Raw genomic sequence first — 72089 nt, forward strand, 5'->3', positions numbered from 1 at the left:
CATCCCTGGGTTAGGAAGATGCCCTGGAGAAGGAAATGGCAACCCACTCCAGAATTCTTACCCAGGAAATTCCATGGAGAGAGGATTCTGGTGGGCTATAGTCATCCTTGGGTGATTGTGAGCTTATTCAATGCCATAACCCCTCAGAAGCATCATCAGAGGCTTCACGCCGCAGGAGTAGAGTGGCGCGGAGACTTTTCTATAATAACAGAGTTACTTATTAACATTTTTGCTTGGTTTAGTCACTAAGTTGTGACCAATTCTTGTGAGCCCACAGACTGTAGCCCTCCAGCTCCTCTGTCCATAGGATTTTCTAGGCAAAAATACTGGAGCGGGTTCTCATTTCCTTTTCCAGATGATCTTACCTGTCCAGGGATTGAACCTGTATCTCTTGCACTAGAAGGCAGATTCCACTGAGCCAGCCAGGGAAACTCTCCTAAACATGCATAACTGCAAATAATATAAAAAAGCTCAGCCATATATACCTGTGTCCAGAGTTGCTAGTGTATTGTCTAAAATATCCATTTTTAACAAAAATTAATGACACACAAAATGAGAAGCACACAAAATACATCTACAAACACACACACACACACACACACACACACACAAAATCAAACAGGTAATGGAAATGGCCTGTGATAATAACTAGATGTTAAATAGAATAGACAAAATTTTCAAAATAGCCAGTATAAATACATTAAGAACTTAAAGGAAACCACAATCAAAGAAGTAAAGGAAGGGATGATGAGAATGTTGAGTCAGATAGAGTTGAAATGTATAGGATCTGAAATGAAAAATTTACCTCAATGGCTCAATAATAGATTTGAACACCAAGAGGAAGAATTGTTGACCTGAATATATGTATTAATAGAGAGTATGTAATGTAAAGAACAGAAAAAGTGATAAAGAAAAATAGAGCTTCAGAGAAATATGGGATGCCAGTAAGTACACCAGCAAATGCATAATAAACTGATGGAAAAAGATGAAACAAAGAAGGAAAAATATTTAGAGAAGTAGTGATTGGAAACCTTCTGAATTTATTGGAAAACATTAATCTACTTATTAAGGAAGCTCAATAAACTCTAACTATTGATAGAATAAACATAATTGAATCCACAAAGGGGTTCATCATAACAAAAATACTGAGAGTCAAAGAGAAGGGAAATTTTAAAAGCTGCTGGAGAAAAAGGACTCATTATTTAGAAGGTTGTGGAATAACAGTGAAAGTGTTCAAAGGGGGAAAAACTATTAACAGAGAGTCGTATGTATAGCAGGACTATTTTTCAAAAATGATGGCAGAAAACTTTCTCAAATAAAAATTGAGATTGAATCCTATTTGCTTATTTTTCTTTCGTTGCCTGTGCTTCTTTCAACTTCTTAGTCATTTAGTTGTGTTGGACTCTTTTCGACCCCAAGGATTATACAGTCCATGGAATTCTCCAGGCCAGAATACGGAGTGAGTAGCAAGGCAATGGCACCCTACTCCAGTAATTTTGCCTGGAAAATCCCATGGACAGAGGAGCCTGGTAGCCTGCAGTCCATGGGGTCGCTAGAGTCGGACACTACTGAGCGACTTCACTTTCACTTTTCACTCTCATGCATTGGAGAAGGAAATGGCAACTCACTCCAGTGTTCTTGCCTGGAGAATCCCAGGGACGGGGGAGCCTGGTGGGCTGCTGTCTATGGGGTCGCACAGAGTTGGACACGATTGAAGCAACTTAGCATTAGCAGCAGCAGCCTTTCCCTTCTCCAGGGGATCTTGCCAACCCAGGGATCCAACCCAGGTCTTCTGCATTGCAGGTGAATTCTTTACCAGCTGAGCCACCAAGGAAGCGTCAAATTATGTGAACTAACAAATATAACAAAGAATTGTTGGGTTGGTGACATATATAAAATTAACACAAATAATAATAGTACAACAAAACTATTGCGGGCACCCAGGCAAACTTTTCTATGAGAAACTTCTCTTGACCCTTCAGAATGAGCTTATGGTCCAGTAACACCCTGAGCTTGCCTCTGTGGTATCACTTACCATGTTAAATAGCTTTTGTCTTATTATACTTTTCGTTTTTATTTGAAAATACTTTTCCTTGTAAACTATAGATTGACAGAGAGAATTATGATGTTTCTAGTCTGAAAGCCTAGAAAAGCATCAGAACTTCATAAACGAGGTCAGCAAGCATTTATCAAATTAAACAGACCAGGTTCTGAGACAAGGTCTTTTACATACTTTGTCTGTAGTGCCAGAAGAGTATACTCTGTGTGTGTGTGTGTGCGTGTGTGTGTGTGTGTGTATGTATGTGTGTGTGTGCATACACAAGGCTGTATGGACACAGGAATGACACTACATATTAATATAGCTAACATAATTGAATCCACAATCTGTGTCCATTCTAATCTACTAGCTACACTATATCACACTTGTCACATTTCATCTCTCACCAGTCACTGTATTTTGAGCATAATTTGATAGAATTATTTTTAATCTCAAAAGGAAACAATTCTGACACACACAGTTCATTTCAATGCTTACGTTTTGACCCATTTGTCGGAAAGGCAGTCCCATTGCATTGAAGCCACACTTCAAAGATATACACTGTAACAGTCTGTCAGATGCAATTAGAAACTTTAGAAAAAAACAGCTAAAAAGATTGTCAAGACAAAGCAGGGTAAACTCAAATTAGTCACACCAACTTTTTATAGGTACATAGTACCCGTCTGTGAAAAATTATGACCTATTAGAAATGGAAATAGGTAAGTTACAGAAGAAAGGAATACTAATCAAATACTCCAAAAGTGAAAGCAAAATATCTGAGCATTAATTTATTCATGGCATGAATAATTTAATATCCATCTCAGATTTAATTACAAGCCATGGTCAATTAACTAATTTAGTAACAATGTGTATACAATAAATAATTTCTATGCACTAGATGAAACTTTTAAGAATTGCAGTAATATCAAATGGATTATAAGTGATGGGATTTTCTTCCCAAACATTTCTGACAATGAAAAAGAAAATTTTAACTTTACAACTGGGATGAATGCAAATATTATCCATAGATCTTAATTCCACATTCAGGAAAAAGTTAAAAAGAAATCAATTTCTCCATTTATCTAAACTCTCTGTTGTGAATACCTATAAATATACACTTGGAAGCCAATATGCAGCTTAAAACATGAAAAGCATTGTTCTGACAGATTTTCATTTATAAATTCATTAAGTTCCTACAACAAAACTACAAGGTAAATATGATTATAATCTGTAGTTTTCAGTTCAGAGACCTAGGCACAGAGAGAATACAATTTGCCCACTTTCAAAGAATAAAAAATAGTAGAGCTGGGTAAACTCAAAAAATGTAATCCCAGAACCTGGCCTCAAAAACTGTTGGACTTTACATGGAACAACAAACGTGCTTACTTAAAATTAAAAAAAAGAATTAAAGAAAGAAATGATGATATGCTGATCAACACTAAGAGACATTTTAAGTGAGGCAGTTACCAAAATGGGTAATTATCACTCTAACAGAAAATTAACCTGTCATTTAGGAGGATTCATTATTTCCCAGGTGGAACCCCGCACTCCTGGGAAAGATCTGTGCTTAGTAGAATATGTATCTCTGACCTCTAAGTCTCTTCTGGGCTAATTTCCTTGTTTATTTATGCCCAGCAGAAATTAGTAATGGGACAATAGGAGCAAGTAACGCTTTAGAGAGGAGGGCATGGCTACCCACTCCAGGATTCTTGCCTGGAGAATCCCCATGGACAGAGGAGCCTGGTGGGGTACAGCCTCTGGGGTCGCAAGTGAGTAAGCACGCAATGCTTTAGAAGTTTGTGTCTCGGCTTTATCACTTGAAACTTCAGTGGAACTATTTCCTCGTTCTATGCTTCAGTCTTATTCTGCTAAGTGGGGATAATGATCAGCAATTTATAGTTTGAAAATTACATGAATTGCATACGTAACTCTGTCAGACATGGGGGCTGGCTGAATACATTTCAGTTGGTGTTCAATATAAGTTAGCTTCTTTCTCACATGGTAGAAATATATAGGAAAGAAAAATAGTAAATACTATTGCTTTGCTCTTTAAAGCTTGCAGTTATGAGAAAGTAAAAAAAAAAAAAATGCACTTATTTGCCATAACAGTACAGGGCAGTTGTAGTTGACTTTTTAACACTGTTTTGATTTCCAATATAGTTTTGGTTGCATAGTTTATACAATATCTTAAAATGAATTTTAAAAAGAGTTTCTTACTGATTGGTTTAGTTTTTATCCTCTAAAAATATCCTTAATTACATTTCAGAAAAAAAATCAACAAATTGCTAGTGAAAAAAAGAAAATGTTTATTAAATGCTCATTCGAATCAAGGAGTTGAGCAGAATTTAGTTAATTTACAAGTTAATCCCCCTTTTCATCTATGTCACCCCACATAACACTTTATAACCAAGACTCAGTATTTTGTAGAAATATTTGTTGTTTTTATAAGTAAATATATATCTTGTGCACTCAATATATTGTAGCTATGAAAAGTTTGCCCAACCATACCACTGAATAATTTGTGTCTGAATAAACTAATCCCAAAATGTCATCATTGAGCTCTAGCAGAGATCTTGTGAGGAATTCTGTTGAGAATACCTGCCTCCCTCAGAGAATAAAATTACAAGGCTTTCAAATAAATGTCCTATATGTTAGATTGAATTTCTCCATCCATGTGCAGATATTAAACTGATGCTCCTGCCATAATGGTAAGCAGAAAATCAAATACCATGTATTTAGTCATAAAAACATTTTACCTTGGACAATACCTTATATAGGGACACTTGTTCAATCAAGTAAATTCACTTAGAAATTTACACACATATATACACATATAGTTATAGGTGTAGATGCATAGAATGGAAATTAAAAATATTACAAGTATTTGCTTCTAGGAAATGGGCTTCTAGTATTTGTCCTTTCTTAAACAGGACATGTCTCGTATCTAACTCTAATATGTATCATTGCATACAACAAGAAATCTAATTAGACTCTGGTACATGTTATTAAAGTGGTTCACAACAGAGAGAAGAAAATATGCAATGCAGCTTAGAGTAGAATTAAAAATATGGGATTTTGGAATAGGAACTAGAGGGTGTAAATCTTACTTTATCATATAAAAATGTTTAAACTCAGCAAACTATTCAACCAACATGAATCTCAACTTCATGATGAATAAAATGAACATAATGATAACCTACAAAGGTCCATCTAGTCAAGGCTATGGTTTTTTTCAGTAGTCATGTATGGATGTGAGACTTGGACTATAAAGAAAGCTGAGCACTGAAGAATTGATGCTTTTGAACTGTAATGTTGGAAAAGACTCTTGAAAGTCCCTTGGACTGCAAGGAGATCCAACCAGTCCATCCTAAAGGAGATCAGTCCTGAGTGTTCATTGGAAGGACTGATGTTGAAGCTGAAACTCTAATACTCTGGCCCCCTGATAAGAGCTGACTCATTTAAAAGACCCTGATGCTGGGAGAGATTGAAGGTGGGAGAAGAAGGGGACAACAGAGGATGAGATAGTTGGATGGCATCACTGACTGAATGAATGGACGAGAGTTTGGCTAAACTCCGGGAGCTGGTGATGGACAGGAAGGCTTGGCATACTGCAGTCTGTGGGATTACAAAGAATCAGACACTACTGAGCAACTGAACTGAACCGAACTGAAGAGATTGTTGTAAAGATAAAATATATGACTAATTAAAGTAATTAAAACTAATTAAAGTAACTTGCCAACAAATGTTCATATAGTCAAAGCTATGGTTTTTCCAGTAGTCACGTTTGGATGTGAGAGTTGGACCATAAAGAAAGCTGACCACAGAATTAGTGCTTTTGAACTGCGGTGTTGGAAAAGACTCTTGAGAGTCCTTTGGACTACAAGGAGATTCAACCAGTCAATCCTAAAGGAAATCAATCCTGAATATTCATTGGGAGGAACGATGCTGAAGCTGAAACTCCAATCCTTTGGCCACCTGATGCAAAGAACTGACTCATTGGAAAAGACTTTCATGCTTGGAGAGACTGGAGGCAGGAGGAGAAGGGGATGACAGAGGATGAGATGGTTCAATGGCATCATTGACTCAATGAATATGAGTTTGAGCAAGCTACAGGAGTTGTTGTTGGACAGGGAAGACTGGCATGCTGCAGTCCATGAAGTTGCAGAGTCTGACATGACTGAAATGAACTAAAGTAATTAGCATAGCACCTTTCACAGAATAAACATTTATTAAATAGTATCTATTCAATCTCAGACGGAAGCAGAACAAAAAAAATTTTAGAGGTTATAGCACTGTAACTCAGAGTGAGCAAGTAATAATATTAAGAAGGGCATTTAAGAGAAACAAACAGTATTTTAAAAGTCCAGAAGAAAGATATATGCTGAATTTACGCAATATATGCAGTCCATGGGGGTCTCAGAGTCGGACACGACTGAGCAACTGAACTGAACTGAACTGAGGCAATATATGAAATAGGCAATCAAGCTAGATAGCCAAGCTCCTGAATAGAGACAGAAAAAGCTTTAGAGCATACTATTCTATCAGCTACAAAGATCTCCATTAAAATATCCCCTGTAATTATATATTTACCTCCATCTCATTATATTTTTCATATTTTAGGTCATATTAATAGGAACATATATTTTAGTGTTTATAGATCCCCTTTGTTAGTTTAACTCATCATCATTATGATGTTATCTCAATCAGAAGAATACTTTTCAATTACTTTATCTTTTGTATATGCTAAACTACAAAATATTTTTTAATAAATTTTAGAATGATTAAAATCATATGATATGTTCTCTAAAAACATGAAGTTAAACTAGAAATCAGTTTTGGAAAGACAGATATCTGGAAAATTCCCAAATCCTTAGAAAATAAACAGCATACTCTTAAGCAACTCATGGATCAAAGGTACAATTATAAATGTAAATTATAAAAATCAATTATATTTCTATACAAAGCAAAGAAAAAATAAAAATTTAAAATTTGAATCAAGTAAAATAAAGTAAAAATAAAAATTAAAAAAAAAGAAAAAAAGGACTGTGTCAATAATCTGTAATGAGCTACATGGAATAAAGAATCTAAAAAAATAAAAGTAAAAATAAAATAAAATTTGAATCCAATAAATAGCATAAAAGGAATGAAAAACAAGAACACATTAAACAACATATGTTTATGTTGTATATAATGAAAACTACAAAAAAATGCAGATACATCTTAATAAAACTATCAATACACCAAGTCCTCGGATCAGAAAGCACAATATTGGTCTGAGCAACCCTCCCTAAATTGATCTTTAAATTCTGTATGATCCCAGTCAAAATCTGAGCAGGCTTTGTAGAAATTGATATGGATAAGCAAAGGACTTTGATGAACTGACACATATTTTCTAAGATAAGAACAAAGTTGGAGGACACACACTACCTGATTTTAAGACATTATAAATACTCAGTATTGACACAATTATTAGCATACAGATTAATGAAACTGGAAAACAGAATACAGAAATAAATCTATACATATATGAACTACTAATATTCAAAAATGTTACTGAGGTAGTTCAAAGTAGCACAAGTGGTGATGAGACAATGGTACATCCAATTTGAAATATGGATTTCAAAGAAATAAAATATTATATAAAATATTCTCTGAATATAATAAAACCACACTAAACTTTTGGATTATAATTCAATGTTTGAAAATGAAAAGCATAATTTAAAAACCCCAGAGTCAAAAAATATTAATTGGAATTAAATTAATTTGAATGTTAATAGAAATCTTTTGATAATGATATAAGGAAATGTTTTAAAGGAAAAAAATTTAAGAGAAGTCCAACTTGAGAAAAATAGAATATTTCCTTAAGACTATATCCAATGAAAAAGAATCTAACACATATAGATTCATAAATATATTAAATATTTCATGTAACTGTTATGATTAATTTTTCTCTCAATTTATCCTAAAGAATGAAGCCCCATTTTCTGGAAAACAAAAACAAAAACAAAAACGAGGGAGCTTAGTCTTTCGGTTTCAAAAGGAATTTGGTTGACGGATAAAAGCATTCTAGATCATCGTCTCTTTGGTAGATAATTCAGTATCTAGTGTGCTTAATAGGGATTGGGACTCTTTTATACCTGAGTTTACTCACTGGAAAAGACTCTGATGCTGGGAGGGATTGGGGGCAGGAGGAGAAGGGGACGACAGAGGATGAGATGGCTGGATGGCATCACGGACTCGATGGATGCGAGTCTGAGTGAACTCCGGAGCTGGTGATGGACAGGGAGGCCCGCCGTGCTGCGATTCATGGGGTCGCAAAGAGTCGGACAGGACTGAGCGACTGAATTGAACTGAACTGAACTGATGTTGCTTCCTGGGGCTTCCCTGGTGGCTCAGCTGTAAAGAACCCAACTGCAATTGCAAGAGATGCTGGTAGATCCCTGGGTGGGGAAGATCTCCTGGAAGAGGGCATGGCAATCCACTCCAGTATTCTTGTCTGGAGAATCCCATGAACAGAGTCAGACATGACTTAGCACACATACATGTTGCTTACCAGGTAGCACTAGTGGTAAAGAATCTGCCAACCAATGCAAGAAAAGCAAGAGCCACGGTTTCAATTCCTGGATTGGGAAAATCCCCTGGAGAAGAAAATGGCAACCCACTCCAGTATTCTTGCCTGAAAAATCCCATGGACAGAGGAGACTGGAGGGCTACAGTCCAAAGGGTCACAAGGAGTCAGACTTAACTGAGCAGCTAATCACATGTTGCTTACTGGTTAACTTACAGCAAATTGCTTCATTCATCACTATTCCTGTTTCTCCTTCTCTCTAAAATTATGGTAATAGATCTCCAAGCTTTAGAAGTTAAATGACAACCTGTGTGTGAAGACTCAGAGTGCTTTGAGATATGGTATTATACACATGATAAGCCTTTGTATACAGGCATCATATAAAAACAATGTGTAAATGCAAGTTTAAACAATTATTTTTTTCTGTGAAAATACTACAAATGAATAGAACCCAAAGCCACCCTGTTCCTATTCCTCCAATGCCATGAAAAAATCTCAGGATGAAAAATAGGTCTGTTTTAATCTTATAAAGAGGGTAGTGAAGTTTGCCTGTTAAAGAGAATTACAAAATGTATATAGAAATTTTAAATTTTTATAAGAATCTTTAGATGTACCTATTTTGTAAAATATGTTTCTATATGTCTACATTTTAATAATTATATATGTACACATGATTTTATGTACAGAAACATTAATATTTGATGGAAACTAAAACAAAATTTTAAAAGTTAAATTTTCTCACTAGAAGAAAGACATCTGCAATATATTTATATGGGACAGAGGCAGTGAGCTATAATGGTTCATATTAAACTCAGTTTTTTATCATCTTTAGTGCCTAACTGCATCCTAGTAGTTCATGCTCAGTAATTACAAGTTAAAGAGGGAATACTTGAGGAAATTCACTCTCATTATTAACAAAACAGTTGTTAATAGTAACTCTTATGACAAGCTGAATTTCCAAAAATTCCATACACAAAACATGTACTTAATATATGGCATTTGGCTAAATGTCCTCTAGGTTTCCTAATTTAATGGTTAGATTTTATGATCCTATGTTAGGTAGATATTCAAACAGATAACCAAGTAAAGAGAGAAGAGTAGGGAGCCATGAACAGAAGAACTTGAATGTATCCCCTGGAGTTACGAGTCAAGAATATCCTGTAGACCAAGATCCTTAGAAAACATCAATATAGCTATTAATACAAACCATTAAATGTTCAGATTAACATTCAACAATGGATAAAAGTATAACTAAGTACCCGAGTTTAGGAAACAATATGGAATACAGCCCCATTTCTTTTTGTTCTCTAAGTGAAATTCACTTATTTCTTGGAAGAATCATGCTGACAATGGAAACTTTCATTAGAACACTTGTAGTACTGTGTAAAAATATGTGCAGCAAAAATTGATAAATAAATCATGGAATAGAGTCTCTACATTTCCAATAAGTGACATGCATAGCAAAAGAAACTTTGTTGAGTGAGAAATCTACATATTTTCAACATGATTCTCTTTCTTCTTCTTATAATGCCGGAAGAACAAAAATTGGCAGAAGAGTCTTTTAATCTGGCATACATTTCATTAGAAATTCTAACAGGCTTATGCATGATTCACTGGAAATATTGAAAGTCAATGTGCAGAAGATTCTGACTTGGACTAATATGATCTCCATTCCTTCTTTCAACAGAGATTTTCAAAAAATTCCATCCATTTCTGTCATGAGGATACAACCTAAAATTGTCATTTGTTCGTAGTTAGATGTCCTTCATTGGCTGCCAAAACACCTTTCTCCACACACACACACAAATAATAATAAAAATAAAAATGAACAAACAAAACAACCACTGAATTTAATTCTCCTTTTCTTATTTGCTTTCCATAAAATAATAAACATTTATTCAGGAATTTTTAATGTGTACATCTTTTCCAGTAAGCATAATCACACAATTTCCTTCTTCAGAGAGACATTTCTAAGAACTCCCATCCCACTGATCATATTTCTCACCCCAGTTTATAAAATATCACACTATGAAGCAAATGGATGTCTGTGTCCAAAAAGGTCTTACAGTTAGAATCACAACAGAGGCATGGTTTCACTTTCTGATGGAAAAATGTGTGGGTTATTCCATAATTTAATCGTTCTGTTCATAAGACCTACCTTATAAATATAGTTTGATCAATCATTTCATCATCAGGCTAGAAAACCAATTGGAAAATTTGGAAATTATCTACTCTTCTTGTGAAGTTCATTTATTTAAAAGTACATATTAGGTAATAGAACACTGCGAAAGCTACAATTTGGTTATAGCAATGTATAAAACATGGTCCCATCATTAAGTAGCTCAAACAGTAGAAGAGAAGATATACCAGTAACTTATAAGAGTACTGCTAAGACTAAGATTTACAGGAGTGGAAAAGCAGACAGCAAAGTCCTATCAAAACTTCTGGGTTTGCCTGAACGTCAGAACGTTTCACAACAGTCATTCTGTTCACTCTAACATGTTTGCTGAATTAACTCTTTGATTATAAAAGTAAGATATATGTTTAGACTATATATTCTCGTTGTTAACATTTCACATAAGCTTTGAAAATTTATGTGAATTTATGAGATTCCCTGGTGGCTCAGATGGTAAAGAGTCTGCCTGGAATGCAGGAGACCCGAGTTCCATTCCTGAGTTGGGAAGATCCACTAGAGAAGGAAGTGGCAACCCACTCCGGTAGTCTAGCCTGGAAAATCCCATGGACAGAGGAACCTGGCAGGCTACAATCCATAGGGTCGCAAGGAGTCGGACATGACTGAGAAACTTCACTTAAAAATTTATAAAGTACAAAAAAAGTTGTTATACATATGCCCTTCACTTATTGCCACTGTGATACTCATCTATATACTGAATCTTTATGTATGGGCATGTGTACATATGTGAATGCCTTATCTCTTCCTAGTTTTGAAATTTAGATGGCATATAGAAATATAATGAAATGAAACATAAATGTTTTAGAATATTGAATCAAGAGTAAAGACTGGTAATGAAGTCAGTCAGTTCAGTCACTCAGTCGTGTCCGACTCTTTGCGACCCCATGAATCGCAGCACGCCAGCCCTCCTGTCCATCACCAACTCCCGGAGTTCACTCAAACTCATGTCCATCGAGTCGGTGACGCCATCCAGCCATCTCATCTTCTGTCGTCCCCTTCTCCTCCTGCCCCCAATCCCTCCCAGCATCAGGGTCTTTTCCAATGAGTCAACTCTTCACATGATGTGGCCAAAGAACTGGAGTTTCAGCTTTAGCATCATTCCTTCCAAAGAACACCCAGGACTGATCTCCTTTAGGATGGACTGTTTGGATCTCCTTGCAGTCCAAGGGACTCTCAAGAGTCTTCTCCAACACCACAGTTCAAAAGCAGCAATTCTTCAGCGCTCAGGTTTCTTACAGTCCAACTTTCACATCCATACATGACCACTGGAAAAAGAATAGCCTTGACTGGATGGACCTTTGTGGGCAAAGCAATGTCTCTGCTTTTGAATATGCTATCTAGGTTGGTCATAACTTTCCTTCCAAGGAGTAAGCGTTTTTTAATTTCATGGCTGCAATTATAAATGACTTTAAATTCCCTAAGAGCCACATCAAAGTGTCATGTGATCATTTATAAGAACTGCTAGGCCCAAAAGGCAAATGAGAAAGAAAAAAAAATTTCAGTTCAGAAAAATTATAAATGCACTATTATAGTGCACATCAATTACTTGATATAAAAACCATATGATAAATCTTACAAACTTCTTACAAATTCATTGATATGATTATACTTGTGTATATTAATGAGAGCATTTCCTCACTCATGGCTTCTACTGTAAACAGGAAGTATGTTTGCATGTATTCAACCATTCATTTAAGAAATATTTAATGAATGACTACCACGAGGTCAGATGCTCTCCAAGCATTGAAGTTATCACAGCTATTTTTCTCACATATGCTTTTATACTAGTGATAAAATTTAGGCAATAAACAATCAAATCATTGTATGTTAGGTGATAAGAACTAACAGAACTATGGGACTTCCCTGGTGGCTCAGATGGTAAAGAATCTGACCACAATTCAGAAGACCAAGGTTCGATCCCTGTGTTGGGATAATTCCCTGGAGAAGGGAATGACTAGCTGTTCCAGTATTCTTACCTGGAAAATTCCATGGACAGAGGAACCTGATGCACTACGGTCCCTGGGTCATGACTGAGTGACTTAACCCAAGAGAACTATAAAGCAGAATAACGCAGGTTAAGTAGAAGGAGAATAAAGGGGGAGGAAGCGTGGGATTGAGCACAAGTGTTACACTGTGTGTTTAGTGATGGTCTCAATGATAAGAGGACATGTACCCCAACAGGACAATTGAGGCACAGAAATCAAGACTTGTTATGTAAAGGCTAAACAAGATTAATGGCAGCGTGTGTGCTGGAATGGATTTCTGTGAGTTGGTGTTTGCTGCTAAGGGCTGAACACTCAGAGTGTATTTCTCTCTTCCCAGCTCTGTTGTGATCACTTGAAACAGGCCATAATGGGAGTTTCTATACCACAAACCTTGAAAACGCTGTAAGCTGAGATATTTTCTTTTCCTAGAGAGCTGTCGTTAGACATTTACCAGTGCACCATTGAATCTGGACTAAACCCTGGTGCAGATCAGCAAGGGGGAAAGGAGTGTATATTCGCAGAGGCAGAGGGCAAGAGGAAGCAAGTGATCATTCAAGTGCAATGCACTGTCTGGGAGTCCTCTCAAGGATTATGCTGGTGCCCCAACATGTGGGTGTGAAACACTCTCTGCATAGCCTGGAAGATGTGGTTGGTGGAAAAGGTAGCACCAGGGAGGTCAGTAGGCAGGGAGCCAGGTCCAAGGTAAGGAGTGAAGATTTGGTTTCAAAGAAGGTGAGTTTGGAGGGTTATTGGGAAAGAGAAGAAAGACCTTAAATTCTGGGCTTTAAAGGGACCCTCAGACACAGGAAGTCACCTAGAGATCTTGTTACTAGAACAACAGCTCTGTCTCTGCACAACATCCTTTCAAGAAATTGAGGTTTCGAATTAAAATAAATTAATAAAAAAAAGTTGAGGTTTTGTTTCAAGTGCCTTGTGAATTTCTTCATGACTCACTTCTGCAAAGCCCACTTCATGATCCCAGGGAACTTAAGCTTCCTTCCTTTTGTTTAAACAAATCACCTTGATTTGTAAATACATTCCCCAGAAGGGAAAAGCTACCCACTCCAGTATTCTGGCCTGGAGACTTCCATGGACTCTATAGTCCACTGGGTCACAAAGAGTCAGACACAGCTGAGAAAATTTCACTTTCACTTTCCCCAAACCTGGAGTTCCTCTAGGGCACTGCCACTCCCTTCTATTTCCCCAGAGCTTGGCACAGCATCAATTGTTCAGCGAGTACCTGTGGAATGAAAGGTCATTGAAAATCACTTGGCCCCATGAGACAGCCAGTGGTCAACATCCCTCATTGTTTTCTGTTTGTTTCCTCTCTCTTGGAGTTCTGTGATTCACAGGAGCCACAACTTTGACTGCTTTCTTTACTGCTCCAGCCTTAATGCCCAGAGTGGGCTGGCATGTGGTAGGCATTAATATAAGCTTATTTCTTTAATTTTTATTTTATAGTGGAGTATAGTTGATTTACAACATTGTATTAGCTTCAGATTTACAGGAAAGTATATAACTACAGTTATTTATATTGTTGTTAAGCTACTAAGTTGTGCCCAGCTCTTTGAGACCCCATGGACTGCAGTATACCAGGCTCCTCTGTCCTGCACTTTCTCCCAGAGTTTGCTCAAATTCATGCCCATCGTGTCAGTGATGTCACCTAACCATCTCATCCCCTGCTGCCCTCTTCTTCTCTTGCCTTCAATATTTCCCAGCATCAGGGTCTTTTCCAATAGGTCAGCTGTTCACAGCAGGTGACTAATGTATTGGAGCCTCAACTTTAGCATCAGGTCTTCCAATGAATGTTGGGAAGGTTGATTTCTTTAAGATTAACTGGTTTGATCTCTTTATAGTCCCAGGCACTTTCAAGAATCATCTCTAGCACAACATTTCACAAGCATCAATTCTTAGGCACTCAGTCTTCTTTATTGTCCAGATCGCACATCTGAACATGACTACGGGAAAACTACAGCTTTGTCTATGCAGACCTTCACCAGCAAAGTGATGTTTCTGCTTTTCTATATGATGTCTAGTTTGTCGTCGTTTTCCTTCAAAGGAGACAGCATTTTCCCTGCCTGCCCAACCCCCTCAAGGGCTAGAACTAGATTTTCTTTACTTTCCAGTTAAGCAAGGACTTGTAAGCATAAATTCTGTACAAATATACAAAAATCTTCCCAGTGTCTTTCAGCTGGAGTAACCCACTCAGTGTCTTTCAACTGAGCAAAATCTCCCCAGTATTTTTTTTAATTTATTCATTTTTAATTGGAGGATTTCTTTACACTGTTGATTGCTTTCTACCTTAGAGCAACATGAATCAGATATAGGTATACACATGTCCCCTCACTCTTAACCTCAACCCATCCCATCCCTCTAGGCTGTCACAGAGGACCTCAAGCATCTTTTAATTTCACTTTGCAGTCAGTGTCCAAAGTGATTTGGGAGCTCAAGAAAAATCTTGGAATATATATATTCTTTTTCAGATTCTTTTCCCATTTAGCTATTATTACAGAATAATGAGTGGGCTCCCCTGGTTGCTTGGAGGTAAGGAATCTGCCTACAATGTAGGAGGGAAGATTCTCCTGGAAAGGGCATGGCAACCCACTCCAATATTCTTGCCTAGAGAATCCCATGGACAGAGGAGCCTGACGGGCTACAGTCCATGAGGTCATTCATAAAAATTCAGACACTACTGAGTGACTAAGCACATATCACAGCTCAGAATACTGAGTAGATTTCTGTGTGCTATACAGTAGATAGATCCTTGTTGATTATCTATTTTACATACAGTAGTGTCAATACAAACTTCTGAAGCAAACCAAAACCAGTCATGGGCCACAAGGTCAGAGCTCTGATAGGTAGTCATGGGAATGCTACTAATTTTGACATGATGCACTTGAACTCCGTAAATTCCATTTGCTTGAAGGTAGAGGTAGTTTCAGACCCTTGGGAGACCCTGGACACATGGACAGGAGCTAACAGCCCATTCCTACATGTAAAGGAAGTAGGCTTATTGGTCCAGTAACATGGTTGATCTTATTGTGCATAATGCCCGTGCTAAGTTACTTCAGTCATATCCAACTCTGTGCGACACTAAGGATTGCAGCCTTTCAGACTCTTCAGTCCTTGGGATTCTCCAGGCAAGAATACTGGGGTGGATTGCCATGCCCTCTTCCAGGGGATCTTTCTGAACCAGGCATCGAACATTATGTCTCTTACCTGCATTGGCAGGCAGGTTCTTTACCACTAGAGCAACCTGGAAAGCCCCTGGATCTTCAAGTGTTAGTTCACAAACTTGAGTATACAATCAACTCTTTTGGGGGAGGGTTTGAATCACAAATTTGTGGCTGATGGGTGTTTGCATAAGACATCTTGGCCGAATTTATCAACAGAAAATGATATCCCCCCCATTTTTCCCCTTCACTGAGCTGTGTGTCATTCTGAAAGAAAATTTGCAGCATGCCTGGAAACAGGTGCCTATCTACCTTGATAAGAAGACGAAAAACAATCAGTCCTAAATGAAATGATGCATTTGCTGCAATAAACTATCCTCCAGGGATAATCAGGTGCCGCCATTTCCACAAACCGCCCGTCAGTTCTGACACTCCAGCCAAGATCTGTTCTACTTTCCTGACATTCTGAAGCTTAGCGTTTTATGGTCTTCCTATAATAAGATCATCTTGTTTCAGAGTCATTTGTATTGTAATTGCTTTAAAATTTCAAAGAGCTCTGAATTTCTATACCTCATTAAGTTGGATTATATGAGAAATGCTAGGGATTAAAAACAACAACAACAACAAAATTGACCTTTATTTGCTCCATTGTCCTGCCATGTAGATTTCTGTGGTCCTGTTTTCACTACTAGACACTGCTGGACTCTTATCCATAGACTTCAGAAATTTCAGAGGATGATATGTAACTCTCCTCCTATATCTGCCACGCTTTCATGTCTTCAGATTTAACACATACACACAAGTCACCTGCGGGTTTGGTTCTGAACTCTATTAAGGGATTGTCCAGGTCTAACTAATTTATCTCATAATCAGTCTTGGAAACAGGAAACCAAATGTTCTTTAGCCTCCTCAGTGTCTAAAATATTAGGCAAGGTTAGGATAGAAAGAAAGATGTCCCCCTCACCTCACCTTCCATAGTTAAATTTTCAATTATTTTTTCAGCACGCTAATAATTTTTAATGCTTACCACGCGCCGGCCATCAAACTAGATTATTTATACACACTGTTTTAGATTACTGCACATTAGCACTATTACATGAAAATTGCCCAAAGGACTCGGAGCTAGCTACATGACTCCAAAGCCTGGAAATTTCCACCACATTACGATGACTAGAAACAGCATTTTTTAAAGGTGCCATAGAATTCGGTGGGTACAACACATATGGACAAACATGCAGCCGTGCTCTCTGGACTTCCCAGGTGGTGCAGTAGTAAGAATCCTCCGGTCAGTGCAAGAGACACAGGAGATGTGGGCTCAATCCCTGGGTTGGGAAGATCCCCTGGAAGAGGAAATCTCAACCCATTCCATTATTCTTGCCTGGGAAATTCCATGGACAAAGGAGCCTGCTGGGCTACAGTCAAAAGGGTTGCAAAAAGCTGGACATGACTAAGGATGCACACACGCACACCCATATTCTCAGGAAGTTCAGAGCGTAAGTAAAGGAAAAAATTCCATATTTCGTCAATTTTGATATGCATATGGATTCGCAGTTTTAATATCTGAGATAATGATCCTATTAACACTGTTTTCAAATTGCAGGCATGAAGTGGCCATCATGTCATGTCTATCAGTGCCTATGTGATCACGAATTTGGCTATGGTTCTTCATCTTGACATCACTTCCAGCTCTAAATCAATCTAAAAGTCTTTTTTTTTTTTCAAAGACTGGTTTGGCTGCACATGCTCCTGGCACTCAAGATCTTTGTTGCCTCAGGTGTGCTTTTAGTCGCAGCATGCAGGATCTAGCTCCCTGTTGTTGCTTAGTCACAAAGTCATATCCAACTCTTTTGACCCTGCAGACTGTAGTCCACCAGATTCCTGTCTTCGTGGGATTTCCAGGCAAGAATACTGGAGTGGGTTGTCATCTCCTTCTTCAGGGAATCTTCCTGACCCAGGAACTGAACCCTCATCTCCTGCATTGGCAGACGAATTCTTTACCACCAAGCCACCAGGGAAGCCTAGCTCCCTAACTAGGAATCAAACTCAGGCCCCCTGCATTAGAAGCTCAGAGTTTTAACCACTGGACCACCAGCAAGTTCCCCAAAAGTCTCTTTTGATAAGTATAAAATAAGACTTTGAAGTGACAAGAAAGCATGCTGCCCTAATTTAGTTGTCAGAGTTTTCCTTTTCAGGAATACATGAGATAAAGTGAAATTTACTAATATCTCAGTTTCCATGTAATAAGGCACATAAAAATTAAAAATGGCTTCTATGTATGAAATTCTAAGTGTAATGGGACTGTAGAGAAGGAAGAAATTGTGGGGTGAAGAAAATCTGGAATTGTTTTGTTGAAAAGAACTGAAAAGTGGTTTCACTAGCTGTACAGGAAGCTCTCTATAAATCATCCCTAAAGTGACAACCCCCCATATGTCATCATTATTTACATATTTGGGACAATAACTTTGAAGAAGTTAACATGTTTTTCAGTGTCCACACACTGCATTAGCATAATCCAGTTAAATCTGTTGAAATGTGGCAGAATCCATGCTGCTTGTGTTGGAGTGCTTTTGGGTACACATTGGAAGGTATTTCTCCCCCAAGTTTTATTTATTTATTTAGGCTGTGCTGGGTCTTCATTGCTGCATGGGTTTTTTTTCTCTAATTGCAGTGAGCAGGGGCTACTCTCTAGTTGCAGTCCAGTCCACAGGCTTCTCTTTGTGGTAACTTCTCTTTGTTACTAAGCAGGGGTTCTAGGATCCACAGGCTTCAGTAGTTACGGCTCCCAGACTCTAAAACACAGGGTCAGCAGCTGTGGAGCACAGACTTAGTTGCTCCGTGACATGTGGGGTCCCCCTGAATCAGGCATGAAACCTGCGTTTCCTGCATTGGCAGGCGGACTCTTTACCACTGAGCTACCAGGAGAGCCTGCCAAGAATGGTTTGCCCAAAGTTCTTTCTGTCAGTGCCCACTTGTTTCTGAATCCATGCTGGTGTGCTGCTCCAGATCTGCTTCATGAACACCAGTTCTTCCTAGATGTTTTGCTCTTGTTGTATTCATATATTTGCTTTGTTTTTACTTTTCAGTGAAATCTTAACTGGAAAAGATGTCAGGAATATCACCAGGAGGCCTCCAGGAGAAAATGAGAGAACTGTGATCGCATTTGGTGATTAAGAGATACTGATCACACTGGAAAAGGCAGAAATTTAAGGATATCAGCTGTATGTGCTGACTTGGTGAAAACTCAATCTCCAATCTATGTGTGATGATCCCATTTAGATTATCATTTCAGTGCAGCTCAGTTCAGCCACTCAGTCATGTCCGACTCTTTGCGACCCCATGAATCGCAGCACGCCACGCCTCCCTGTCCATCACCATCTCCCGGAGTTCACTCAAACTCATGTCCATCGAGTCGGTGATGCCATCCAGCCATCTCATCCTCGGTTGTCGCCTTCTCCTCCTGCCCCAAATCCCTCCCAGCCTCAGGGTCTTTTGCAATGAGTCAACTCTTCACATGAGATGGCCAAATTATCGGAGTTTCAGCTTCAACATCAGTCCTTCCAAAGAACACCCAGGACTGATCTCCTTTAGGATGGACTGGTTGGATCTCCTTGCAGTCCAAGGTACTCTCAAGAGTCTTCTCCAACACGACAGTTCAAAAGCATCAATTCTTTGGTGCTCAGCTTTCTTCACAGTCCAACTCTCACATCCATACATGACCACTGGAAAAACCATAGCCTTGACTGGACAGACCGTTGTTGGCAAGGTAATATATCTGCTTTTCAATATGCTATCTAGGTTGGTCATAACTTTCATTCCAAGGAGTAAGCATCTATGGAATGTGCTAAATCCAGATCATTCACTATAAATATATCTCATGTGGATCTAAGAAATGGAGAATGACGTTTCTAAAGATTATAAACTGAAATAATATTTAGATACAGTGGATTAAATAAAATATGCTATTAAAACTATTTTCAGTTGTTTTTTAATGCAGCAACTAGAAAATGTAAAGTTCCTTTTGTGAGCTGTATTATATTTGTATTAGATAACACTGTCCTAAACAATGTACAGGGCACTTCCCTCAAAATATCCTGTAAAGAGCATTACAATACCCATTTTAAAGGATAAGTCAACTGAGACAGAGAGGTTAGGCATTGCCAGTCATCAGCTTCTATCCCTCATGATTCAGACAGTAAAGAATCTGCCTATAATTCAGAAGCTACAAAAGGTCCAAGTTTGATCCCTGGGTGGGTAAGATTCCCTGGGGGAGAACATGACAACCTACTCCAGTGTTCTTGCCTGGAGAATTCCATGGACTGAGGAGGCTGGCAATCTACAGTTCATGGAGTTGCTAAGAGTCAGACGCAACTGAGCGACTGACACACACACAGAGTCTCTGTGATGTTTTGGCTCTAAATCTAGTGAGGTCTTTTTCTAGCACAGCAGCTTCTCCTCTGTAGCAAATCCTTCCCTTCCCATCATGGACTATACATCTGAGTCCAAGCAGCAATGGTGCAACCTCTTTAAATTGGCAAGAACAAGAAGGTAGAAAGCTAGGGCAGAAGTTGTGAAACCCACAGCGTAGTGAAACTGAAAGTTGCTCAGTCACGTCTGACTCTTTGACATGCCATGGGCTATATAGTTTGTGGAATTTTCCAGGACAGAATACTGGAGTGGGTAGCCAGTCCCTTCTCCAGGGGTATCTTCCCAAACCAGGAATCAAACCCAGGTTTCCCACATTGCAGGCAGATTCTTTACCAGCTGAGCCACCAGGGAAGCCCCACACTGTAGGGAAAGAAGCAAATTAGCCAAAATGGCATGGTCAGGCTCTCTCACCCCACACCCTCTCCTTCGCCCCACATTTTGTAAATAATTATTTTGTTTAATGGCTGAACTCACTTACAGCACTCCGCATGCATGTCACGATGTACCCACTTGGTCAAGGCCCACATTTGCTCAGTAAGCATACAAGTTCCACCTGAAAAAGCCTATCTGGCCGCCTTATGGCTGCCTTATGGCAGTGAGTCTGTGTTAGGTCTGTATCTGCTGGGTCAACCCCGAGAGGCGAGAATACAGCGTGTGTACTGCTATGCCAGTCAGGAGAGAAGGCACCTGTTTGCAGTTCCTACGACTCCTTCAGTTTTCTTCCAGCTTCCCTGCTCACGCCTTACCTACCCTGAGTGCACAGAGTGAGAAGCGAGACACACAGTAAGTCTCCTTGGTCCCACACTGGGCTGGGATGAACATGGTTCTGATGAGCCTCAGAGGCCTGGGCCAGCGTGAGACCCCAAGAACTGATAGCAGTGAGGACTATTTTGGCTCCAGGCCTCACCTCCTTAAGAGACATCACCTTAGAAGATGCACATTCTGGGGCCCTGGCCAATCTCCAAATAACTGTCTTCCTCCCACCCTCACCTTCTGTAGAAGGACCTGAAGAGCTCAGGGAAGAACGTGGACTACCAGGGCGCAATGAACCAGTGAAGTGTTCAGCTCTAACTGTCGGGTCCTAGGAAATGATGTGACAAAAAGGATCCCAGGGTTTTGCAAGTCTCCTCTGCAGCATCCAGGCTGGTCTGCCTGTATTCACTGGGGGAGGAGCATGAGCATCATGGGAGCCATGCTTTGCCAGTTACTGCTCCTCCAGGCAAGGACCATCTCCATTGCACATGCACAGAGAAAAGCTGTCTAGAGAGCTGGGCTGAGTCCCGAACAAAGGGTAGCTGGGCTCAGGTGTGCAGAGGTCGCCCCAGGGCCTCCATGTGACGAAAAGGGGCTGTAGCAGCAACACTGGAAAGCTGTCAGTGTCCTCAGAGCAAAGTGCGTTCTGGACACTGTCCCTGGAGGCAGGGTGGAGAAAGGACAGAAGAACAGGTATCTAAAAGTTAAAAGAAGAGAGAACAAGCTGTGTTTGAGTCCTGGGTTTTACTGTTTGTTTTTCATAAAAGTGAAAGAGTCAATTCCTAGGCAGGTTGATAAGAAGTCCGGAGTCCCCAAGGAGGAGAAGAAAGGGGTCTGAGGCTCTCAAGGTGGAGATAGGGATCTGAAATTCTCAAGGAGGAGGAAAGGAAAAACATTTTTTTTTTCTTCTTCTTCTCCTCTACATACCTTAGTCTTAGTCACATAAAATGAAGAAAATGAAGTCGTTCAGTTGTGTCCGATTCTTGGAGACCCCATGGACACCTACCAGGCTCCTCTGTCCATGGAATTTTCCAGACAATAGTTCTGGAGTGGATTGTCATTTCCTTCTCCAGGGGATGTTCCCAACCCAGGGATTGAACCCGGGTCTTCCACATTGTAGACAGATGCTTTACCGTCTGAGCCACCAGGGAAGTCCTTAAGGGAATCACTTAAATTGTGTCTTGTTTACAAGGACACCACTGTTTCTAGTATCAGGTTGTTGTAATATACTTTATAAAAGGTCTGGCACTTAACAGATTGCAGAGATGACTATGGCTTGGAAGAGCTGCTGTGTGGAAGTTTCATTCCTAAGTGTAATTAAAAAAAAAATCAAAGGGAGAGAAAAGATAAATATTTGGGGCAGGTAAAGGGCATCCATGTTGTTTTTCCTTACTTCCATTGTTTTTATAAATGGAGACAATTTACACGATCAACTTATTTACTTTAGAGCAGTTCATCAGGAGTTACTGAGCTTAAAGTGCTTCCATAATGGTTAGAGTCAATATTCTGTTCCACAATCTTGCTAGCTAAGCCCAGTGCAGAAGATGAACCTGGATCAGGCAAGTCCATTATGAGACTGCAATCAGTGTTTTTTTTTGTTGTTGCTGTTGTTGTTGTTGTTCCTGAAAGAACACTGGGGGCATTCAGATGTGATGGATCTTTAAATGTTCTTGTGAGATTCTAGAACAGTGCGATTACTAACCATGGGTGCATTGTGAGACAGGAAAGAAAAATGAATACCTGAGTGTAGCAGTTGGTATCTGCTAGTGTAATTGACCAGAGAAGGCAATGGCAACCCAGTATTCTTGCCTGGAAAATCCCATGGATGGAGGAGCCTGGTAGGCTACAGTCTATGGGGTCGCGAAGAGTCAGGCAAGACTGAGCGACTTCACTTTCACTTTTCACTTTCATGCATTGGAAAAGGAAATGGCAACCCACTCCAGTATTCTTGCCTGGAGAATCCCAGGGATGGGGGAGCCTGGTGGGCTGCCGTCTACGGGGTTGCACAGAGTCGGACACAACTGAAGCGACTTAGCAGCAGCAGCAGTGTAACTGACTGTCCCCAGGGCAACCCCCCACCTGACCCTCCAATGCCCAGTGTTCACCATTGCCTGGTGAAGGCTGATTATTGGGAGGTTTTTCTTTATCAAAGCAGAGTGAACAGGAAGTTCCAGAGGGTGAATATCCCTGAAAGAAGTCCTCAAGCAATGATGGACATAGAATCTTTGCATTAAAATTCTTTAAGACTGCATTAAAACTGACTTGCATTTTATACTGTCTTATAGAATTCCCTAGAATAGCAGTCCCCAATCCTTTTTGTGCCAGGGACCAGGTTCATGGAAGACAATGTTTCCATGGATCAGAGGGTAGAGAGTTGGGGATAGTTTCAGGATGATTCAAACACATTTCATTTATTGTATATTTTATTTCTATTATCATTGTATCAGCTCTACCTCATCATCACCCATTAGATCCCAGGGGTTGGAGACTCCTGTTGTAGAAAACTCACACCCCAGTTTCATTTGGTGTTAATTCCCTCTTAAATCTTGTATGGGGTTTCTTCCTTTCTCAGTCTCATTTCCACATTCCTCGCTCTGTGTTTCCTAATGTTATCTTGTGTTAAACCTAATTGCTCTCAAAGGCTTGTCTCAGGATCTGCCGCCAGAGGGACACACTCAGACACATTTTGGCTTCTTCCAGGTGATTGCAATGATGAAGTAGTGTGTGGCCTGGAACCTAGAGTTTTTAGTGGGCTCCCCAGGTGGCTTAGTGGTAAAGAATCTGCCTATCAATGCAAGAGACATGAGTTCGATCCCTGGGTCAGGAAGATCCTCTGGAGGAGGAAATGGCAACCCATTTTGCTATTATTGCCTGGGAAATCCCATGGACAGAGTGTGGTGGGCTACACACCAAGGGGTCACAAAGAGTCAGATATGGCTGCGCAACTGAGCACAGCACACACACATAGCCAATGTACACCTGATGTGAAGTAATCCAAAGGGACAGAATCCAAATCTTCTAGCATGTTTAGGCAGTGGCCTTCGTCACAGCTGGCACCTGGATACCTGGTCAAGAAGGCAAAGCACAGCATTGGATATAAAGAGGGAGAGTCTAAAACATGGAAATTGAGGGAAGAGGCACTCCTTATCTGGATGACATATAAATGGTATAAGTGTCCAAGAATGCCAGGCTGGTAATCGGGGTTTATCAGAAGCACAGAGTGGTATCTTGGGGTAGCAGATGAAGTCATTCCAGGTAGAACAGTGAACTGATGTGGCCTGAACCTCCCTGACAGTAAGTTTTGGTACTCAAGCCTGACACTAAGCTTTCTGCTTAGTATTGCTTCTTTTAATTCTAACAAGGATAGTGACAAAAGGTATTATCACTTCTATTCTATAGGTAAAAAAAAAAAATGAAGTTTTTTTGTTGTTTTTGTTAATTTATTTATTTTAATTGGAGGCTAATTACTTTGCAATATTGTAGTGGTTTTTGCCATACATTGACATGAATCAACCATGGGTGTACATATGTTCCCCATCCTGGACCCCCGTCCCACATCCCTCCCCTTACTTTTTCAAAGTCATCTTCCTGGAAAATGGTGGAGGGACCCACTTCTGACTAGTTTCATAGTTCATGCACCTTTTGGTAAAAATACAAAGCAGAGTCTCCTGGACTTGACTTCTGTGGGTACATTTCCTCAAGAGGATGGGCCATAAAGGGATGTGGGGACCCCAGGGATTTATACTCTCTTTATTATCAAATCTCATGTCTATACAGAGGAACCATAGGAGGGGCTGAGGAATTAAAGTGCAGGTTCCCAGGTGGTGCTAGTGGTAAAGAATCTGCCTGCCAGTGTGGATAGACATAAGAGACCTGGGTTCCATGCCTGGGTCGGGAAGATGCCCTGGAGGAGGGCACAGCAACCCACTCCAAGATTCCTGCCTGAAGAAGTTCATGGGCAGAGGAGCCTGGCAGGCTATCGTCCACGGGGCCACAGAGTTGAATGAGGCTGAGCACACGTGTCGTTGATCACAAAAGAGGTGATCGCAAAAGCCAGAGAAGTTGTAGGAAGACGATGTACAATTAGTTGTGCATACATCACTTGTTGGTGCTCAGATATTAGGGCAGTCTCCAAATTAACCCAGGATCCCTCCTTTTTTAACTTTTTTTAAAAATTCTAGTTATTTAAGATATTTTAGATCATGAGATTTTTTACTTAAAATTTTTTTTTTTTACTTTGCAATAATGTATTGGTTTTGCCATACATTACACACCGAGGAAATCAGAATTGAAAGAGACACATGTACCCCAGTGTTCATCACAGCACTGTTTATAATAGCCAGGACATGGAAGCAACCTAGATGTCCATCAGCAGATGAATGGATAAGAAAGCTGTGGTACATATACACAATGGAGTATTACTCAGCCATTAAAAAGAATACATTTGAATCAGTTCTAATGAGATGGATGAAACTGGAGCCGATTATACGGAGTGAAGTAAGCCAGAAAGAAAAACACCAATACAGTATACTAACACATATATACAGAATTTAGAAAGATGGTAATGATAACCCAGAATCCCCTTGATAGGGAAGACAATAGTGTTATTTTGTTTTAAGAATTTACTTTTCATTTTGAAGCATACTATATAAAAAGCCACATACAATAAAAAATATTTCGCTTACTAAGGATTGTAAAGTGAGCATCCGTGAAACCTCTATCAAGATCAAATCACTGAATTTTACCAATCCCTAGACACCCCACAGTTACCCTCAGATTTGTTTGCTTAGTAGCTAAGCTGCATCTGACTGTAGCCTGCCAGGATCCTCTGCCCATGGGATTCTCCAGGCAAGAATACGGGAGTGAGTTGCAATTTCCTTCTCCAGGGGATCTTCCCAACCCAGGGATCAACCTCATGTCTCCTGCTTGGCAGATGAATTCTTTACTACTGAGCCACCAGGGAAGCCCTCCTGTCTGCTAGCCACGTCTTAATCCAAAAATATGGTCCTATTTCGGTCCTCACAGCCTTTATTTCTTTTTAATAATGTTTAATAGTTATAATGACCACTTATTCATGCCAATATGATAGAACTTAATTTCTGCTTTTGAGCTTTATATAAATGCTGTATGCAGACTTTCCAGCATTCTGTCTCACTGTGCCAGTATGAACTGACCATTAAAAAAAAAACATAGCTACAGTGTTTTAGGGATGTTGAAGAAAGTGTGCCAATTTGTTCAGGTTTATCCCTTAGAGGACTCATGTCCGGAAAACATATTATATGTCATGGAGAATAAATAGAGACTTTAAAAACCACTTGGCAGGTCATATAGTTGTCATGGTCACTGAAGAGGATTTACATGGTTCCCTGTTAAGTACTTCTCCTTCATAGATCAGGTCACATAATTAATGCCTGGATCAACAACAGATTCACGGGCAGTGAGGTCATTCCATTGTCAGTAGTTTTCTCACAGGAGAAACTAGAGGATGTTCTTAAGTTTTCTTGTTCCAGGAATGAAGATACAGAATTGCAGCTTTGGTACTTTGATTCATACCTCCTTTCCTAGAGCACAGTGCTTTGGCCCCTGGAAAATTCTTACTTGGCCTTCAAGGTTCAGCTCAAATATCATTTCTCAGATGAGACTTTCCACTGTCTTCCCTTCAAGGAGGAGATAATCCCCAGAAATTCACTACCTTAGGGAGTGCTTGAATCTAATCCTGTTGCCAATAACACAGCAGTAGCATTACGTTTACATGCTGATCTTCTCTGCTCCACATTAAGAGACTTGGGAAGAGGGACAGTACCCATTTATCTTCTCCCTTCTCAGTGATGAGCATATAGGCATCCACTCACTTTTGTTGGATCAATCAGTCAATCAATCAATGAAGGGATAGATAAAGTCCTGTAGAGGGAAATTAATTAACGGCAGAGACTCTTTGAATCTTAAACCAGAAAGACACGGCAAGGTTATAAATTATAATAGTCAAGGGGAGCTGGAGAAACTTTCAAGAAGTGATGAATGGGGAAGATACCACAGGATGCATGACATAGATGCTTAATCCAAGAACACAGAGAATGTCAGAGATATGGTGAGACGGTTATCATTTTAGCCAGAGCACTATTCATCGGGCCTAAAAGGAGCCATGCCAGACCATGATGGTCTCTTTCATAACCTGATGAAATTTAAGTAATACTGGAGTGGGTTGCCATTTTCTTCTCCAATGCAGGAACATGAAAGGTGAAAGTGAAGTAGTTCAGTCCTGTCTGACTCTTAGCAATCCCGTGGACTTCAGCCTACCAGGCTCCTCTGTCCATGGGATTTTCCAGGCTGGAGTGGGGTGCCATTGCCCTCTCCATATTAATCTTAGAGAAAGTGTTATTTCCATAAAAATGTAAATGGGGCACACCCACACCCACACACACACATGCAGCATGTATGCATGCTCAGTCACGTCTGGAGCTGGAGTGAGTTGCCATTTCCTACTCCAGGGGCTCTTCCCAACCTGGGGATCAAGCCTGCATCTCTTGCATCCCCTGCATTGGCAGGTGGGTTCTTCACCACATATGAGTAAAGAGAGCTCTTTGTGGATATGGAGAATATGCATGACTGGTTGGTTGGGGAAACTTGGAAACTTCTACATGTTATTTACTTTTAAAAACTTGGATGAAACATGCTTTTATAATGGAAGCTATTTTAAGTTCAAAAATTTCAGTTCATCTTCCTAAAGATTCCAGGAGCCTACTTGTTTAATCCATGCAACACATAATGATGAAATTATCATTTAACATTATGGTGTACTTGGAGGTGCCCTACAAATTAAAATGCAGAGCAGAAAAAAAAATAAAATAAAATGCAGAGCAGAAGAATAACATTCTTGCTCATGAACCTAAGTGTTTCTGGGATCAGATGTCCTTGCTGTCAAAAATCAGTGGTGAAATCCCTATTCAAGTGTTTGTATCCTTCTTCATTCCATTACTAGTAACTTTCCCCTGCCTGCCTCATAATTCTAAGTGATACAATATAGTGTGTAATAACCATGAGCGACTGGGTTTTCCCTGGTAGCTCAGACTGTAAAGAATCTGCTTGAAATGCAGGAGGCTTGGGCTCAATACCTGAGTCAGAAAGATCCCCTGGAGGAGGAAATGGCAACCTACTCCAGAATTCCATGGACAGAGGAGCCTGATGGGCTACAGTCCATGGGGTCACAAAGAGATACACATGACTAAGCGACCAGAAAGAATGAAGGGATGGAGCCAAAGCAAAAACAATACTCATCTGTGGATGTGACTAGTGATAGAAACAAACTACGATGCTGTAAAGAGCAATATTACATAGGAACCTGGAATATCAGGTCCATGAATCAAGGCAAATTGGAAGTGGTCAAACAAGAGACGGCAAGAGTGAACATCGACATTCTAAGAATCAGCGAACTAAAATGGACTGGAATGGGTGAATTTAACTCAGATGACAATTATATCTACTACTGTGGGCAAGAATCCATTAGAAGAAATGGAGTAGCCATCGTGGTCAACAAAAGAGTCTGAAATGCAGTACTTGGATGCAATCTCAAAAACGACAAAATGATCTCTGTTCGTTTCCAAGGCAAACCATTCAATATCACCATAATCCAAGTCTATGCCCCAACCAGTAATGCTGAAGAAGCTCAAGTTGAACAGTTCTATGAAGTCCTACAAGACCGTGTAGAACTAACACCGAAAAAAGATGTTCTTTTTATTATAAGGGACTGGAACGTAAAACTAGGAAGTCAAGAAACACCTGGAGTAACAGGCAAATTTGGCCTTGGAATGTAGAATGAAGCAGGGCAAAGACTAATAGAGTTTTGCCAAGAAAATGCACTGGTCATAGCAAACACTTTCTTCCAACAACACAAGAGAAGACTCTACACATGGACATCACCGGATAGTCAACACTGAAACCAGATTGATTATATTCTTTGCAGCCAAAGATGGAGAAGCTCTATACAGTCAGCAAAAAACAAGTCTGGGAGCTGACTGTGGCTCAGATCATGAAATCCTTATTGCCAAATTCAGACTTAAATTGAAGAAAGTAGGGAAAACTGCTAGACCATTCAGGTATGACCGAAATCAAATCCCTTATGATTATACAGTGGAAGTGAGAAATAGATTTAAGGGACTAGATCTGATATAGAGTGCCTGATGAAATATGGAATGAGGTCCGTGACATTGTACAGGAGACAGGGATCAAGACCATCCCCATGGAAAAGAAATGCAAAAAAGCAAAATGACTGTCTGGGGAGGCCTTACATAGCTGTGAAAAGAGAGGTGAAAAGCAAAGGAGAAAAGGAAAGATATAAGCATCTGAATGCAGAGTTCCAAAGAATAGCAAGAAGAGATAAGAAAGCCTTCTTCAGCAATCAATGCAAAGAAATAGAGGAAAAGACAGAATGGGAAAGATGAGAGGTCTCTTCAACAAAATTAGAGATACCAAGGAAACATGTCATGCAAAGATGGGCTCGATAAAGGACAGAAATGGCATGGACCTAACAGAAGCAGATATTAAGAAGAGGTGGCAAGAATACACAGAACTGTACAAAAAGATCTTCACAACCCGGATAATCACGATGGTGTGATCACTCATCTAGAGCCAGACATCCTGGAATGTGAAGTCAAATGGGCCTTACAAAGCATCACTACGAACAAAGCTAGTGGAGGTGATGGAATTTCAGTGAAGCTATTTCAAATCCTGAACGATGATGCTGTGAAAGTGCTGCACTCACTATGCCATCAAATTTGGAAAACTCAGCAGTGGCCACAGGACTGGAAAAGGTAAGTTTTCATTCCAATCCCAAAGAAAGGCAATACCAAAGAATGCTCAAACTACCAGACAATTGCACTCATCTCACACACTAGTAAAGTAATGCTCAAAATTCTCCAAGCCAGGTTTCAACAATATGGGAACCATGAACTTCCTGATGTTCAAGCTGGTTTTCGAAAAGGCAGAGGAACCAGAGATCAAATTGCCAACATCCACTGGATCATGGAAAAAGCAAGAGAGTTCCAGAAAAACATCTATTTCTGCTTTATTGATTATGCCAAAGCCTTTGACTGTGTGGATCACAATAAACTGGAAAATTCTGAAAGAGATGGGAATACCATACCACCTGACCTGCCTCTTGAGAAATCTGTATGCAGGTCAAGATGCAACAGTTAGAACTGGGCATGGAACAGCAGACTTGTTCCAAACAGGAAAAGGAGTATGTCAAGGCTATATATTGTCACCCTGCTTATTTAACTGATATGCAGAGTACACCATGAGAAACGCTGGACTGGAAGAAACACAAGCTGGAATCAAGATTGCTGGGAGAAATATCAATCACCTCAGATATGCAGATGACACCACCCTTATGGCAGAAAGTGAAGAGGAACTAAAAAGCCTCTTGATGAAGGTGAAAGAGGAGAGCGAAAAAGGTGGCTTAAAGCTCAACATTCAGGAAATGAAGATCATGGCATCTGGTCCCATCTCTTCATTGAAAATAGATGGGAAAACTGTAGAAACAGTGTCAGACTTTATTTTGGGGGGCTCCAAAATCACTGCAGATGGTGATTGCAGCCATGAAATTAAAAGATGCTTACTCCTTGGAAGAAAAGTTATGACCAACTTAGATAGCATATTCAAAAGCAGAGACACTACTTTGCCAACTAAGGTCCGTCTGGTCAAGGCTATGTTTTTTCCAGTGGTCATGTATGGATGTGAGAGTTGGACTGTGAAGAAGGCTGAGCACCGAAGAATTGATGCTTTTGAACTGTGGTGTTGGAGAAGACTCTTGAGAGTCCCTTGGACTGCAAGGAGAGCCAACCAGTCCATTCTGAAGGAGATCAACCCTGGGATTTCTTTGGAAGGAATGATGCTAAAGCTGAAACTCCAGTACTTTGGCCACTTTATGCGAAGAGTTGACTAATTGGAAAAGACCCTGATGCTGGGAGGGATTGGGGGCCGGAGGAGAAGGGGACGACCGAGGATGAGATGGCTGGATGCCATCACTGACTCAATGGACATGAGTCTGAGTGAACTCCAGGAGTTGGTGATGGACAGGGAGGCCTGGCGTGCTGCAATTCACAGCCTCGCAAAGAGTCTGACACGACTGAGTGACTGAAGTGAACTGAACTGAAGCAACTAATATTTCCCTTTCCACTTTCATAATGATAAAAAATATGGTAACATTCATAAATGTACATGTTTTCGTCCAAACAAAGGTGCTATACAAATCTAGAAAATGATTATAACTACTACTTATGGAACTCCACACACAAAATATTGCAGTTGCATGGTCAGGAAGCTTTGAAATGAAAAAGGAGAATGTCTGATTTTTTTTGAGTGAGGGTCGAGATGGTAGCTTTCATTTTATATTAGAATATAGCTGATTGACAATGTTCTGTTAGTTTCAGATGTACAAAAAATGAATCAGTTATGCATGTATGTATTCTTTTTCAGATTATTTTCCCATATTGGTTATTTCAGAGTACTGAATAGAGTTTCCTGTGTTACAGCATGTCCTGGTTGATTATTTTATACATAGCAGTATGTATATGTTAATCCCAGTCTCCTGAGACAGTAGCTATTCTAACCTAAGTCTTAGGTTTGGCATTGCTCTTCCTGGCAAATATTTTTATTTTCTGTATCCCAAATCCTCTCAAATATGCATCTAATTCTTTCACACTAATACATATTAGGGTGTTCATTCTGAATCATCATCAAATCTCTCATGAAAACCCAAGTTTACATCTAAGAGGTCCTAGCTGACCCAGTGACTTGAGGATGGAGAGATGGATCTCATCGTTTCCTTCTCTGTGCTCTTCATATTGATAAAGTGAAGAAGTTGAACGAGGTGATCTCTTAAGTTTCTTTCAGGTCAGAGGTTTTTAAATAACATGAAATGTCTCTTGTCTAAAGGCAGAAGAAGATTGTTAAATTACATGCAGCTTATCAAAACTTATCCCCCCCAAAAAATATTCTTATACATTTAAATAAAAACGACCATGTAAGGTGTGACTTGAGGGTTAACAGCGTTAGCTTTTAATGACTTTATTTTAGGCATTTCCAAATGTTCTCCTTCAGATAAAGATAAAGGATGCATCTATCTGAATCTTATTCAGAACTTCTTTCATCGTCTTCTTTCATAGCTTTGACCATTCTTTAAAGTTTTGAGCCTCCTCTGTGTATCACACTTTTAGCATCCTTATCAGTTCTATGTCAGATTGTTTTTTTTTTTTTTCCAGTCAAAAACTTTGGATAAATTAGAGCGTGTTTCAGTCATTTTCCCTCTAGTAGCAGCACTAAGTACACCTTTTGGGTGGTCTTTGGGCATATTTATTGGTTTAATTTGATCTATATCACATATTCCAGGAAGGAGAATGGACCAGGCTGCTGTATATTTTTCCCACTGCTCTCAGCAAGCCATTCATCAGTAGTTATTATGCACCTACTGTGTAGGGCATAATTCTAAGTAGCTCTAGGCTGAAGCTGAGATCCAGTTGTGAGGTTTTAAGGAATTTCTCCATCTGGTTGTTAAACACAGCCTTTGCCAAATAGTAGATGATAGAAACCAACAATTAAATAATGCAGGTAAAAAGGAAAATTGATAGATACTACAAATCATCATTTGAGTATTTTACCAACTTTTCTATTGTATATGCTCAAGAGGTGGCTGAAGTCACTACATTGTGTGCTGTGATGCAGATTCCATATATGAATATTGCTCATCATCTCTTTACAACTCTGCATGCGTTGATACCGTGTTGGTTGCTTGAAACTGGCCAAAAGACTTCCCAGGTGGTCCAGTGGTTAAGAATTTGCCTTCCAATGTAGAGGATGCAGGTTCCATCCCTGATTGGGAAGCTAAGATCCCACATGACTCCTGACCAAAAACCCAAAACATAAAACAGAAGCAACAGTGTAACGAATTCAATAGAGACTTTAAAAATTATCCACATCAAAAAAAAAAAAAAAAGAAGAAGAAGAAAAGAAAACCTTAAAAAAAAAAAATAGGTCAAAGTGGGAATAGTTATACTACAAAATTTAGCAAATGCTACAAATGGGCCCTCCTGCACCCCTCCCCAGCTGATTGAAAAACACTTAATACACCACTGCTTCTAGGTGATGTATAAAGTCTGAGTTGAAAAGTAACTATAGCGTTTTGGGGAAGTGCAGCGTCCACGGGTAAGCTGGGGCAAAGGTGTCAGAATAGCACTTTGAATGCTAGTGCCGATTCATAATTAAAATATAAGTCCAAGATAATTAAAAGGTAACCAAGAGAAACATCCTGTGCTTTGGGCCAAGTACTATAATTAAGCTCAACATACACTTTATCAGCTGGAATCGAGTAGGAAGCAGGCACTGCTGTCTTCTGAATGCAGTGAAAAATGCAGTTGGGAGGTTTCTGATGGACTTTGTTACAAAGCAGATAGCTACTCTCTCTCTTTGTCAATAAAAATTAGATGGATAGAAACAGTTTTATAAATCCAGAACGCCTGAGGTTTAGCTGTAAAATATGTCTCCCAACTTTTATTTGAGGTTGATACAAATGTTTGAGCCAGTTTACTTTTAATATTCTTGAATTAAAGACTCACAAGTTACTGGGCAATACTCTGGTGTTATGAATCACCCCTCATTTATAGGGAGGCAACTGGCATTAACTAAGCATCAACCATGTGCCAGACGACTTCTTAGATACTTGATATAGGCAAGTATCTTGCCCCTTGTGCTCTGTAAGAGAGGGATGAACAGGGAAGAGAGAAAATGGATACGTAGAGGACACATGCATATTCTGCATGTACATTGTCTGGAATCATTGCAACAAGCTGAAAAGTGATATTATTTACACTCATTTTATAGTAACACTGAGCTTGGAAACAATTTTAAAGAAACCTTTCTAAATTTACATTGCAAGTAAATGACAGGGCTAAGATTTTTTGAACATATATGGACTTTCTTTTTTTTTTTCTCTCTCTTTTTTTTTTTTTAATTTATTTTTACTTTATTTTGCTTTACAATACTGTGTTGGTTTTGCCATACATTGACATGAATCCACCACGGGTGCATGGGGATGACCCAGAGAGATATATGGACTTTCTATTCAACATTTTTTTTCTTTTTCATTAGGGTTTATTTCAGAATATGGAATATAGCTTTCTGTGCTATACAGTGGGCCCTTGTTGTTTATCCACTCTATATACAATAGTTTGCATCTGCTAATCCCAAGCTCCCAATCCATCCTTCCTTCACCTTGTCTCCTTTAGGGCAGCCACAAGTCTGATCTTTATTTCTGTGGCTCTGCTGAATGGATAAAGAAGATGTGGTGTGTGTATGTATATGTATATGTATATACACACATATAGAATGGGATACTATTCAACCATTAAAAAGAATAGTGCCATTTGCAGTACCAGGGATTGACCTAGAGATTATCTTACTAAGTGAAGTAAGTCAGAAAGAGAAAGACAAATACTATACAATATCATTTAGGTGTAGAATCTAAAATATAACACAAACGAAATTACGGATCAACCAACATTTTTTTAAATATATATTACTTGCTAGGGGATGACCTGGATGCAGGAAAATGTTTACTGTTCTGTCATCTCTCTACTTATAAAGTTTATATCATCTTGGGAGGGGAACATACATAATTATCATCACTTGTGTGAATATTATTATGAGGCCAACACACTAAGTTCATCAGAAGCCTACTCAGCATGGTCCTCAGAGCTCAGTGCAGGCATCTGGGAGCACTCTAGATTAAGCTTAAAGGAAAAACAGGAATTTGGCAGATGGGATGGCATGGAGTAGGTTAATAGCATTCTAGACAGAGGAGATAGCGTCTGCAAAGGACTGGAGTCAGGATGAACAAGTCAAGCCAATCATACTAAGAGCTAAAATACTTTCAATCCTTGTAATACATCTAGGAGGAGACTTATCTATCATAAATGAGGTTGTTCAAGGTGATGAAGGGACTAGATCACGCATTTCTATATGATTACATGAAGTTTGGCTTTTTATCTTGAGGATAGTGCTCCAAACAAGGATGCAACATTATCAGGCTCTTTTTTATATACATATATATGTGTAACAAGTAGAAATCTGACTAGTAACTCGCTTTTTTTAAGTCTGTTGTTCATTTTTTTTTCTTTTTTTTTTTTTGTGAGAACTGAATGGTTCATGGTAAAAATCTAAGTATAGTGCCTGAGGTGAAGTAAGTCTCAGTTGATGCTGGTCTTTCTGTTTGTGTAATATTTCATGGGCTGTCTCTGGCTCTCCCCCAATCTCATCTTTAGCTACTCCCATTTTGGAATTCAACATACCACCTGCTCAGAGAAGACAATGGCACCCCACTCCAGTACTCTTGCCTGGAAAATCCCATGGATGGAGGAGCCTGGTAGGCTGCAGTCCATGGGGTCCCTAAGAGTCGGATACCACTGAGCGTCTTCACTTTCACTTTTCATTTTTGTGCATTGGAGAAGGAAATGGCAACCCACTCCAGTGTTCTTGCCTGGAGAATCCCAGGGACGGGGGAGCCTCGTGGGGTGCCATCTATGGGATCGCACAGAGTCGGACACGACTGAAGTAACTTAGCAGCAGCAGCAGCAAACCACCTGCTTGGGGTATTTTCCCACATGAAGCATCACTTTCCCAAAGTTCACCAAGTGAGCTCTTAGCAGACTTTTTTAACAACAAAGGCTAGAACAGAACCAGTAGCTGGAAGCATAGCTTTTATCATATTGCAGGAATAGCAGTTAGAGGGGTTCAGAAGAATTTCCAAAGGATTCACTGAAGAATTAACCAAAGGGATTGTTGGCTTGGAGGGGGAGTGGGAACTTAGTGTTTAATGGGGACAGAGTTTAAGTTTAAGAAAGTGAAAAATTTGGAAGATAGATGATGATGAGAGTTGCACAACAATGTGAATGTGTTCAGTGCCACTGAACTGTACAGATGAATACGGTTAAAAGAATATTGGAAAAGACTCTGATGCTGGGGAAGATTAAAGGCAAAAGGAGAAGAGGGTGGTGGAGGTTGAAGTGGTTAGATAGCATCACCGACTCAAGGGACATGAACCTGGGCAAACTCCAGGAGATAGTGGAGGACAGGGAAGACTGGTGTGCAGCAATCCATGGGATTGCAGAGTTGGACACAACTTAGCAACTGAACAACCAAAAAGTAGTATATTTTATATTTTATGACTTTTACTACAATAAAGGAAAACATTAAAAAAAGACAAAGCCAGCATGGAAAAATTTAATCCTGGAAAAAAAAAATCGCATGGCCTGGAGATCATGAGATCTTATGATGATGTGAAAAGCTTTATGACCTCTTTTGCTCTGTTTACTGTCTACTTTTCAGCCATAGAGGGATAGCAAGAGCAGTGTGAGTAGGGGAATAGGAAAGAGAGGAAGAAAAAAAAAACTAGATTCTTTCCATTTTTCTAATTAAGGAGAAAAGAGGCTTTAAACTAGTAATAATTAATGTATTCAAACTATATTTAATATCTGGAAGAGAATGATGTTTTAATCAAATTGAGAATATGATGACAATTGAAAATGACCATGGAATTTATGTATTTTCCATGAGTGATCATAAAATTTGTGGAACTGCTCAAGTTGTTATTAAATGGCAGTTGGAAAAAAAATGTCCTTACTGAATATATTTTTATGAGAAAGTAAGAAACAAAATAGAGTTATGCATTTATTATATTCTATTAATTATATTCTTAATTTAGTCCTAAAATAGAATATTTGAATATCAAATTCAATGGGCTTAGTTTGAAGTGGGAAAAAAATGAAAAAAGATGATAAATTCTGAGACACATAGCAGTCAGGTAAAACTTGAGACCTGAATTTTTTTCAGGTGATTATGTTGGAATAAAAAAAAAAAGGAAAATACATAATTCATGCATGACTCACCAAGACTGTATTAAAGATTAATCACAGAGGTCACAAACCAAGATGCAGTGATTGGAATACTGATAAAGATGGAGAGTTTGAAGCTGTTTGCCTTTTTACACATCTTGCTTCATATACTCAGAACAACCCACCTTTGCAGGTCCTTCTTTTCATAACTTGATTTCAAATGATTTTTGGAGTAGGTCTAGCCTCAGTATCTCCTGTAACTTTGCAGTGTTATCTTTGGAAAATTGAATCACCTTCCTAATCCTACCTCCAAGCCTACACCCTGCCCCATTTCAAAATAACCCAAACAAGATCTTCATATCAGTTCCCCTAGCAACTCACTGCTCTTAGCCTTGCCTGACACACTGTTCCCTCACACTGTTCCTTTCACCGGATGTATTTTCTCTCTCACTGCTGCAATTTTATTTCTCAAGACTCCTCTTTCTATTCTTGTAACACTCTTCTCATTTACAATGAAATAGTTTGCTACTTTGTGTTATAACAGGGTCTTTCTGCTTATGCTCCTAGACTGTAGGTTTCTTTGTGTAATTAAATATAAGGAACAGGGTTAGACTTCTATTTATAGCTTCCTGTATGGCTTCCTATATGGCTTCCCTGATAGCTCAGTTGGTAAAGAATCCACCTGCAGAAGACCCCAGTTCAATTCCTGGACAAGGAAGGTCCACTAGAGAAGGGATAAACTACCCATTCCGGTATTCTTGGGCTTCCTTTGTGGCCCAGCTGGTAAAGAATCTGCCTGCAATGTGGGAGACTTGGGTTCCATCCCTATGTTGGGAAGATACCGTGGAGAAGGGAAAGGCTACCCACTCCAGTATTCTGGTCTGAAAAATTCCATGGGGTGGATAGTCCATGGGGTCACAAAGAGTTGGACACGACTGAGTGACTTTCACTTTCATGTGTCAGGGACTAGGCTAGATGCCTTGCAAAATATCTTACTTCATCTTTAAAGTTACCCTATCATCTCCATTTTTTAGATGAGTTAACCAACTCAATAAGTTAATCAACTCCTCCAAAGGGTTAATGCTGGGATGGACATATACTGAGCCATTTCTGCCTCAGTTACTGCAATGTTACCACATACCGAGATCAGAAGTCAGAGTTTCTTCATTTTTCTGCCCAAACTTTGTGGTTTCTGAGTGCTGCCCATGGATCGTTGGCTCCGTCTATCTCTGTGTGTGCTTCCCTATCTATCTCTTCTGGTTATTTATGTCTACTTAGAATTTTCTTAAGATTTCACCCTACATATGAGTGTATAAGAGGAATTCACCATGAAGAATGGTGGGGGAGGCACCAGGGGCAGACATGATGGTATGAACAGATATGGGTAGAGACTTGCTGCACTAATGACCAGCCAGTAAAACAACTTGCCAGTGTGGTGCCCCAAGCTAATTCAAAGGGAGGACTACGCATTCCAGCCCGAAGTGAAGTGTTAGTCCCCTGGTTGTGTCTGACTCTGTGATCCCATGGACTGTAGCCTACCAGGCTTCTCTGTCCTTAGGATTTCCCAGGCAAGAATACTGGAGTGGATAGCAATTCCCTTCTCCAGGGGATCTTCCTGACCCAGGGATCCAATCTGGGTTTTCATGTTTCTTCAGTTCAGTTCAGCTCAGCTCAGTAGCTCAGTCGTGTCCAGCTCTTTATGACCCCATGAATTGCAACATGCCAGGTCTCCCTGTCCATCACCAACTCCTGGAGATCAACCAGACTCATGTCCTTTGAGTCGGTGATGCCATCCAGCCATCTCATCCTCTGTCATCCCCTTCTCCTCCTGCCTCCAATCCCTCCCATCATCAGAGTCTTGGGGCCTTTATACCTGTAACTATGTGACAATGGCATTTTTGTCCATATTTTTATAGCCTTGAGAGAAAAGGTGGTGCTAAGTCATGGAACAAGATAATGGCAGAGTTGACGTATGATCCCAGGTGTCTTGACTTTCAGTTTAATCTGGCAGTCAGATTCTTTACCATCTGAACCACCATACATCTAAACAACAGAAGGCACTGGGAAGGTAGGGCAGCCTCTGTAGCTGTGTCACAGGCCAAGCCCATCATCCAGGATGCTCCTGGAAAACGAAGCTCTGTTCAGATGGGCTGTGTTCTACTGGTCCCTGAAGCCTACAGCCCTGTTAGCTGACCCTACTAAACCATTGCACAACTACCTTAATGTGGGAAGAGAGGATGGTAACTATTCAGCTTATAAGCTTATGCAGACTCTCTGCAAATCACTTTTTTCTCTTGCATTATGCAAGATTAGCCTTGGATTTGTTTTCTTGCCCCATCCCACCCCCAGTGAAGGAGGTCCTATGATATGGCTACGTTATTTAAAATAATTTTTTTTGTGTGTGTGTTAGTATACTGTATTGATGTTTTTCTTTCTGGCTTACTTCACTCTGTATAATCAGCTCCAGTTTTATCCACCTCATTAGAACTGATTCAAATGTATTCTTTTTAATGGCTGAGTAATACTCCATTGTGTAGAAAAACACCAATACAGTATACTAACACATATATATGGAATTTAGAAAGATGGTAATGATAACCCTGTATGTGAGACAGCAAAAGAGACACAGATGTATAGAACAGTCTTTTGGACTCTGTGAGAGAGGGAGAGGGTGGGAAGATTTGGGAGAATGGCATTGAAACATGTATAATATCATAAGAAATGAATCACCAGTCTAGGTTCAATGCAGGATAAAGGATGCTTGGGGCTGGTGCACTGGGATGACCCAGGGAGATGGTATGGGGAAGGACGTGGGAGGGGGTTCAGGATTAGAACACGTGTACACCCATGGCGGATTCATGTTGATGTATGCAAAAACAATACAGTATTGTAAAGTAAAATAAAGTAAAATAAATAAATAAATAATAAAAAAAATTTTTGACGTTGACTATTTTTAAAGTCTTTCTGTTTTTTTGGCCCCAAGGCATGTAGAACCTTAGTTCCCCAACCAGGGATCAAACCCACACCTCTTGCATTGGACGGTAGAGTCTTAACCACTAGAATGCCAGGGAAGTCCCTGGCTAGTTTTATTTTAAACTCTATTTTACTGGAAGGAAAATAGTAGCATCTCCCATCTCTATAACATCACGTTTCTTAAAGGGCCTTTATATCTGTAACTATGTGAAAGTGCCATTTTTGTCCATATTTTTAGTTGAGGAAACTAAAGCCTTGAGAGAGAGGACGGTGCTAAAGTCATGGGACAAGGTAATGGCAGAGTTGACGTATGATCCCCGGTCTCTTGACATTCAGTTTAATATTCTTTGTGTTGCATCTTTTTTGATTAAAAAGAAAAAAAAAAGAAAAAAGAAATGGTACAAACAATCAATCTGCTCGAGTTTTTGACAAGGCTTATACCCTGTGGGGTTATTAGCTGGAAGCTCAACACGTGGGCTATTTTTGATCACTCGATGGTCCTGGTGACAAGAGTTTGAACAGTTCAGAATGAAGCTGGTTAGGGGGACAGCATCTCTTTTTACATACATCACAGCCTTGAACATTTTCAGCATTTGCCCGTATAAGGCACACACACAAGAGGATCATATGAAAGCTGGTGTTTTGAAAGCCCTCGCTGAATATACGCAAAAATTGATGACTCTAAAAGGACATTGCTTTTCAAACTGAAAGAAAAGCTCTGAAAAGAAGTTGGAAGGGCATTTTACTCATGTAGAAAGAATCCATTAAAAGTCTATTTCCGTATTTTCTCAGCGTATTTGATGATAGTGTTAACATAATGCTGCTGCTGCTGCTAAGTCACTTCAGTCGGGTCCGACTCTGTGCTACCCCATAGACGGCAGCCCACCAGGCTCCCCGTCCCTGGGATTCTCCAGGCAAGAACACTGGAGTGGGTTGCCATTTCCTTCTCCAATGCATGAAAGTGAAAAGTGAAAGTGAAGTCGCTCAGTCATGCCTGACTCTTAGCGACCCCATGGACTGCAGCCTACCAGGCTCCTCCGTCCATGGGATTTTCCAGGCAAGAGTACTGGAGTGAGGTGCCATTAGTTTCAAATGAAGTACAGAAAATTGCCACTTTACAGATCCACACACTGGAAGCTTTAGACTTCAGCGGACATTCAGACCAACAGTAGAAATGTCTCTGAGATGTAGCTCTGTTATTTGTGACTGTGAATGTCCTCAAGTTCCCTGATCCTCAGCAGTCACCTTTCTACTTAATATCTAACTGCACAATCTGAGCTTCTATGCTGTGGACCTGTAAGGGCCCCATCTTTGCTTCCACATCACCAGTCAGTTTTGTGGCATGGTTATAATGTGATATCTCTGCTTTACCATGAAACAGTCAAATAAAAGACATAAAACAGGTGCTTTGTGTCCCCGAGCCCCATGATTTTTCTCCTTATGTATCCCCATTCCTGGTTTAGTTTGGATCTTCTCTATCATTAGTGATTTCTATTTCTAACGTTTCTTCATATTATAGTCAAGACCGATTAATTTTATTTTTCATGATAGAGAGGTTTTGCAATTGTCTTTTGCTATTTGTGCCTGTCTTTTGCAAATATAGGAAATCTTATTATTGTTAGTGGAGAAGACTTGATAACTGGGAATACATGTTTAACTTGCTGAGATTGTCTACATCAATTTCAACTCTCCCAGGATTGATTGAGGGCTTATCTTGCTCACTGTACAATCTTACAAAGAAATAGAGGATCAATGCAAAGAAATAGAGGAAAACAATAGAATAGGAAGAACTAGAGATCTCGTCAAGAAAATTATGGATACCAAGGGAACATTTCATGCAAAGATGGGCTCAATAAAGGACAGAAATGGTCCAGACCTAACAGAAACAGAAGATATTAAGAAGAGGTAGCAAGAATACACAAAAGAACTATACAAAAGAGATCTTCATGACCCAGATAATCACAATGGTGTGATCACTCACTTAGAACCAGACATCCTGGAACGTGAAGTCAAGTGGGTCTTAGGAAGCATCACTAGGAACAAAGCCAGTGGAAGTGATGGATTTCCAGTTGAGCTTTTTAAAATCCTAAAAGATGATGCTGTGAATGTGCTCCACTCAATATGTCGGCAAATTTGGAAAACTCAGCAGTGGCCACAGGACTGGAAAAGGTCAGTTTTCATCTGAATCCCAAAGAAAGGCAATGCCAAAGAATGCTCAAACTACCGCACAATTTCACTCATCTCACATGCTAGTAAAGTAATGCTCAAATTTCTCCAAACCAGGTCCAGCAATATGTGAACTGTGAACTTCCAGATGTTCAAGCTGGTTTTATAAAAGGCAGAGGAACCAGAGATCAAATTGCCAACATCCGCTGGACCATCGAAAAAGCAAAAGAGTTCCAGAAAAAAAAAAAAACATCTATTTCTGCTTCATTGATTATGCCAAAGCATTGGACGGTGTGGATCACAATAAACTGTGGAAAATTCTGAAAGAGATGAGAATACCAGATCACCTGACTTGCCCCTTGAGACACCTATATGCAGGTCAGGAAGCAACAGTTAGAACTGGACATGGAACAACAGACTGGTTCCAAATAGGAAAAGGAGTATGTCAAGGCTGTATATTGTTACCCTGCTTATTTAATTATATGCAGAATACACCATGAGAAATGCTGGGCTAGATGAAGCACAAGCTGGAATCAAGATTGCCGGGAGAAATATCAATGACCTCAGATATGCAGATGATACTACCCTTATGGCAGAAAGTGAAGAAGAAATAAAGAACCTCTGATGAAAGTGAAAGAGGAGAGTGAAAAAGTTGGCTTAATGCTCAACATTCAGAAAACGAAGATCATGGCATCTGGTCTCATCGCTTCATGGGAAATAGATGGGAAAACAGTGGAAACAGTGTCAGACTTTATTTTTGGGGGCTCCAAAATCACTGCAGATGGTGATTGCACCCATGAAATTAAAAGATGGTTACTCCTTGGAAGGAAAGTTATGACCAACCTAGACAGCATATTAAAAAGCAGAAACATTACTTTTTCAAAAAAGGTCTGTCTAGTCGAGGCTATGGTTTTTCCAGTGGCCATGTATGCATGTGAGAGTTGGACTTTAAAGAAAGCTGAGCACCAAAGGGTTGATGCTTTTGAACTGTGGTGTTGGAGAAGACTCCTGAGAGTCCCTTGGACTGCAAGAAGATCCAACCAGTCCATCTAAAGGAAATCAGTCCTGGATGTTCATTGAAAGGACTGATGTTGAAGCTGAAACGCCAATATATTGGCCACCTGATGCGAAGAGCTGACTCATTTGAAAAGACCCTGATGTTGGGAAAGATTGAAGACAGGAGAAGGTGACGACAGATGATGAGATGGCTGGATGGCATCATCGACTCAATGAACATGGGTTTGGGTGGGCTCTGGGAGTTGGTGATGGACAGGGAGGCCTGGCATGCTGCAGTTCATGGGGTCACAAAGAGTTGGACACGAATGAGCAACTATACTGAACTGAACTGAACTGAACTACAGTGTGGGTTGCATCTCAATTTTACCTACTTTTTCCCCCACTTGGAATTAATTTTATACTCTGATTTTTGTTTCCCCTATAACATTTTTCTGTAAATAGCTTGATGGTCACTAGCTTTAATTGAGACAAGTTTACTAATTTCAGTTCTCTGGCTCTGTGTCAGTCAAGATTCAATCAAGAGGAAATAACTGCATAGTATTTGATACCAATAAATTTAATATAAAGAATTGTTATTGCTAAATAGAAGGAGGAAACCATAAAGAGGCAAGAGTTAAAGGAATACTAAAACATGGAGATGATAAACGTGGAAGGTGGTGAAGAATTACTTTCTAAGACTAAGATTCACACCCCACAGGAGAAGGCATAGTTGTTGGGAATACACTTTTTTGCATATGCAAGCATTCTCTATGTTTCTCTGGGCCATCACTGCTCAACAGTCACTGGACAAGCAGAAAACACTTCTTCTGGGTGCAGGAAAGCCGAGGCTTGGGAACCAACTGCTGGGTTGCTTGCAAGGGCCCCTAGAAATTTATCTCCAGGGACCCACTGAGACCCACAGAGAAAACTTTCATCTTGATAGTTCAGCCTGCAAGTTAATTTTGCTTATCTTAACATCCCTGTTCCTTTATTAATACTTTCCACAGGTGCTAGAAGGAGTCTCTCTATTCATCATCCATAGTCTCTCTCTGTTTCATTGTGAACCATTTTAAGAAATGTTCGTCATTTTTGTTTTTAAATGGAAGGTAAAGAAATAGAAGATAAATATGCTGTGGAAAATGTCTGCTTCACTCATTCAAAGTAGCTGGGAATGGTTAAAGCAAAGATTTGATCTTCTGAGAGCAATAAAAGCTCTATCTTTAGTCATTCCACTTTGGCCCATGAGAATTCACTCTAGTCAACTAACCAAGAAGCATTTACTTTTTGTAGAATCATAAAGTATGGTTTTGTTGCTGTTTAGGACAAGAGGGAAATAAAGATATCAGCCAACTAATTTAACCAAATCTGTCAGCCTTCAGAGCCTGCACTCTTCCCTAAATGCACAGCTAGAATTTAATTTTTAAATCAAGAATTACACATTAGGAGGATAATGATTTCCCCTTCCCCTTCCCTCTCCATGTCAGGATATCTCTAGGTCTTTATTTATACTTTATTTCCTGTTATCAAAGAAGTGATACTGCCTATGGAATCTTATCAGGCTTATTGGATTGGATTTAGGGTCATTACTGGCAAGCATCTAGCTGTTTTGTTTTGAACAAATTAACTTATGTCTCTAAATCTATCAAGTGGGGAACTTACATATAATTCTCTGGCAACAGTTATTGTCACCTATTGTTAAGAGATAGTCTTTATTTCCCATGCTAATGTCTGCCAGGAACCTCACAATTTTCAACTACAACATAAAGGAAGAAGGTTGAAATGAAAGATTTCTATTTTATACATGAAATAGTAGAAAATTAACTCTAAGCAAACTGAAAATTATATTCCTAATCCTAAAGCAACTACCAAAAACGCAATAAAAAGTATAGTTAACAGTCAAATAGATAAATTAGAATGGACTTATGAAAATATTCAAATACATATGAAGGCAGAAAGGAAGAACAGAGAAAAAAAATCAGGATGACTAACAATAAAATTAAAACATAAATTCAGGCTTATCAGTGATACAAATAGATTAAATAGTCCAGAAAGAAAACATTTACATGAAAAAAAAAAAAAAACACCTCAAGGCCCAGATTGTTTATCTGATGAATTCCTTGAGTTCATCCTCCTCTTAAAAAGTGGAAAATCAGGGAACAGTTCTGAACTCATTTTAAAAGGCCTATTAAGTCTGATGATAACACATACATTATAAACAAAACACAAGAAAGAAAGAAAAACAAAGGCAAACATCTTTCACAAATGCACTTTACAAAAAGCCTACAAAATAGCAAATGAAAAACATCAGTTTTATTATCTGTATATAAAATGGATAGTAAATCAAGACCAGAAGAGTTTCTCATAGGAATGTTGCTTTAACTTTTGAATAATTAGTTTAATTAATCATCTTAACAAACTAAAAGATCTGTTGGAAGGCCAACATCAAGATAAAAAAATAACTAAAAAAATGCAAAACAAAAACACAAAAACACCCACAAAATCTCAGCAAAGTAGGAATAAGAGGGAAGTTCCTCAGTCTAATAAAATATATCTACAAAAAAGCTACAGCTAACATCAAACTCAATGGATATTCTGTTTTTTCCTAAAGATAGCATCCCTTCTTAATATTCCTCAATTTTATGCCCTTTCAATTAATCTCTCCTTTTTTACTAAAGATGTCTCTCAAAATGTTAGTTTATATACTTTGTCTCTGTTTTCATTATTTTCCCTCTTCTCAGCTCCTTGAAGTCTAACACTTTTACCCATCAGTTCATGCTGGAAAACTTGTCTAATTCTCCATGGTATTTATTTTTCTCAGGCTTGACAATCTCTAGGTATTGGCTGCTCCTTCTCACTTGCCCTTGGCTCTAGAATTATGTAGGCAGGTTCTGGGGTTTTACTTTTCTGAGCTCTAGCCATACCTCCACATCTTTGCCATGAAACTTTTTCTAACCAAAAGGAAGGGAAAGCTCAGTAAGATCAAACTGACTCATCTAGTTGAAGCTGTGGTTGTGTGATGTCAAGCAATTAGACAAACAGGGTTTCTTTCTATTGATTTGAACTCTCCCCGTTCTTTCCTCCTACCTAGTTGACATTCCTTCTAGATTTTTATCTAGATCTGTTGTGTTCAGTTTCTAAGCCCTGTCCAATCGCTTTGCAACCCCATGGACTGCAGCCCACAGGGCTCCTCTTGTGTATAGGATTTCCCAGGCAAGAATACTGGAGTGGGTTGCCATTTGCTATTCCACGGGATCTTCCTGACTCAGTGATCAAACCATAGTCTCTTGCATCTCCTGAACTGAATTCTTTACCACTGTGCCACCTGTGAAGTCCATTCAGTGGCTATGATATGTTCATCATTATATTTGATAAACTAGTTGTTATTCAGAAAGGGACTATCTATCTACCTGTCCTTCTGTCAGCATTTCTGGCTTTCCTTGTCTTGATGACTTCTTCTTAAGGACTGCTGGCTTACCTGATTCTCACCAGCTCCTGAATTACTTGGATTCCCTTCTTCTCACTTGTTTACTCCTCTGTTGGTGAACACCAGCTCTGCCTGCTTGTTCTCACAGCCTGCCTTGATATTCTGACCCACATACTTTGGAATAGCTCTTACCAACTCAAAGGCTCTTTCTCACCTTCAAGGTCATGTTTTTTTTGGAGGCACTTGTTTAAAATCTTCAGGAGAAGGAGCTGGCACCTGAGACACACTCAGAGCCACTTTCCCAGACCTCCTGTTTCCTCACTTGCAGTTGCAGTAGTATGGCTGGTACACCCTTTAAGCACTATCTCAGCCCAAATGAGGAATCCAATCCCATATGTCGAAATCTCACTAGCTCAGCATGTAGACCTTGCATATCTAATTAAGATGAAGCTCTTGGGACTGGTATGAGCATCTCAGAGTTTCAGGGGCTCAGCCAGTGAGTGGGAAGTGAGCGGTAGAAGGTTGATATTGTTAATGATAAAGAATAGAGACTTTAAGAGCATCTGAGGAGCTCAGTCTTAAAAGGCCTTCTTTTCTAATATTTTGTTTTATAAATAGAGGTTTTAATTACAATAAAGTTGATTGATTGTTTAACATTTAAATCTTCATTTGTTATACTTATTGAATGTGGAAACACTCTGGGAGTTTTCTTTTTCTCTACTCTCTCAGAAGGCTATCCATGGCATCAGAAAAATAAATAAAAACTACACCAGGTCTATTCCCTGGTGGCTCAGATGGTAAAGCATCTGCCTGCAATGCTTGAGACCCAGGTTCAATCCCTGGGTTGGGAAGATCCCCTGGAGAAGGAAATGGCAACCCACTCCAGTACTCTTGCCTGGAACATTCCATGGCTGGAGAAGCCTGGTGGGCTACAGTCCATGGAGTCGCAAGAGTCGGACACGACTGAGTGACTTCACACACACACCAAGCAAACCTGAGGATCTGTGATCATCTGAAGTACAGAAGCCCTACAAGCAGCATATTAGAGTTGTGCTTATATTTAAATTTCTAGTAATAAAAATAACTAAAATCTACAAGACTCTATCAGTAACATAAGCTTGAGCAAGTGCTGAATTTTTTTTTTCTTCCGTTTCCTCATCTATAAAATGATGCTATAACATTACTGCCATATAGGAATGCTATGAGAAGTAAAGTAGTTACCTATGTAAGTACTTAGAATACTGTCTGCTATTTTCCTGCTTCCTTTTACTTACAAGTCTGGCATTTCTCTTCAGGGTGTCGGACTCATCAAATATGTTCATTTTGGCTTGCCTCTGACCCTGGCAGGAGGCCTTTACACAGACAACAAACTGTCTTTCAGGAAAATGTGCACAAATCATCAATTAGAATTTGCAGTGGATCTTCCCTGCTGTGGACCTGAGCCTGTGTTCTATCTTTAGTTGGAGCATATGTTGTGCTCCTCACAGGCTTTCAAACCCCCAGATGCCCAAGGAACATTCAAACAATTAGTTCCCTTTCTTTTCTTGGGTGGTTGTGTAATAAATATACTGCAGCTAATAAGCACTGAGTAGAGATCCACCAGATAAGGTTCTGCCAATAAGTCTTGATTTTGACTCCTTCAGAACTTCATTTCCTCTAATGTGAAACTCAGAGTCCATGTCATGCACTTACAGAAAGGCTTTGAGTATCAAACGCAATCATTATACAGATGCAATTTAAAAATAGTAATGTTTTGTATAAAAATGAAAGCTGATAACAATTATTGGTAACACTGTAAACTGTTATTATTACAAATGAAGGCCTTCCTTGGTGGCTCAGATGGTAAAGACTCCACCTAAAATGCAGAAGGCCTGGGTTCAATCCCTGGGTTGGAAAGATCCCCTGGTGAAGGGAATGGCTACCCGTTCCAGTATACTTGCCTGGAGAATTCCATGGAAAGAGGAGCCTGGCAGGCTACAGTCCATGGGGTTGCACAGAATTAGATATGACTGACTGACTAACACATCCATATATACATACATTACAATTAAAAGCAGAACACACGTTACCCAATCTGTACTGAGGGTGCCTATAAGTTGGATCTTTTCCAAGTCTGGAGACAGAGTGTGATGGAAGGATGTTAGTTTCTGAATCAAACTCTGCCACAGCGACAGTAGAGCTAAGACCACAAAGAAAACGTATGGGTCATGGTGTCCTGATCCTTCCAAGACATGTAGAAGTTAGAAGTACGCATTGTGCACTTCTCTGGAGGGAATTCTGATCAACCGTTCCCCTGCAGCAGTAAATGGTAAAGTTCGGTCCTGAGAGGAACACCAAAGTTTGTGGAAGCTGGGATTTTTTCCTGTGATCCTAAGGACAGGAACAATCTGCTACCATGTGGGGTCCAGACTGGATGACTGAGCCCTTTCAAACTGTTACAGTTTTGGATGCGGTAAGTTTATAACTGTGAAACACCAGTGACAGCAACTAGTACTCAGGTAGCACTTTATGTACTGAAAGCTATTTTGAGAACTTTGCACGTTACTCCTTCAACCCACACAACAACCCTATGAGTCAGGTACTACTAGGATCTCATTTATAAATGAGGAAGTGGGTGTACAGAGAAGTTAAGAAACTCGCCCAAGAAACATAGTCATCAGCAATAGGGCCAGAATTTGAATCCAGGTAGATTGCCTCAGAGTCATAGTCTTCACCGCACTTTCCAGTCTTGAGGTCAAAACAGAATCTCTCCATCCAAACTAACTTTACCTCTCCTTTTTCTACTTCTTTGTTCAAAGCAAATGTAGATTAGATCATTCTCAAAGAAGGCCATTTCCCTAAGAACATGCTGCTTTCAGTTATGATGTTATCACAGTGTTCCAGAAGTACATCCTTCTAAATGAGCAGCTTCAACCATTAATCCAACAGATAGTGAGCCCTGGCTTTCTCAGTTACTGGATTAGGAAGAGAGGAATAAACAGGAAATGTGAATGCTTCTCATGACTCACACACCCATAATGGTGGAAAGGAAAAGTACAATTACAGTAGAGAATTAGTGGTACTCATCCAAAAAAAAAAAAAAATCATGTTTTTACCATCATAAAGACCTCAAGTCCATAGCACTCTGCCACTCATGGAAATGTCCCATGATGGAAGTGAATTTACCCACAAGCATTTTCCCCTTGGCAAGTCTGTCTAGTGTGAATGACTGTACTTTGGAGTGATGAACTGGTCCTGGAGAGCTCATCCTTGAGATTCAAGGAAGCTCCAAGTGAAATTATTGTTCAAAAATTGAAGAGAGCATTCTCTAAATGAGTCTTATCCCCAGCAAAACTAATCAAAGTGATCCCCCAAAGGGCACTGTAATTTAATTTAAGACAAATTTGAGAAACTTCAAGCCATCAACTGTGTGGAAAATCAACAAATTGTGGAAAATTCTGAAAAAGATGGAAATATCAGACCACCTGACCTGCCTCTTGAGAAATGCAGGTCAAGAAGCAACACTTAGAACTGGGCATGGAACAACAGACTGGTTCCAAATTGGGAATGGAGTGTATCAAGGCTGTGTATAGTCACCCTGCTTATTTAACTTTAATGCAGAGTACATCATGCAAAATGCAAGGCTGGATGAAGCACAAGCTGGAATCAAGATTTCCAGGAGAAATACCAATAACCTCAGATATGTAGATGACTTCACCCTTATGATAGAAAGCTAAGAGGAACTAAAGAGCCTCTTTTTTTTTTTAATTTTAGTTTTTTATTTTTTAAATTTTAAAATCTTTAATTCTTACATGCATTCCCAAACTTGAACCCCCCTCCCACCTCCCTCCCCATAACAACTTTCTGGGTCATCCCCATGCACCAGCCCCAAGCATGCTGCATCCTGCGTCAGACATAGACTGGCGATTCAATTCACATGATAGTATACATGTTAGAATGTCATTCTCCCAAATCATCCCACCCTCTCCCTCTCCCTCTGAGTCCAAAAGTCCGTTATACACATCTGTGTCTCTTTCCCTGTCTTGCATACAGGGTCGTCATTGCCATCTTCCTAAATTCCATATATATGTGTTAGTATACTGTATTGGTGTTTTTCTTTCTGGCTTACTTCACTCTGTATAATCGGCTCCAGTTTCATCCATCTCATCAGGACTGATTCAAATGAACTCTTTTTAACGGCTGAGTAATACTCCATTGTGTATATGTACCACAGCTTTCTTATCCATTCATCTGCTGATGGACATCTAGGTTGTTTCCATGTCCTGGCTATTATAAACAGTGCTGCGATGAACATTGGGGTACATGTGTCTCTTTCAATTCTGGTTTCCTCGGTGTGTATGCCCAGAAGTGGGATTGCTGGGTCATAAGGTAGTTCTATTTGCAATTTTTTAAGGAATCTCCACACTGTTCTCCATAGTGGCTGTACTAGTTTGCATTCCCACCAACAGTGTAGGAGGGTTCCCTTTTCTCCACACCCTCTCCAGCATTTATTGCTTGCAGATTTTTGGATCGCAGCCATTCTGACTGGTGTGAAGTGGTACCTCATTGTGGTTTTGATTTGCATTTCTCTAATAATGAGTGATGTTGAGCATCTTTTCATGTGTTTGTTAGCCATCCGTATGTCTTCTTTGGAGAAATGTCTATTTAGTTCTTTGGCCCATTTTTTAGAAAAAGAAATTAAGGAAACAATTCCATTCACCATTGCAACGAAAAGAATAAAATACTTAGGAATATATCTACCTAAAGAAACTAAAGACCTGTATATAGAAAACTATAAAACACTGATGAAAGAAATCAAAGAGGACACTAATAGATGGAGAAATATACCATGTTCATGGATTGGAAGAATCAATATAGTGAAAATGAGTATACTACCCAAAGCAATTTACAAATTCAATGCAATCCCTATCAAGCTACCAGGCACATTTTTCACAGAACTAGAACAAATTATTTCAAGATTTGTATGGAAATACAAAAACCTCGAATAGCCAAAGCAGTCTTGAGAAAGAAGAATGGAACTGGAGGAATCAACTTGCCTGACTTCAGGCTCTACTACAAAGCCACAGTCATCAAGACAGTATGGTACTGGCACAAAGACAGACATATAGATCAATGGAACAAAATAGAAAGCCCAGAGATAAATCCACACACATATGGACACCTTATCTTTGACAAAGGAGGCAAGAATATACAATGGAGTAAAGACAATCTCTTTAACAAGTGGTGCTGGGAAAACTGGTCAACCACTTGTAAAAGAATGAAACTAGATCACTTTCTAACACCACACACAAAAATAAACTCAAAATGGATTAAAGATCTAAATGTAAGATCAGAAACTATAAAACTCCTAGAGGAGAACATAGGCAAAACACTCTCAGACATAAATCACAGCAGGATCCTCTATGATCCACCTCCCAGAATTCTGGAAATAAAAGCAAAAATAAACAAATGGGATCTAATTAAAATTAAAAGCTTCTGCACAACAAAGGAAACTATAAGCAAGGTGAAAAGACAGCCTTCTGAATGGGAGAAAATAATAGCAAATGAAGCAACTGACAAACAACTAATCTCAAAAATATACAAGCAACTTATGCAGCTCAATTCCAGAAAAATAAACGACCCAATCAAAAAATGGGCCAAAGAACTAAAGAGCCTCTTGATGAAAGTGAAAGAAGAGAGTGAAAAAGCTGGCTTAAAACTCAACATTCAAGAAACACAGATCATGGCATCTGATCCTATCACTTCATGGCAAATAGATGGGGAAACAGTGGAAACAGTGCCTGACTTTAGGGTGTGGGGGGGCTCCAAAATCACTGCAGATGGTGACTACAGCCATGAAATTAAAAGGCACTTCCTCCTTGATAGAAAAGCTATGACCAACCTAGACAGCATATTAAAAAGCAGAGACATTACTTTGCCAACAAAAGTCCATCTAGTCAAAGCTACTGTTTTTCCAGTAGTTATGTATGGATTTGAGAGTTGGACTATAGAGAAATCTGAGTGCCAAAGAATTGATGCTTTTGAACTGTGGTGCTGGAGAAGACTCTTGAGAGTCCCTTGGACTGCAAGATATCCAACCAGTCAATCCTAAAGGAAATCAGTCCTGAATATTCATTGGAAGGACTGATGCTGAAGCTGAAGCTCCAATACTTTGGCCACCTGATGCAAAGAACTGACTCATTGGAAGAGACCCTGATGCTGGGAAAGTTTGGAGGGGAGAGGTGAAAGGGATGACAGAGGATGAGATGGTTGGAAGGCATCACTGATGCAATGGACATGAGTTTGAGCAAGCTCAGGGAGTTAGTGATGGACAGGGAAGCCTAGCGTGTTGCAGACTATGGGGTTGCAAGAGTCTGACATGGCTGAGCTACCGAACTGAACTGTGATACTCCAGACACAACAATCTACATTAGGAATAGTCAGAGAATCACAGAACTTATATCTCTGCTGGATTTCCAAGATGACCTCATTTAGTATCAGTGAAACCATGCTGATGATTTGCATATTCTCTGTTTGAGGTTGTTTAATATCTAAGAGATGACTTTTTTGTAACTGTTCCTGGATATACTTAAGTTTTAAAAATTAGTATATTATAGTGAGGCAATGTATTTCTCTCTCTAACACCTGACTCTCAGACTCTGAGTCTTCTTGGGTTGAAATAAGTATCTTTCCATTTTCCTTCTTTCTCATTTTTATACTCCCCACCTTCCAAATCAACATTTGACTTATTAAGATACTAATTTATTCATTCGTTTAACACACAGGTATACATGTGTTAAAAGTCTATAGAGTTAATATGGATGGAAGTGGAAGATGGGCAGAGTCTTGCTTCCCCAGGAATTCAACAGCTTTATATCTGATTCTGATTTTTTTTTTTTTAAAGGCAAGGAAAGTATTGAAAGGGTGGAAAATGTCACAAGTGTCAGACAAAATAGAGAAGTCTGAGTGACATGCCATGGGTGAAAGTGGATGGGGAAGGACTCTGGGGATTTAGAAGGATAATGGATGCCCCCCCATTGTCGTAGACCTTTTTGGAAGCTGAGGGATAGTCCTTTGTTCTCATCACAAAAATGTGTATTTTAGCCTTTGTCTGACTATAGCTCTCACAAACTTGTCCAAATGCCATGACTTTAATCACAGAAGATTCTACCTCAATATTTTATCTCCTGACTGTATGATTTGGTTATAATGCACTTGGGCCTAGGGTACCTTAGGTGGGATCTAGGGTACCTTAGGTGGCACCTAGGCCACCTCCAATATGGAGGATGGAAATTTCTTTATTCATAGTGAAGTCACATACCCAAAGTGGGACAACTAAAATGACCCTTGAAATTCATTGCTTCACTTGAATCTCAAGTTTTTCACTCCTGGCTTCTTTGTTCTTGGCCCAAAATCTCCAACTTCAGTCTGGATTTTGCTCAGCTCAAGTACTGAATCTAGGAACAAACACACACACTCCCACCCCAACCCCCGAGAAGTGTAAGTATACTTCAGATTCTCAATTTTCTTTAAAACAAATAGCAACGTTATTTCAGTATTGGCTCTCAGTTTTGACAGTTTTCTTAAGTAATGACTATTTCTAGAATTAGCACCTAGTATGATATGGTGAATCCATGACTCTGGTATTTAGTGCATGATTTTTTTTTAATTTTGAAAAGTTACAATTGGTTCTATTGTTTCGTGGTGGAATTATATAACACAAAACTTTTGACCCCTTCCGTTGGTTCTGCCTTTCTAATTGAGGGATTTCTGTTCCTCACCCCATTCATCCCTTTCTCAACTTGGCATTTTTACAACTGGAGTGAAGATAGGAATTACTGTTTTGAAATACTGCATCTACAACTTGTTCATAACACAATTTATCAGGCAGAAGGAAAGGTCAGATGATTTAAGGCTTGCAATTTGGGTACCTAAGTGCTCTAAGTTGAATCCCCTAAATTGAGCCGGTCCTTATTTATTACCTATTAAGCTTTGACATGAATGAGGCATCAAATGACATCTTTTAAAGCTTAGGATCTCCTGTGGTGAAAGGTCTGGGGATTCACAAATGAAATGAGTAAAATGAAAATTTTACTGGATATTCCACATCAGCAGCAGCATAGGTCCCGTGACTAGATGGCCGTGTCTCCAGGAATGTTTTGCTGAATTTGCCTCGTCATCTCATCCTCACTGTCACTGTCTTCAGTCAAGACTTTTCATTTCTTAGATTGGTAAGAAATACCAATACTCCCTTTCATCTGTGTCACTCTCCATTTAACTTTCGTATTGCTAGCAAATGTTTTGAAATTCCAATTCTAATGACTCGCTTACTTCTTAAAGCTATTGAATGGTTGTTTCCTTCGCAGGAAATTTCAAACCCTTAGTAGAACACAATAAAAAGTGAAAGTGAAGTCGCTCAGGCATGTCCAACTCTTTGCAACTCCATGGACTGTAGCCTACCAGGCTCACAATATAGGGATATTTTATTCCCTAATGGGCACTTGACACTACTCACATCGTGTCCCTTTAAGCATCTTGAATTCTAGCCATGCTGAAGTAGTCCTCAAACATCCCAGTTGCCTTGTGTCTCTGCGCTCTATGTATGCTGTAGCTCAGCTACTGGAAAATACCTAATCCCCCCTTTCCTTACCTAAATGCTGCAGATCCTTTTTGATGCAATTTAAAATGGATTGTTTTCTTGTTTTCTCCTTCTGAAAAGTATTATTAGTGTATAGGAAAGCAATGGTTTCTGTATATAAATCATGTATCCTGTAGCTTTAATGAATTAATATATTAGTTCTAATAGTTCTTTCCCATTCTGTTGTTTTCTCCATTTCTTTGCATTGATCGCTGAGGATGGCTTTCTTCTCTCTCCTTGCTATTCTTTGGAACTCTGCATTCAGATGCTTATATCTTTCCTTTTCTCCTTTGCTTTTCAATTCTCTTCTTTTCATAGCTATTTGTAAGGCCTCCCCAGACAGCCATTTTGCTTTTTTGCATTTCTTTTCCATGGGGATGGTCTTGATCCCTGTCTCCTGTACAATGTCACGAACCTCATTCCATAGTTCATCATGCCATCTGTCTATCAGATCTAGTCCCTTAAATCTATTTCTCACTTCCACTGTATAATCATAAGGGATTTGATTTAGGTCATCCCTGAATGGTCTAGTGGTTTTCCCTACTTTCTTCAATTTAAGTCTGCATTTGGCAATAAGGATTTCATGATCTGAGCCACAGTCAGCTCCTGGTCTTATTTTTGCTGACTGTATAGCGCTTCTCCATCTTTGGCTACAAAGAATATAATCAATCTGATTTCAGTGTTGACCATCTGGTGATGTCCGTGTGTAGAGTCTTCTCTTGTGTTGTTGGAAGAGGGTGTTTGCTATGACCAGTGCATTCTCTTGGCAAAACTCTATTAGCCTCTGCCCTGCTTCATCCATACTCCAACAGCAAATTTGCCTGTTACTCCAGGTGTTTCTTTCTTTTTTTTTAATTTTTATTTTTACTTTATTTTACTTTACAATACTATATTGGTTTTGCCATACATTGACATGAATCCACCACAGGTGTACATGCGTTCCCAAACATGAACCCCCCTCCCACCTCCCTCCCCATAACATCTCTCCGGGTCATCCCCATGCACCAGCCCCAAGCATGCTGTATCCTGCATCAGACATAGACTGGCGATTCGTTTCTTACATGATAGTATACATGTTTCAATGCCATTCTCCCAAATCATCCCACCCTCTCCCTCTCGCTCTGAATACAAAAGTCTGCTCTACACATCTGTGTCTCTTTTGCTGTCTTGCATACAGGGTCCTCATTGCCATCTTTCTAAATTCCATATATATGTGTTAGTATACTGTATTGGTGTTTTTCTTTCTGGCTTACTTCACTCTGTATAATTGGCTCCAGTTTCATCCATCTCATCAGAACTGATTTAAATGTATTCTTTTTAATGGCTGAGTAATACTCCATTGTGTATATGTACCACAGCTTTCTTACTCACTCATCTGCTGATGGACATCTATGTTGTTTCCATGTCCTGGCTATTATAAACAGTGCTGCGATGAACATTGGGGTACATGTGTCTCTTTCAATTCTGGTTTCCTCGGTGTGTATGCCCAGCAGTGGGATTGCTGGGTCATAGGCAGTTCTATTTGCAATTTTTTAAGGAATCTCCACACTGTTCTCCATAGTGGCTGTACTAGTTTGCATTCCCACCAACAGTGTAGGAGGGTTCCCTTTTCTCCACACCCTCTCCAGCATTTATTGCTTGTAGACTTTTGGATCGCAGACATTCTGACTGGTGTGAAGTAGTACCTCATTGTGGTTTTGGTTTGCATTTCTCTAATAATAAGTGATGTTGAGCATCTTTTCATGTGTTTGTTAGCCATCCATATGTCTTCTTTGGAGAGATGTCTATTTAGTTCTGTGGCCCATTTTTTGATTGGGTCGTTCATTTTTCTGGAAGTGAGCTACATAAGTTGCTTGTATATTTTTGAAATTAGTTGTTTGTCAGTTGCTTCATTTGCTATTATTTTCTCCCATTCAGAAGGCTGTCTTTTGGCACAAAGACAGAAATATAGATCAATGGAACAAAATAGAAAGCCCAGAGATAAATCCACACACGTATGGACACCTTATCTTTGACAAAGGAGGCAAGAATATACAATGGAGTAAAGACAATCTCTTTAACAAGTGGTGCTGGGAAAACTGGTCAACCATTTGTAAAAGAATGAAACTAGATCACTTTCTAACACCACACACAAAAATAAACTCAAAATGGATTAAAGATCTAAATGTAAGACCAGAAACTATAAAACTCCTAGAGGAGAACATAGGCAAAACACTCTCTGACATAAATCACAGCAGGATCCTTATGATCCACCACCCAGAATTCTGGAAATAAAAGCAAAAATAAACAAATGGGATCTAATTAAAATTAAAAGCTTCTGCACAACAAAGGAAAATATAAGCAAGGTGAAAAGACAGGTGTTTCTTAACTTCCTACATTTGCATTCCAGTCCCCTATAATGAAAAGGATATTTTTGGGGGGTGTTAGTTTTAAAAGGCCTTGTAGGTCTTAATAGAATCATTCAAATTCAGCTTCTTCAGCATTAATGGTTGGGGCATAGGCTTGGATTAGTGTGATATTGAATGGTTTGCCTTGGAAACGAACAGAGATCATTCTGTCATTTTTGAGATTGCATCCAAGTACTGCATTTCAGACTCTTTTGTTAACCATGATGGCTACTCCATTTCTTCTTAGAGATTCCTACCCACAGTAGTAGATATAATGGTCATCTGAATTAAATTCACCCATTCCAGTCCATTTTAGTTTGCTGATTCCTAGAATGTCGATGTTCACCCTTGCCATCTCCTGTTTGACCACTTCCAATTTGCCTTGATTCATGGACCTGACATTCCGGGTTCCTATGCAATATTCCTGTTACAGCATCAGACCTTGCTTCTGTCACCAGTGACATCCACAACTGGGTATTGTTTTGATTTGGCTCCATCCCTTCATTCTTTCTGGAGTTATTTCTCCATTGATCTCCTGTAGCATATTGGGCACATACCAACCCAGGGAGTTCCCCTTTCAGTATTCTGTAACTTTGCCTTTTCATACTATTCATGGGGTTCTCAAGGCAAAAAAAAAAAAGAGAAGTGGTTTGCCATTCCCTTCTCCAGTGGACCACATTCTGTCTTTCTTGAAGAGACTAGAGATCTCTTCAAGAAAATTAGAGATACCAAGGGAACATTTCATGCAAAGATGGGCTCAATAAAGGACAGAAATGGTAGGGACCTAACAGAAGCAGAAGATATTAAGAAGAGGTAGCAAGAATAAACAAAAGAACTATACAAAAGAGATCTTCATGACCCAGATAATCATGGTGGTGTGATCTCTCACCTAGAGCCAGACTTCCTGGAATGTGAAGTCAAGTGGGCCTTAGAAAGCATCACTATCAACAAAGCTAGTGGAGGTGATGGAATTCCAGTGGAGCTATTTCAAATCCTTAAGGATGGTGCTGTGAAAGTGCTGCACTCAATATGCCAGCAAATTTGGAAAACTCAGCAGTGGCCACAGGACAGGAAAAGATCAGTTTTCATTCAAATCCCAAAGAAAGGAAATGCCAAAGAATGCTCAAACTACTGCACGATTGCACTCAATTCACAAGCTAGTAAAGTAATGCTCAAAATTCTCCAAGCCACACTTCAGCAATATGTGAACCATGAACTTCCAGATGTTCAAGCTGGTTTTAGAAAAGGCAGAGGAACCAGAGATCAAATTGCCAACATCTGCTGGATCAAGGAAAAAGCAAGAGAGTTCCAGAAAAACATCTATTTCTGCTTTATTGACTATGCCAAAGCCTTTGACTGTGTGGATCACAAGAAACTGTGGAAAATTCTGAAAGAGATAGGAATACCAGACCACCTGACCTGCCTTTGAGAAACCTATATGCAGGTCAGGAAGCAACAGTTAGAACTGGACCTGGAGCAGCAGACTGGTTCCAAACAGGAAAAGGAGTACATCAAGGCTGTATATTGTCACCCTGCTTATTTAACTTATATGCAGAGTACGTCATGAGAAATGCTGGGCTGGAAGAAACACAAGCTGGAATCAAGATTGCTGGGAGAAATATCAATAACCTCAGCTATGCAGATGACACCACCCTTATGGCAGAAAGTGAAGAGGAACTAAAAATATCTTGATGAAAGTGAAAGTGGAGAGTGAAAAAGTTGCCTTAAAGCTCAACATTCAAAAAATGAAGATCATGGCATCGGGTCCCATCACTTCATGGCTGATAGATGGGGAAACAGTGTCAGATTTTATTTTTGGGGGCTCCAAAATCATTGCAGATGGTGACTGCAGCCATGAAATTAAAAGACAGCTACTCCTTGAAAGGAAAGTTATGACCAACCTAGACAGCATATTGAAAAGCAGAGATATTACTTTTCCAACAAAGTTCTGTCCAGTCAAGGCTATGGTTTTTCCAGTGGTCATGTATGGATGTGAGAGTTGGACTGTGACGAAAGCTGAGTACCGAAGAATTGATGCTTTTGAACTGTGGTGTTGGAGAAGACTCTTGAGAGTCCCTTGAACTGCAAGGTCCAAACAGTCCATCCTAAAGAAGATCAATCTTGAATATTCTTTGGAAGGACGGATGCTGAAGCTGAAACTCTAATACTTTGGCCACCTCATGCAAAAGCTGACTCATTGGAAAATACCCTGATGCTGGGAGGCATTGGGGGCAGGAGGAGAAAGAGACGATGACAGAGGATGAGATGGCTGGATGGCATCACCGACTAGATGGACATGAGTTTGAGTGAACTCTGGGAGTTGGCGATGGACAGGGAGGCTTTGTGTGCTGTGATTCATGGGGTCGCAAAGAGTCGGACACGACTGAATGACAGATCTGAACTGAATAGTTCTTTCATGGAGATCTTAGGGTTTTCTATATATATTGTCATATAACCTACAAATAATGATAGTTTTACTTCCTTCTCTTCCAATTTTATGCCTTTTATTTCTTCTTCTCCAAATGCTGTGGTTAAGTCTTCTAATATTGTTACACAGAATTAGCAAGAGTGGGAAACTTTGTTTTGTTCCTGATTCTAAAGGAAAGACTTTCAGGCTTTCATCACTGAGAATGACGCTAAGCTGTATCTTTGTCATCAGTTCAGTTCAGTCACTCAGTTGTGTCAAACTCTTTGTGACCCCATGGACTGCAGCAAGCCAGGCTTCCCTATCCATCATCAACTCCTGGAGCTTATTCAAAATCACGTCCATCTAGTCAGTGATGCCATCCAACCCATATCTGAAGTAACTGATATTTCTCTCAGCAGTCTTGATTCCAGCTTTTGCTTCATCCAGCCCAGCATTTCACATGATGTACTCTGCACATAAGTTATATAAGCAGGGTGACAATATACAGCCTTGACATTCTCTTTTCCCAATTTCAAACCAGTCCAGTTCTAACTGTTGCATCTTGACCTGCATACAGATTTCTCAGGATGCAGGTCAGGTGATCTGGTATTCCCATCTGTTTAAGAATTTTTCACAGCTTTTTGTGATCCACACAAAGGCTTTGGTATAGTCAATAAAGCAGAAATATATGTTTTTCTGGACCCCTCTTGCTTTTTTGATGATTCAACATATGTTGGCAATTTGATCTCTGGTTCCTCTGCTTTTTCTAAGTCCAGCTTGAATGTTTGGAAGTTCATGGTTCACGTACTATTGAAGCCTGGCTTGAAGAATTTTGAGCATTGCTTTGCTAGCATGTGAGATGAGTGCAATTGTGTGGTAGTTTGAACATTCGTTGGCATTACCTCTCTTTGGGATTGGGATGAAAACGGACTTTTTCCAGTCTTCTGGCCACTGGTGAGTTTTCCAAATTTGCTATTTGGAAATAGCAAATTTGGAGTGCAACATTTTCATAGCATCATCTTTCAGGATTTGAAATGGCTCAACTGGAATTCCATTACCTCCACTAGCTTTGTTCATAGTGATGCTTCCTAAGGCCCACTTGACTTCACATTCCAGGATATCTAGCTCTAGGTGAGTGATCACACCACCATGATTATATGGGACGTGAAGATCTTTTTAGTACAGTTCTTCTGAGTATTCTTGCCACCTCTTCTTAATATCTTCTGCTTCTGTTAGGTCCATACCATTTCTTTCATAAATGTCAAAGTGTCCATTTTGTCATAAATGCCTTTTTGAGATATTTTCTCTATATATCAAAATTGATGTGAATTTCTGTCACGAATGAGTGTTGAATTTTTTTTTCAAATGCTGTTTCTATGTCTATTGTTATGATCATGTGAGGAAATACATCTTTTATTTATAATTGCTACTGGCAATTTTGGATTGGCCAAATAGTTCATTTGGTCTTTTCCATTACCTCTTATAGGAAAATCTAATAGAACTTTCTGGCCCACCCAATAAATATGTTGATCATAATGTAGTGATGTTAACCAGAATTGAGTTAAATGTAGTCTTTAATTTGTAGACATATATCATTTATGAAATGTTTTCATTTAAATTTTCTCATTCAATACCAGCAACTGTCCTATGGTAAATAATATCCTTTTCTAGGCTTTAATTATACTCTCCTTTTCATCTGAGGAACAAGAACTCAGAAACAATAAGGAATTGTACAGTGTTTATTTTGTTACCATAATCTTTTGATATCTAATGCACACTTCCATTTTCAAAGATGTTGTAATATATCATTAACTGTACTAATAGGAAGTAGATAATAGTAAGAAAATATTATATATTTTATCGTTACACCAACAAAAAGGATTATTGTTATACATGCCCTCTTTCTGCTCTTGTGCATGTGTGTGTGTATATATTTATTTATATATATTCATATAAATATTATATTTATATGAATATATATTTATATATATACCCACATCATGTTTATAGCAAAGATAAACATTAGTGAGAGTATTTTGGTTTGTTTTCTTTTGTTCATGTTATCTTCACTTTGTAGCATTATTTCAGTGATCTTTTCACACAATAGAGTTGTAGCTCCAGAAGTGAGTCATAACATGAGTTGTTTGTACAATAGAAGTTTTATTTAATGAATATTTGATTTGGAGCATCCTGAAACTTGTATAACAAAAGTATAATTCATAAACAAGAAAATGATACTCTGAAAGCCTATATAACTTCAATATATAAAAGGAGGCTTCATTCGGAATTATTGATTCTTTGTTGGCACAAATTCTAGCAACTTGGCTTCCAGATTTCCTAAAACATGTCTCACTTTTTTCTTTTTTTAAAATTTATTTATTTTAATTGGAGACTAATTATGTTATAATATTGTAGGGGTTTTGCCATACATTGACATGAATAAACCATATGCATACGTGTGTTCCCCATCCTGAACCCCCTCCCACCTCCCTCCTCATCCCATCCCTCAGGGTCATCCCAGTGCACCAGCCCTGAACACCCCATCTCATGCATCAAACCTTGACTGGCAATCTGTTTCATATATGATAATATACATGTTTCAATGGTATTCTCTCAAATCATCCCACCCTTGCCTTCTCCCATAGAGTCCAAAAGACTGTTCTTTACATCTGTGTCTCTTTTGCTGTCTTGCATATAGGGTCATCATTACCATCTTTCTAAATTCCATATATATGGGTTAGTATATTGTATTGGTGTTTTTCTTTCTGCCTTACTTCACTCTGTATAATAGGCTCCAGTTTCATCCACCTCATTAAAACTGATTCAACTGCATCATTTTTAATGGTTGAGTAATATTCCATTATGTATATGTACCACAGCTTTCTTATCCATTCGTCTGGCAATAGACATCTAGGTTGCTTCATGTCCTGGCTATTGTAAGCAGTGCTGCAATGAACATTGGGGTATCCATGTCTCTTTCAATTCTGGTTTCCTAGACGTGTATGCCCAGCAGTGGGATTGCTGGGTCATATGACAGTTCTATTTCCAGTTTTTTAAGGGATCTCCACACTGTTCTCCAGAGTGGCTGTACTAGTTTGTGTTTCCACCAACAGTGTAAGAGGGCTCTCTTTTCTCCACATCTTCTCCAGCATTTATTGCTTGTAGACTTTTGGATCACAGCCATTCTGACCAGGGGAGATGGTAAACCATGTCTCATGTAAAGCAGAGCATGTATCAATGATCACTGTATCATTTTCACTGAGTATTTGTTGATTAGTTGACATAGATGAAGCCCTATAGTATATGCTGAAGCTACAAAAGTGTAGAACACATGGTCCTCTTTTCAGATATTTCAATGTAAAGTTAGAGAAACTTGACATACATAAAAAGAGTAGTAACAGTAAAAAAGCAGAGCACTCAGAACATTAAAAAGAAAAAGCTTTAGAAGCAAGTTTCCAGGTTTGAAAAGAGGGAATAAAATGGATAACTTAAAGTCTAAAATTAACAGAGTGACAGAGGAAACTGAAACAGAAACAAAAGACAGATACCACCAACATAATACGAGGCCGCTGAAATACGCGGCCACTTTTTTTTTTCCATTTGCTGAGAAACAAAATGACCTCAACTGTTTCACCCCAGCTTTTTCTAAGCATGTCACTATAAAGTTTACTTACAGAACTTGGATAACTAAAGCTAGTCAGGCTCATATAGCAGAGAAAAGCCCAACTCCATAGCAACGGTAATCTAACAGAGTGGTTACAAGGATCAAGGACGGACTCAAAAGTCATCCTGCCTGGGATTGAAGTCCTAGATTCATCAGCTGCAAACAGACCAACTTCTAACCTGTTTATGTCTTGATTTATTCCATTGAAAGGGAGAGTAGGCAATCTTCATAATAAAGTTACTGTGAGGATTGAAGCAAAAATTATAAAGCACATAAAGCAGTATCTGATATATTGATAACTTTCAACATATGCTATTACTTAATAATAATAAAACCACCTGTGTCAGTAATATTTATCTATGTACCAGGCTTCCCAGGTGGCACTAATGGTAAAGAACCCACATGTCAAGAGACGCAGGTTTGATCCCTGGGTCAGAAAGATCCTCTGGAGGAGGACATAGCAACCCACTCCAGTATTCTTGCCTGGAGAATCCTATGGACAGCGGAGCCTGGTGGGCTACAGCCCATAGGGTTGCACAGAGTCAGACACGACTGAAGTGACTTGGTGCACACACACGTGCTAGGTGCTGTTCTAAATTTTTTACACATACACACATATATATGTGTGTATACATACATATATATATATATATATTAATGCTGGTTTTTTAATTAAATAAATTTATTTATTTTAATTGGAAGTTAATTACAATATTGTATTGGTTTTGCCATACATCAACATGAAGATTTTTTTTATTTGAAATATAACGGTTTTACAACGTTATGTTAATTTCTGCTGTATAACAGCATGAATCAGTCAATATATACACATATATCCCCTCTCTTTTGAGCCTCCCTCCCATCCCCCTCATTCAGCCCCCATAGGTCATCACAGAGCACCCAGCTGAGTTTCCTGCGCTGTACAGCAGCTTCCTGCTAGCTATCTTTTAATTCACTCAGTCCTTACATCAGCCATAGGAGGTAGTTACTGTTTTTATTCCCATCTTCCACTTGAGAAAACCGAATCTCATAGCTATAAATAACTTGATCAAGGATCTACCTATTTAAGTAGAAGAGCTACGATTTTCGCCAAGAGCTTTGTCCCTCAAAACCTCTTTAATGTTGCCAACACAATACTGTTCATAATGAAAATATAAATATTAGAGTGACCAGAAAATACATAAAGCTGTAATGTATTGTACTGCAGTGACCATCTTGTCATCGGAGGATTAAACATAAAGCATCCCGTTAAGAGGCTGGACTATATAGACTATGTAGTTGTTAATTACTTATTTAAGTTAATGTTGGGTCAGTTAATCAGTTTAGTCAATCAGTTGTGTCCGACTCTTTGCGACCCCATGAACTAACTGCAGCACGCCAGGCTTCCTTGTCCATCATCACTCCCGGAGTTTGCTCAAACTCATGTCCATTGAGTCGGTGATACCATCCAACCATCCCATCCTGTCGTCCCCTTCTCCTCCCGTCTTCAATCTTTTCCAGCATCAGGGTCTTTTCCAAAGAGTCAGTTCTCATCAGTTCAGTTCAGTTCAGTCGCTCAGTTGTGTCCGACTCTTTGCGACCCCATGAATCACAGCACGCCAGGCCTCCCTGTCCATCACCATCTCCCGGAGTTCACCCAGACTCACGTCCATCGAGTCCATGATGCCATCCAGTCATCTCATCCTCGGTCGTCCCCTTCTCCTCCTGTCCCCAATCCCTCCCAGCATCAGAGTCTTTCCCAATAAGTCAACTCTTTGCATGAGGTGGCCAAAGTACTGGAGTTTCAGCTTTAGCATCATTCCTTCCAAAGAAATCCCAGGGTTGATTTCCTTCAGAATGGACTGGTTGGATCTCCTTGCAGTTCAAGGGACTCTCAAGAGTCTTCTCCAACACCAAGTTCAAAAGCATTAATTCTTCAGCGCTCAGCCTTCTTCACAGTCCAACTCTCACATCCATACGTGACCACTGGAAAACCATAGCCTTGACTAGACTGACCTTAGTCGGCAAAGTAATGTCTCTGCTTCTCATCAGGTGGACAAAGTATTGAAGCTTCACCTTCAGCATCAGGCCTTCCAATGAACATTCAAGACTGATCTCCTCTAGGATTGGCTGGTTTGAGCTCCTTGCAGTCAAAGAGACTCTAGAGTCTTCTGCAGCACTGCAGTTCAAAAGCATCAATTCTTCAGTGTTCAGCTTTCTTTATGGTCCAACTCTCACACCCATACATGACTACTGGAAAAACCATAGCTTTGATTAGATGGAACTTTGTTGGCAAAGTAGTGTCTCTTCTTTTTAATATGCCATCTAGGTTGGTCATAGCTTTTCTCCCAAGGAGCAGGAGTCTTTTAATCTCATGGCTGCCATCACCATCTGCAATGATTTTGAAGCCCCCCAAAATAGTCTGTCACTTTATTGAGTTGGGTCATGGTCAATCAAAAGTAAAAGAATGTTTTATTTTTATTCTTTAAGGAGGTAGATATGTTTACACCCACTGAAGAATGTATGCTCTCAGAAATTGCTTAAATGTGGGATGTAAAGCTCCAATTATCCTTCAGAAATATATCTATAATTATATATACGTATGATTTTTATAAATACTATACATTCAATGATATGTAAATATTAATTCTCCATGTATACAGAAAAAGTTTCTTAACCAATTCAGAAGGTACTTTAGTATATTGATTCAACACATAGGCTCTAACATTAGATTAATCTGGGTTTCATATCTAGCTGGATCAACTATTTTTGTAAAATTATCACGTGAAATGGAGGAAATAACAGTATACACATGATAAAATTATTTCTAGGAGTCACTGAGATAACAGCATATGGCAAGTGGTAAATACTCACTAAGCATTATTATTCTATTTTGTAATGAAATATTAATTTGTTAGTAGGTGCAAAGGCAAACACACATTGGATATTTGTCAATAACCATCTATTTAAAAATAAGCATTGCTCTTATGTTTATTTTTATAAAAAGTATCAAACCCATACAAAAAGTAGACAAATCATGAATGTACAATTCAATGATTTATTGCAGAGTAACTGTGGCCAAGAAACAGAATTTTCCAGCTCAAAAGCCTTCTTATGTGTACAAATTTATGGAAAGCTGAATTACTTTTCTGGCTTCTTTCAGGAAATACAAATGGTCCAGTCTGATATAGAAATCCAAAGTTTTCACTTGTGCAAAATGTTGTCTTATCCAATGGTTCTGACAGGGAAGTGATGGAAGGAAAGAAAGAGAATGCTGCATGGTTCCACTGTGATTGGCGGTGCTGTGAGCTAGTTTCAGTCTCCCTGAGCTTGGCAGGTGTTTATTAATTTTTCTCACACAGGAGCATGTTTGTTGATCTTCTGAAACCTGCTTCCCTTCTCAGTAGGAATCACACAAGCCGTTCCCTTAGTGCTGGCAAACACATTTCCTTCTGTCTGCTCTCTTACAACTTGTGTGTCTTCTGAACATTCAGCAGTACACATTCTTCACACTGAGGCATCCTCAGCCCTTAGGGTGCCCTGTTTGGACAGGACCTTCTGCAGAATACAACTGGCTTATGTCAGATAGTCTCACTTTCTTTGATTTGACAAACCCAGAGCTGCAAGCCACTTGGTCTGTCATAAGCCTAACTAGCCAACCAGATGTGGTATCACCTTTGGATTTCTCTGCCTCTGTCTGTGGGTCAAAATCCAATTCATTCTGCGTCTCAAGTCAGAGGGAACAAACAGGTCATCCAATTGGTGCCTTCAGAATTCTTCCCTTAGGCTTGAGGTGGGGCGGGCACTCCTGCCCTTCCCTATAAAGCTAATCTTTCTATAGGAGTATTTTTCCTATTCTCAGCTTCTCCAACCATCTTTAAAGGCTGGACATTAGAGAAGGAACTGTCATTTCCCCAAAATATTACATTTGCACATCTCATATGTTGGTCTTACATCATACTTTGGTACAGGGTGTCTATTACCTTTTAGAAAGAACAAGTCCTGACACCATCAGTTTTTCATTTTACCTTCATGAAAAACCCTGATATAGTCATTGCTTGTCCATTTTATAGAAAAATGTAAAGTATAATATTCAGTAAATTTTACAAGGGAACAAATGAAGCCAGTCCAAAAAATAGTTAAAGGTGTGGTCTCTCAAAGGCTCTCATTATTTATTCACCTCCAAGATAACTCAGTAGGCTAGAGACACAGCAGTGGGACTTTGATGACTAGAGTTTCCTAAAGCTGTCAAAATTCAGAACCAGATGTTACATACATGCTATGTGCTTGGGAACACATGGCTTTAAATTTAGAGAAAGTTAATCCATTATGATCAAGGGGAGTAAGTTAGATGTGAGAAAACACACACACACACACACACACACACACACACACACACACACACACACACCCCAGAGATTCTTTTTCCATGGGAATCCTGAAATAAGGCAAAGTGTAGGAACAAAATCAAATCAGGGGAAATCCGGAAGATCCAAGAAAATGACTTGAAGGGACCAGACTGGACAAAACTTACTTGGCCAGAAGCCACTGGAGAATATGGAAAAATCAACTCAGTTGCTTTAAGGTGTTAGGTGACACCAGAGACAATTTTCTCATATTCATCTCATGTCTCTTGTATGGCAAAACCAATACAGTATTGTAAATTAAAATAAAGGAAAAAAATAAATAAATTGAATTTCAGAAATAGGGTTTTAATGATGAGATGGTATCTTGGCTATGGTCTGCAGTGAAATTTCACAGATCTGATCAAGGTGTGATTTAAAATAAGTTGTGATCACAATAAGAGCAATCTTGAGGCTATAATCACCTTGGATATCTCAGCTCAGTTAAATCTGTAAAGGAGATGTACCAGAGCTTGTCAGTACTTTACATTTACATTTATTTCCTCCTTACCATGAGCCAATACCTGAATTCTGATACCAGGCATGGCAGTTGTCATTCACACACAGAGAAGAAAACTGCAAAGTATTGTATTGGGATGGCAAGAATTTTAACAATTCTCCACAGAGGCTGGTTCTTCTCCAAACTTCCATATATCTTACCTTAGTAGAATTATTTGTATACTGGAAAGAAAAGAGTGAGAATTCTCTCTTGAATTAAATTGCTGGGTAGAAAATAATCATATTGTTTTCAAATCAACATTTCTATACCTTGAAAATGTCAGTGTATGTTTGTGTGTGTGTGTGTGGGGGGGTGCGTGTGCATGTGTATATGGTGGGGGTTAGACATGGAAAGAGATCCAGTGGTGTGAGAAAAGTTTTAGTCTGAGAGTCAGGAGAGAGATCTGAATCCAGACATTAATCTGTCCCTAATTCACCATGTGACCTGGAAGCAATCACTCACCCTCTCTGAATAGTTATCGTATCTCTAAAATGAGAGACCTGGGCTGGTTGATTTCTATGACCCCATTCCTCTTTCAAAGTTCTGGAACTATACTTAGTGGTCATGAGACAAGAGAAAGAATAAGTTTAATGTGTATACAAAGGCTAAAATTAGTTTAGACAGCACAGTGGATTCTTGAATCTTTAAGTTAAATGAAAGGATGTCTTTTGGCCATTGGTCTTCTCATTTGAGAACTTAGTCCAGTTAAGTTTCACTTGGAAAGTAGTCTTGGCATTTAGGTCAGGTCTGAAATTATTATAAAATCATATCTTCATGCCAAAGGGTAAAGAGCTTTCCAAGATAGAGTATTGCCAAAGATATCCTAATAAATATATGCAACCCAATCAGTGAGTTTTAACCCCATCAAATCTTTTAAAAACTTGACTTTGCTTTCAGTGTATTGCAAAATTAGTTGTTTATTCCCCTTGATAATGAATTCTTTTCACTGCTGTTTTATAGCTAATCTAATGGAAGTTAGAGGTCAGTCAAAGAAATATGTTTGTAATATTAAGACAAGATGATATATCATTTTGCAAGCTAATAAATCACTTTCCTTAAAATATTATTTAAAATGTGTATTTGTTTGCCTAAAAAGAACATGTATTTTGATGGCGGGGTAATTAAGGATTGTCAAGGGATGCTCTGTTACATTCCACTCTTTACTCCTGAAGCGCATCTTTCTGTTTTTTTTTTTTTTTCAATTTCTCTGTTGGAATTTAAAAAACAAATATAAACATAATTATATGCATAATTGACACACAACATATTTTACATACTAGAGTATATGATTTGATCAGTTTTGACAAAAGTATAAACCTGTGAAGCCATCACTACAACCACCATGGTGAAGATATAGATAGATCTCTTTTGAAATTGCCCCTTACCACTCATTCCCTGGTCTTCCAACCAGGTAAGGCTGATCTGCTTTCTGACACTATAGAGTGGTTTGTGTTTTCTAGCTTTTCCTGAAATGGTGTCATATTGCATGTACTTTTTTTTGTCTAACTTCTTTCATTCAGCATAATTATTTTGAGAGTCACCCGTGTTTTGTGTGCATAAATAGTTCATTTATTTTTATTGCTGAATAGTATTACATTGTATACGGGTGTAGTATACACCTGTGATTTGTTTAACCATTCATCTGTTGTTGGCTATTTGAGGCTTTTTCAGTTTTTATTACAAATAAAATCTGCTATGAACATTTATGCATAACTCTTTGTGTAGTTATACACTTTCATTTGTCTTGGCCTAATAGTGGGATGGCTGTATTGTATGATAGCTATATGTTTCCCAAAAGAAAATTATTGTGGGACTTCTTGGTGGTCCAGTGGCTAAGACTTTGTTCTCCCAATTCAGAGGGCTGGGATTTGACCCTAGTTAGGAAACTAGATCCTACATGCTGCAACTGAGAGTTCATATGCTGCAACTAAGATCCAGCATGCCATCACTAAGACCTAACACAGCCAGATACATAATTTTTTTTAAGAACTAACTCATTTCCTAATACATTAAAAACATTGGGAGAAAAGGCAATTTTTTTGTTTATTTTCAATCTGTGTTTTAACTTGATTATTATCTCTTTTATTTATAAGACATCTTTGTCTGTTACTGCCCTTGGAAAAGCATTCAGTCATTCTCCATGAAATTTGAGTTTGCAGGCATGAGTATGCTAAGTTGCTTCAGAAGTATCTGGACTGTGACCTGCCAGGCTCCTCCATCCATGGGATTCTCTAGGCAAGAATACCAGAGTAGGCTGCCATGCCCTCCTCCAGGGGATCTTCACCACCCAGGGATCAAACCCTCATCTCTCAGGTCTCCTGCATTGACAAGCAGGTTCTTTACCACTAAAGCCACCTGATAGGTTGTCTATAGATGCTCTATGTCACTTTAAGGAAAGTTGTTTCCATTTCTAGTTTTATGAGAGTCAATATCAGAAAGATACTAGCTTTGTAGTAAACATTTTTCCCACATTTATTTGAGGATCATATGGTTTTCCTCTTCTCTCTCTTTCTCTTTTGGAAAGGTTGTTAATATTGTGAATACATCGATTTTTGTATGTTATACCAACCTTGTATTCCTAGGGTAAACCTCCAACGATTATGGTGTATTATGCTTTTAATATACTTGTTAAAACTTTGTCAAGAATTTTTACATCTCTAATCATGAAAGATATTGCTCTGTAGTTTGCTTTTCTTGTAATATCTTTGTTCACTTCTATTATCAGGTTTATACTGGTCTCATATAATGAGTGTGAAGTAGTCCTTTATCTTCAGTTTCTGGCATTTTGTGCAGAATTGGCATTGTTTCTTCCTGTTAGATAGAATTCACCACTGAGGCCTTCGAAGTCTACAGTTATTTTTACTGATAGGGTTTAAACTACAAATTGAACTCTTTTAGTATGTTTAGAGCTAATCAGGTTATCTAATTTTTCTTGAATTAGGTTTCATGGTTTGTGTTCTTCAAGGACATTTTTCATTTCATGTCAGTTATTAGAGTTATTGGCATTAATTTCTTCACAATATTACATAATTATCTTTTTACTATATGCAACATCTGCAACGGTATCTCTTGTTTCAAATCTTGGCTATTTATGTCTTTCTTCCTTATCTTTTCTGATCGATCTGGTTATAGGTTTATCAATTTTATTAATTTCAGAAATTCATCCCAGTTTAATTTATCTATCTCCTATATATGCCTGATTTCCTATCTTAGTTATTTCTGTTTTGATCTTTATTGCTTCCTTTCTTTTCTTACTTTGTGTTTAGTTTGATTTTTATATTCAATTCCTTACATCATGAGAAACGCTGGGTTGGAAGAAACACAAGCTGGAATCAAGATTGCCGGGAGAAATATCAATCACCTTAGATATGCAGATGACACCACCCTTATGGCAGAAAGTGAAGAGGAGCTAAAAAGCCTCTTGATGAAAATGAAAGAGGAGAGTAAAAAAAGTTGGCTTAAAGCTCAACATTCAGAAAACGAAGATCACGGCATCTGGTCCCATCACTTCATGGGAAATAGATGGGGAAACAGTAGAAACAGTGTCAGACTTTAAT

This window comes from Ovis aries, chromosome 3 (assembly GCF_016772045.2).
Source record: "Ovis aries strain OAR_USU_Benz2616 breed Rambouillet chromosome 3, ARS-UI_Ramb_v3.0, whole genome shotgun sequence".
Classification (NCBI taxonomy): Eukaryota; Metazoa; Chordata; class Mammalia; order Artiodactyla; family Bovidae; genus Ovis; species Ovis aries.